The following is a 72,089-nucleotide window of genomic DNA, read 5'->3' as shown; positions in this document are numbered from 1 at the left end:
AATTTTTGTGTCTGTTATGGCTGTTGGGAATGACTATGAATTACAAAAATGTATGACCAAATCATTTCTGTACATAAATGATCACATATGTGCATAATAAAATATTTTTATATATTTTGTGAATGTATTCTGTGTGTGAATTTTCCCAAAATGGTAGTATCATATGATATGGCAGGTTGTGTAATGATGTTATTATGTCACTTTAGGAAAATGGCATGGGCTTAAGCAGGCAGAGGACAGTGAAAGTGCTTGTGGAACTAGGAAGAGGGGACTGAATATGCTTGTGGAACTTGGACAGTGATGTACAGGACACGGGACATTTTATTCATTTTTATTCAGAAATAACAGTTTCTCAACAGTGTTTGGTTTTAAACGATTCCTTTTTTTGACACGACCTCTCCGGCCTTTGAAAACACCCTTTCACAGGGTACAGAAGATGCTGGCGTGCACAAAAACGCAAGAGCAAGTCTATATAAATTTGCATACAGGAATTTTTGCCTCTCCCAGTACTCCAGAGGGTTTTCCAGCCTGCTTATATTTGGCTCGGAAAGGTAGCGCTGGACCTCCACAGTGGCATCTGCTGTTACATTGTGAGTCTTCCGTGCCTCCATGACGCTGGTGTCTAAACGATGCCATAGTTTGCTACCTAAGAGGAAACCACAGATCATGTTACTAAGTGTTCTCATCGGAATAATCAATCTCAAAATGTAAAATAATAGATTACCTCCTGTGACATCATGAGAGGTGGAAGCCTGGGGGATTTCCTCTCTGCTTTGTTTTGCCCGTATAATGGTGGCACACTCGGAGGTCAGTCGTTTGATTGCTTCGGTGGCTTTTGTTTGGCTGAAAAATCCTATTACTTTAAATCGGGGGTCCAGGAGGGTAGCAAGAGACATGATGCTCATCGACTGCAAATTGTACAGCTTCTCCCGGAGTTGCCTGATGAGCTGGTTTCCCATTTCCAATGCTGCTGCAGGTGCCGGCTTTGTTATTTCCTCCTGAAGGGCGTGCTCCAGCATCTTCACGAGGGGGACAACTTTGGAGGCAGACACATTTTCCTCTGCCGACAGCTCTACAGTGGCATCATAGAAGGGAGACAGCAAAGAAAGGCACCCTCCAACAATGTTGAACTCTTCTGCTGTTAGGAAGGGGACGTCATGTTGTAACCCAGCTAACGCTGCTCCTACTGGCTCCCTTTGCTCCACCAAACGTTGCAGCATCAAATATGTGCTGTTCCATCTGGTCTCCACTTCTTGCATTAGCTTCCTGTTTGCCATCCCCAGATGAAGTTGCACTTGTGTAAGCTTCTCCTTTAAAGATACAGATGAGTAGGCCATGAAATGACTGCAGTAGGAACACAGACAAACTATTAGCGTTATTAGAAATTGGAATAAAAGGAAAGAGCATACCTTAGCAGTGGTGCTGCTTCGAAAGAAGCCAACCAGCTTCCGTGCTTTGGCCCGGATGCCAGAGAGCACAGGCTGCTGGTCAAGTGCCTTCTTCACTATCAGATTCAGTGTGTGTGCAATGCAAATATGGTGCCGAAGCTTCAGCTCTCTCACACAGGCAACCATATTGGGAGCACCATCAGTGACCATACATGTCACCTTATTAGCGATTCCCCATTCCGCCATCAGGGAGGCTGTCACACGAGCTATATTTTCAGCAGTGTGTGATTGGGGGAATGCCTGCACTCCTAACAGCACTGAACTGAGTGTGGTTTCCTCACCCACAAAATGGCATGTTACAGCCAGGTAGGCATCCATATTGATGGATGTCCACATGTCAGAAGTAAGGCTAACAGCAGCCACCTTTTCCACTTCAGCCTTAGCCTTCTCCTTGGCTGACTCATACTTGGCCTCCACCATGGCCTTCAGAGCCTAAAGGGAAAAATATATAGTGCTGAACTGTGAGACACAATAAAGCACTCATTTGTTTCATGCATGCAGCCATACATACCTGCCTTGTAGGGATAACATAATTAGGATCCAGTTTGGACACAAATGCCCTGAATCCAACATCATCCACAATACTGAAGGGCTGTGTGTCCGTCACTATCATGGAGACGAGGGCTTCATCCAGCTCTTGTTTTCTGGTGGCTGGTTAAAAGAGAATAAATACAGTGTCTGTTACCTGTCTTAATTTGCACAATACACAAAAGTGAACAGGGAAAAATTGTGATGGTGCATTTGTAATATTGTAATGACTTACAATGGCTGGCTGAAGCTCCAGTTTCCTCCTTATTCTCATGCAAGGCACGGTAATGCCTTAGCATGGATGAGGTGTTGTTATTGTACCCCAGCTCCTTGGAGCACAATAAACACCTCACCTTTGAATAAAAGAAGAAACTGTGAAAAATACAGTTCTTGATAAGCAAACCTAATGTGTCTGAAATAGAGTTAGCTTTAGCTTACCTTATTAGGAGTTATCAAATCAAAGTGTTCCCACACAGGGGAAATCCTCCTCTTCCTAGCTGGCTCCATCACCTATCCTTCTCTCCTCACTCTCCTAACTCCAAACTATCTCTCTCTCTCTAAACTTTCCAAACTATATAAACGCTATCCAAACTATCTCTCTCTCTCTAAACTCTCCAAACTATATAAACGCTATCCAAACTATCTCTCTCTCTCTAAACTCTCCAAACTATATAAACGCTATCCAAACTATCTCTCTCTCTCCAAACTATCCAAACTCTCAACTGACCGCAACTCTCCACCAACAACCCACATTTTGAATGGAGCCTGAGTGGTTTATATTGCTGTCGAACCTCCCGGCAAACTCTGAACCACTTCCCGAAGCAGTCACGTGGTACAGCCGGGCAGCGAGGCTTCGGACGTCATCATTTTTGGCTCCTCCCCTAAATGAAGCAAGCCTCGATACGCGCTTCAAGGAAACGCCCCCTCCATTACTCGACACACGCTTCGAAGCGTCGGCACATCTCGTAACATCACTACCGTCAAGCTACCAGCCCTCCGGTGTCGAGCCACGGGACTCACACCGTCGATCTGCCTACTCTGGTATCGGACCACGGGTGCCACATATTCTAAATAAAACCTGTTATATTAACTTCTGTCTCCTGTGGTCTTGCGTTTGGGTCCTACCTGTGAACTCCCGTGACACAGCTGTAAACCCTGATATATGTTTAGATGGCTTTACTCCCATTGACCTTGACAAACTGACTTCAACAATTTTTACGTCTAAACCTTCCACCTGTCTCTTAGACCCTATACCGACTAGGCTGCTTAAAGAAGTGCTACCATTAATTAGCACAACTTTATTAGATGTGATCAACCTGTCTTTAGTAACAGGTCATGTACCACAGTCCTTCAAAGTAGCTGTGATTAAACCTCTTCTTAAGAAGCCCACTCTCGATCCAGAGGTGTTGGCCAACTATAGACCGATTTCTAACCTTCCCTTCCTCTCTAAGATCCTTGAGAAAGCAGTTGCAAATCAGTTGTGTGACTTTCTGTGTAACAATAGTTTATTTGAGGATTTAGAAAGCATCATAGCACAGAGACTGCTCTGGTAAAAATAACTAATGACCTTCTAATCGCATCAGACAAAGGACTCGTCTCTGTTCTTGTCCTGTTAGACCTTAGTGCTGCGTTCGACACTATAGACCACTACATCCTGTTGCAGAGACTGGAACATTATATTGGCATCAAAGGAACCGCACTGAACTGGTTTGGATCCTATTCATCGGATCAATCTCAGTTTGTTTATGTAAACGATGAAGCCTCGATGAAGACCAGTCTGTTATGGAGTTCCACAAGGTTCTGTGCTTGGACCAATCTTGTTCACCTTATAAATGCTTCCTTTAGGCAATATTATCAGAAAACACTCTATAAACTTTCATTGTTATGCACGTAAGAAATTTGAGTAAAAAACTGTAGTTAGTAGATATAATAAAAGTGTTTAAGAATTCATAATTAAGAATTCATAATTAGTCATAAACATAAGGGTTTTGGGAATGCATAATTAAGATAAACATAAAGTGTTGTAAGATTAGGAGCTAATAAGACATGAAGCTTCTGCCAAAGTTGCAGAAGTGTAACATTTATACTGAAGGATTATCATAGAAGGAATTAAGCCATAACTGAGGATTTGAATGTGTTAGCTGCTCAGAGAGAGAGAGATGTGGAGATAGGCGTTTACAGAAGTGCGTAGAGTAGTTAGCCAATAGAAATTGAGATAGACGGAAGGGGAGGAGTCGCGAACGAATATGTGGGAGGTTTGATTTTAAAGACTTTTTTTCTCTCGCGCGATGGCTCTCAGACGACGGACGTGTTTTTTATACCTGATGAGCTGAGTTGAGTTTTTTGCAAACAGGGTTTTATTGATTTAATATTTCATAGGAGTATGTACTCCAATGTTTAACTGTAATCATACTTGCATCAGTGGAATTAAATTCCTTATAATTGTAAACCAGTCTTGGTAGATTTCTTATTGGAGCGTGTCGACTGTACAAAGCAGCGGACACACGTGCTCCGGCCTCCTTCTCTGGGGGGTGAGTCTCATCCTTCACAAATTTGGCTGTACCACGAAGGGACTTCCTTACCGGCCTCGCTGCGTGGGCTGGAGGCTGCACTGGTCAAACACACTTTCTGGGCCCACATCAATGGTACTCAGCGCCGTTTAAGAAAGTCTGTGAGGTAGCTTTTTAGGAAATTTAGGGGAAGTGTCTTTGGCTAGCGTTGCTAACAGCTAGCTCTGAGGTGCCGGCGAGGAACGATCCGCGGGGAGGCCTCGTTCCACTGAGGTAAGCTACGATTTACAGTCTGAAGTATACTAGCATGGTGAGCAGAGGGGACTAGTCCAGTGAATACTGAGATTCAGAGCGTTTGGTAAGCTGCGCGGACTGGGAGCGTTGAATCGATAAGCGTTGATGGGCGGCAGCCCTGATGGGCCGAACTGCGTATTTTATGGGAGTGGTGGACCAACACTGCTTGGTATAGGTAGGACCGGCGGAGTTAGACCGTCGGGGGTCGGGGATTCCTGCACTAACAGAGCCCGATGTCCGCGGACTACCTCGCCGGCCTTGCCTAGAGTTTGAGTTTTGGATGGTGTGGTTCAAAATGGAATAAAGACACTGACAAGAAGGATCTGGTGAGCCAGGACAGCTTCGGTAGCATTTGGGAGCAGCCAGGCACTGCTGCCGGGAATCGAGTCTGCAGAGATAGGATTGCCGCGGGGTGCTGGGAGGCTTTTGAATGCAAGATATTAAAGGACGTTCGGGTGGGTAAAAGATAAATAAGTCCGGTAACAATTGTGTCTTGTCATGTGCGTGGTTGCCGTGTTGGCGATAGCATTGTGGGGAGATACGATTGTGAGAACACACTGGGTGAAAGGTTGTATACGACGATCGTAGGGTCTGGTTAAACCAGAGGATTTAAGGTTATTAAAAAAATGGACATTAAGTCCAATAATACGTGTGTCTAGTCTGTGTTTTAGCAGCGTGGAAATACGTTTAAAATGATGAATAACATTGCATGATCTGTAGCCGCCGTGAGGAGCTAACGCTAGCTACGTGTAGCTCCGGTTTTGCGGTACTCTGTATGTAAAATAAAAGTGTTTATAAAAGAAAATAACCGGTGGGTTGTGAGAGGAGACAGAGGCGTGTGTGGAATTAATGTGTGGGATTTTGGTGAAACTTGTGTGTGCGTATGCTTTATTAGAAGCTCCGTTTTTGCTGTTAGCACAGTCGTTTGCATTCCCGTTAGCATATCTTCTGGCAAAAGTTAGAATGTCAACAGGAAGCTAGAAAAATAGTAGAAGAAATGCAAAACGCCAGAAAACCAACTAGCGGTGAGGAGGAGTAACTGCTAGATAATAACAAACTTAGTGTTTCGAATCTGTAATTACATTAGTACTAAAACAGGCTGACATCTGGTGGCTTAGAGAGACAATCACAGCATGGTTTTATAATATAAGAAGTACGCCACCCAGTGGATTAATAGATAAATTACACAATACAGTTTTTAGAGATTCATTGTCTATGACCTGTGAGCTTATATCCTGACCTTAGTTTTAATTAAGCATTATAACTTTAGTTGTTGACTTTGGTTTTAATTCAGAATTTTAACAAAGATTAATGGTTTCAGTTGTGCTTATTCAATTCTTGAACTTAATTGTGATTCATTAGTAAATGAGATTCTGATTGAATATTTTTGAATACAGTGATGGAATTTGAACTTAGATTTGTGATCTTGATTTTGATTCTGATTTAGATGTTGAGTTTGATTTAGGAATTCTAACTTCAATTTTGGATTCGAGATTCCTTCACATATCCTGTCTTGACTAATTTTGGTACATTTACTATTTTACATCGTTCCGAAGAATCAATTTTGACACGGACGGCGCGAACATAGTTGAGAGATCGTTGACCTCTTATACACTACAGAAGTATGCTAACATTTACTGCTGAACTTTGGGCAGGTTTGTGTTTGTTTTAGTCAAGGTGCGTGGTTGAGTGGATCCAGATCTGGGAAGTGGAGCAGTGGATCCCAGTTTTGGAGTAAACGACCGCACACAATACAACACAGAGGGTGAGTTGACTTTGACTTCAATGACAAGTGTGTACATTTAACACACACATTAGAAACTAGACAAACACCACGCACACCCACATAACACATGCGATTGAAGGATTTAGAAAGTTACAGCAAGTTACGTTAACTATTATGGTAAAGTGTTTAGAATGTCACATGCAGGCTGATTCACTTCACTGCACAGCACATTTAGAGCATTTATTGGACAAAATATACTGCTGCTGTCTCTGTTTCTCTGTTCCCCCACGATCTGAGTTGTCAAGGGGGGAGATTCCACACTCGGACTCACTTCACTGACTACAGGAACAACGCAGTTCCGGGCACCTGGGTACAGAGTAAAGGGGGAACACTGGACATAGACGTGGAGACTCCAGGGGGCTGCCAGGATGAAGCAGGGAAAATGGGGTGCAGAGGAAAAAAGATATAAATTGGCACTGGGAGACATACGGGCCATGATTATCTGCACAGAGGGGACAATAAAGTTAAATGCCCTAGAAGCAGGAACGGGAACGGCCCGCAGAGTGGACCAGACCCCATTCGACAACTTCCGAGGAATCTACTGGGAAACTATGAGAAGCATCTGGCCCACGAAACCAAACATGACTTCCCTCAGTGGATTGAAGCTAAAACCAGAAGAGCTGCATCAGTATCTAAAAAGAGCTGAAGAAGAGTGGCATGAGGCCACATGACTGCAATGAAGCCACCATTGTAGTATGGCGACACTGTGCAGAAGGGCCTGCCCCTACCAGTACAGACAGCGCTGGGAGGAGTGGTAGGCTTGAGCAACATGGAAGATGCCATGTGGAGGGAACACCTAACTCACTACAACCAGAGACATCTAACTGAGGAGACAAGAGGACAGGAAGAGCTCGAGAGAATGACGCGGCGGCTGCTGAAACTTCAAATAGCGGCGGCCGACAGAGAAATAAGTAGAAAACATCTGGCCAAGAAACAGATGGCCGTAGCCAAGGCTCAGGCCTCACAACAGCCCCAATATCCAGCTGCACCCCCGACCTCATACCAACCAAATCCAGCAGAACCGGCCCCCACAGTGGTGTACTACCAACCTCCACCACATTATAGAGGCAGAGGACGTGCACGAGCATCCAACAGAGGGAGAGGTAACTACAGAGGGGTATGAAAGACCTGTAGGTAGAGGGAAGTGCTACGTATGCGGGAGAGAAGGTCATTGGGTGAGAGATTGCCCACATAAAAGAAGAGGAAGACAGCCCAATGCACCACCACAATGGGCTCCATTCCCACCACAACATCAGCAGTACTCAGGACCAGGTCTGGCGGGACCTCCACTCATGAGGCTGCCACCAGGACCATGGGGAGGTTCAGTGTATAGCCAAGATACATAGATGATTACCACGTGATCTCTTACAGCAGAGATATCGTGGTGAAGGGGGGATATGGTGACAAACGCAGAAGCAGCAGCTGACGAAAGGAAGCAGGCTGACGTGTCACCAGGCAGTCTGGTGTGGATAAAAGTCCACAAGCGCAGGTGGAGTGAACCAAGGTGGACCGGTCCATGGGAGGTAGTATTGGCAACCTCACTCACTGTGCAGCAGCGAAGGTAACGAGTGAGACACTCGCAGAGACAGGATTGAACATCAAACAGGCAAAATTTGAAGCTAAAGACACCTCAAAAGAGGGGTTTAGCCAGTACTGACAATGACGTTTCCCCCACAGTTTAAGCGAGGGTGTCCATTAGGAGACTCTAGGTTCAGTGGGTTATGGAAGTCTGTAATTATTTGCTTCCTGATTTCAGTAGTTTCCCTCTTAGTATGGGGAATTAAACACAGACAGGAACCAGAACACATGCATGACTACATCAAGATTCGAAATTTAGCCTCAGTAGCTAATCAAACCGATCTCCGACCACGTAGAGAGACTTCTCTGAAGACACTCACCTATGAAAATGTAACTCTCACTCTTACGTTCAAAGAAGGTACAACATCAACGGTCCAGTTCGACTTCTGTGAAGTAGTTTCCTGTCCCAAGTATGAACACACCTACGGTTGGATGACCAAAACCGTGTGCATCATAACTGACCAGTGTGGGCCCGCCACAATTATGGGAAGCTGTTATCATATTATGACTGGATGTGTAGAAAGGGGGTGGGTAGATGTAATCCTTTAAGACTTACCTTAACAGACCCAAAATTGACTGACGGAGGACTTTACGTAGTACAGCGGGAACTGGAAACGGAGTCGGCCAGACCGCCGACAAGACACGTGGAGCGGGAGTCGGTCCGCCGCCGCAGGAACTGGAGAGACGTCATCTCCGTCCGCTGTCGCAGGAACTGGCGAGATGTCTGCTCGGACCGGCAAAACCCAGGAACTGGTAAGACGTCGGCTCGGACCGCCGACCCTTGAACAGGCGAAACATCATCTCGGGGGGCTGACACAGGAACTGGAGAGACTTCGGCTCCGACGGCCGACACAGGAACTAGAGAAACCTCTGCCATGCAGCTGAGCAACAAAGACTTTGAGTAGCTTGGGGAACTGACCTCTCTTTTTGCCTTGCTTCCTTCTGGGGTTGCCGGTTCACAGCTAGCTGACCGGATAATGTGAGGTCCTCCGAAGGCCAGGCGGGTTACCACAAACGGGTTAGGGGCTTGGGCAGGCTGAGAACAGGCTGGACGCTGGTGGCTAGCTGGCTGATGGCTAGGCTTTTGTTGTAAAGTGACCAGGTGTTGAACATAGAAAGTTTCATGGAGTGTTTTGTGATTGGTTGTGAGGATTTGGGTAGGGTTCTAAGGTTGGCTGGATTCACGTGCTGTATGGTATGATGATGTAATGAAGGAGTGGTTGTACGCCGGTGCTGAGTCCACAGACTGGATGGAATAGACAGAAGTTGGGTTGTAGATGAACTTGCACTGGGAGCCGATATGAACATCACTGGGGTGTGTGCGTGCGTGCGCGTCTGCGGAGAGGCGAGTAAATAGTCAGTCACGCAGACAGGATTGTACAGCATGCTGCAAATTAGTAGGGGTGGGAATCGCCAGAGATCTCCCAATACGATATTATCGCAATACTTGGGTCACGGTACGATATTATCACGCTGCTTCGATATTATCACGATACTGCGATATTATCACGATACTTTCACGATACTGCGATATTCTGAGTATTGTGATATATTGCGATTTATTACTTTTTTCAACTTTTTTCAAATTATGTCCCCAAAGGAAAACTGTCAACAACATGTTTTATCTGAGGTCTTTCTCTGATGTCTCCATCTTTGTTTCGACCAACTTCCTACCAATCACGCACGCAGACCCGGCACCTCTGCTGACCTCGGCACCATCTAGTGGACTGAAAAAGCAATTGATTTTTTTTTTTTTTTTTTTTAAATAGATTATATAATAAAAGATCGATACTTGGCGTCCGTGTATCGATATAATATCGGCACGCAAAATATCGCGATACTACGCTGTATCGATTTTTTCCCCCACCCCAACAAATTAGCCACTAGCAGGCGGCTACCCAGCTTGTTTAGATGACGTTAGAGACGTTGTGGGCCCTGCAAGCGGACTGTAACCAAGTGTGGAGGCTGAGGACCGCTGGATCCGCTGTGATCCACGGCCGAGTGTGGGAGTTGGACCACTGATGAAAGTGGACATTCCACGGCTGTTTAAAAATTAAAAAGTGTAAAAGTTCGGCGAATGGTGGACAAGAGTGAGTGTAGCAGGTGTGGCAGTTTCAACAGGATGTCGGGAGCTGTTGCTCCAGGGAAACAGTGTGTGGCTGCGTTGAAGAAATGGATGTTCCTGATTATGGAATCCCAAACTATCAATGCGGTCGGGGAGAAGAAGGGACGAGGAGATAACACTGCACACATGATACACGTGGATGGAGGAGGCGAAGATTTAACCAGTGGTGGCGGAGTGGACTGGGAAGGACTGGGAGAACTGGGGACAGAAGTTCGCCGCGGTGCTGGTGTGAAGAGCGGTATAGAGCAGCAAGTCCTGGTGCAAGAGGAGGTCTCGGGAATGGCTGGCATAGGGATCTCGGGGGACCCGGAGCTGTGGGTACCGTAAGGCGGCAGGTGGGATGGTGTAGGAGGCTGGTAGTCCCTAGCCAGACGAGGGAAGTCATGGAGGGCAAGAATGTCATATTTATTCTCCAGCTGGACATTGAAGTTATGAGGGGTAAGAGAGGGATGTGCGAGCTGGACCAGGGACCAGGGCTCGTGATGGGATGGAGTGGCGCTGACCAGAGCTTTATGCTTAGCTCCGAGCCATAGCCAGGAAGCCTCATGGACTGTGACCGGAGGAGGGCTGCAGCAGCAGGACTGGAAGAGTAGGCATCATGTACACGGTCGCTGGTTGTGTCGGTTTGTGCTGGACCGAAGATGATGGTGTCCATGAGCTTCTTGGCATCCTGGAGCTTCTAGAGTGTGGATATTCTTCCTTCCAGCTCTATGATTAACTTTTATACAAATATCTGAGTTAAAGAGGATTTATAGAAGACTTTATCTGCTCATCCCAAATAGTGGGGTTACAAGTAACAATGTTATTAATTGTCATTGTACAGGGTTAGACAACAAAAAATGTGATCTTATTTTGCTAAATTAAAAAAACAACACACACACGCAAAATACTTTATTATATATAGAGGGTGGATGATGAAATAAGGACTCTCACAGCCTGAGGAAAGAAGCTGGTTATGGTTTGCCAGCCCAGTTGCACAACCAGCTAAATTAGTAGCTCCCAATTCATATTGTCTCACAGTATATTTTGTCACCCGACCCCACTTATCATGCCACTGTTGTTATTGTTATGATTCAGGGACCTCCTAGACCAGTGATTCTTGTCGGCTACGATCCTTCTTGCTCGCTTCAGGGTCCTTGAAGCGAACAAGTCCTGGAGGGACGGCAGATTGCAGCCAATCACCCTCTCGGCAGAGCGAATGATGCGCTGCAGTCTGCCCTTGTCCTTGGCAGTGGCTGCAGCGTACCAGACTGTGATGGAGGAGCAGAGGATGGACTCAATGATGGCTGTGTAGAAGTGCACCATTATTGTCTTTGGCAGGTTGAGTTTCTTCAGCTGCCTCAGGAAGTACATCCTCTGCTGAGCCTTCTTGGTGATGGAGCTGATGTTCAGCTCCCACTTGAGGTCCTGGGATATGATGGAGCCCAGGAAGCGGAAGGACTCCACCACGTCGACGGGGGAGTCACACAGGGTGATGGGGGCAGGTGGGGTTACGTTCTTCCTGAAATCCACAACCATCTCCACTGTCTTTAGAGCGTTGAGCTCTAGGTTGTTCAGACCGCACCAGGTCACCAGATGGTCAGTCTCCCACATGTAGGCGGTCAGAGTGTCCCAGTGCAGCACGATGGATGGCGTGATAGGCCCCGCTTAAGTTCCTCGTAGTGCAGTGATCTAGAATGTTCTCTCTAGTTGAGCATATAATGAACGGACGGTATTTGGGGAGTTCATGACTGAGGTTTCCTTTGTTAAAGTCACCAAAGACAACAACTAAAGAGTCCGGGTTGGTCCGCTCCGCACACAGTATCTGTTCGGCGAGTGTCTGCTGTGCCTCCTGCACGTTACCCTGCGGCGGCATGTAAACACCGACCAGTATGAATGAAGCAAACTCACGGGGGAGTAAAAGGGTTTACAGTTTATAATGAAAGATTCCAGATCAGGAGAACAGTGCTGTAGAATCACTGTCACATCGTTGCACCAGCCGCTGTTGGAGTAGAAACAGATTCCTCCACCCTTCGATTTCCCGGAGAGCTCCGTGTCGTGGTCCACTCTGAACAGCTGGAAGCCATCCAGCTGGAACGCGGAGTCGGGTATTGATCCACAGAGCCAGGTCTCAGTGAAGCACAAAACGGAAGATGAAGAAAAGTCTGTCTCTCCCCACCAGTCGCTGAAGTTCGTCCAGTTTGTTTCACAGTGAGCGGACGTTGGAGAGAAATATGCCTGGCAGCGGTGTGCGAAATCCACCTGTGTGGAGACGCACGAACGCGCTGGCCCGTTTCCCAACCTACGGCGCTTCACTGCATGAGTTAAACCTTCTGGTGACGAGCGGCCCCCATTTGGGTGCTGAGCGAGACCGTTTAGTGTGGTACTGTAGTTCCGAATGGACTTTTTATCAAGAAATATCAAAAATGCTCCAGACATTAAATACCGAAGTAACAAAAAAAGTCTTGGCAAAATCATCATACCAGCCATTTTACACAATTATATACAGTTATACACAAACTAATTCAACAAACTAGAAGATTTATCATAAAAATCACGGATCTTTCTCCAAAAATCTGCGAACTGTGCACCCGATTTTCATCTTCCACCACAAAGCCGGCAATGACGGATGGATATATGATTCCGCAATAGGGCTCGATACCGCGTCGAATCACGCTCTCCAAATTCACGCTCTCCAAATTCACCTCCGTCAAACCATTCAAAAGTTACATGAACAAAGCCAACAAACAACACACTGCTCCCCAGAAAAAAATTGAAACATACCTTTAACATACCGTCAACATACCTTTTGGTGATTTTCGTGCCGAAAAACGCAGGTAATCCATTGAAATCCGATGCAGCGAAAATAGTCCCTCTCGCCACTCTCTCTGCATTGAAATGAACGTGCTGGGACCTTCTATGAGGAAATGGCCAGCATTTTTCTGCTGGACCAATGGATTTTACGCATAGGGGTTGTGCCAAGCATATCGAGATTGAGTGGCTAAAAGGTTGTCAATCTTCGAAATAACCCACGTCGTGCTTTCGTTACACTCTTCCGCGTTCAACAAGGTGTCACATGATACCGCCAATCACAGGCCTTACAAAGGCTTATATAGACACGGACTGAGAGGAGATTTTTTTTATGGAGGAGAGACATGAGAGTTGAAAATGGCTGAAAATAATGCCAAACTGCTTTATTACGATGTATTGAACACTCTTCGTGATAAAGCAAGTGAATATATAGTTAATATGTAGTTATATAGTGTATAAAATTAGAATAGAGCGATGCAAAAGCTGGTTCCAAAAATGAGAATTGGGCTTGAAACTCTGTACTCGGACCTCATTTTTGCTGGCCTGTTTCACTCAATCTAGGTAAAATGTGCTTGTAGAGACCACAAACATGTGCTATGACTGTGGAGTATTTTTAGGCTTTAATCTGCATTATTTCAAAGAACTATTTTCAATAAAAGTGCTTTTCTTTCAGGCAAACCTGAAACTTCAATTTGAGCTGTGTGCCATCTTCATTCACTATTAACCAGTAACATATACACAATATATATTGTAGTTTCAGATTTACAGTCTTTTAAGTACGGGTATGCAATTTTCAAGCAGAGGCCTAAAAATAGGGCTAGGGTTCTGTTGTCACCAAAAGGTTTTAAGGTGAGAACACCTTAAGTCACGGTTAAAGTGCTCTTAACTCAAAGGTGAGAACACCTTTGACGAGAATGTCCAAAGGTTAACTTCTGTTAACAGAAGTTAACAGAAAAGTTGGAAGTAAGTCCGCTAGAATTGTTCCCCTGATGTTTATGAGCTCGTCTCTGGTGAAAGAGATCCGGGTATCTCAGCAGAAAACAGTATTTACAACAAAAACAACACAAAACGATGAGCACCAACACACCGAGGCAGCCGTCCGCGGCGCCATCTTAGTAGAGAAGTTGGAGAAGGTTGCCATGTAATGTAAAATTTCTTAGTCAACCCTCCAAGAGAGAACTTGATTTTTACCAGTTTAAGGAAAAACATTAGTTAATTCTACCAAGAGCATTGTATAGGCATAACTAGGGGGACTGTTTTGTTAGTTCAGCTATGCTTAGGTGTATTCTATGGAGCACTTTAAACTATACGATTGAGACGGGCTCAAAAGGAGAAATACTTTTCTTTGTTGTTTTTTTGTTTGCGTTTGACATGTTCCCAGTTCAGTCTTCTTCTTGTGAAGAAACCTTTCCAGTCTTTTGGCAAGAATGAATGAGTCTAATTTGTAGTAATTTCAACACAGAGATTGCCCTATACGATCCACATTCTATTTTGTCTTTTTCCACTTTGTGGATAACCTATATCACTGCCGTGCTCCAAGATGGAGGCATTTCAGCATCTGTTAAGGTTATATTACGAAGAAGGCTTGGTATTAATTCAAATCAAAATGCCTTTTACTACTCTAATGGAAAGCCATCTGGGTCGGGTGATTTATTTGCGTTAAGCCTGAAGATGTTTAGTTCTGTCTCAGTTACAGCTGCTGTTTTTCCTCTGATAGAACAGGCAGGTTGAGAGAATTATGGAATTTAACAATTGGTGGTGTGTATAATACTTGTTGTACTTTTTAAATGTTCTTTGTATTTCATTTTGTTTATAATGAGTACTTTTATAAACCAGTTCTCTAATTCAGTATATAGAGCTTATTGTTTTTGCAGGTTTCTCAGAAGATGAAAGTTTTCAGAAGTTTTTTGGATTTTGGGCCAGACGATATTACTGTTTTGTAAACATTATCTTATTTTCAATTTTCTTGTGAATTTATATTTATTTTGTTCCTTATTTTCTGATTTCCAAATTAGTTTTTTGTTCCCCTTTTATCTGTCTTTTAATTATGTATCAAGTCTTAATTGTTTTGAGGTCTGAGGACCTCACCACCATAACTTAAAACCCTTGTGAAACCATGTCCCTCGTTGCTTCTGTAGTATCCTTGGATAGCCAGTTTCCATCATCATAGAATGGTAAATGGACTTGTACTTGTATCGCGCTTTTATCGACCACTCAAAGCGCTTTTTCACTACGTCATTCACCCATTCACACCCATTCATACACTGATGGCACAGCTGGAGAAAGTTGGGGTTAAGTGTCGCGATCGAACCGCCGATACTCTGATTGAAGACGAGATGATCTACCACTGAGCCACAGTTGCCTACATCCTTGCGGGATATGGCGTCTGAGACTTTATTTGTTTTTCTTTCAACATCTTTTTGGCTTTGGGGTATCAGGGTATTTGGGTACGTTTCTTAAGCACTTTGAGAGGAAGCCGTGGTCAGCGTAGAAGCAAACGTTGCTCCTTTTTTTCTGCCATGCTCTCCGGAGCACCTCTAACTTCTTCTAGTAGCTCCCAAACTTGACCACTATATAGATTGGGGCTCTGCCTTCATGCCGTTGAGCTTTGGAGCCATTGGTCGTGTGTCCGCTCAACTCTGAGCTCCTTGTCACGGGAAAGGTCAAGCACGCTTTTCAACAAGTTCTCCAGAAAACCAGCCAAGTTGGTGCCTTCTTTATCTTTGGGTATTCTGTGAATCCCTAAATTATCTCTCCATGCTCAACTCTTTTGGTCTATAGCCTGGCTTCCAAATTAGGTTGGCACAGCCTAAGCATTGATGTTGCTTCATGCACAGTCTCAGTTTCATCTATTCTTCCCTCCGGCGACTCCAGAGTTCAGTTTTTGTTTGATGTCAGATAGTTGTACCCTGTTAACCTGCACAGACTTAGCCTCTGCCTCTGATGTCTTCTAGAGTATTTTCTAGAGTGGATCTGCTGACCGCCGAGCTTGCTCAAATGAAGTCGCTACTCCTCACCCTCCACCCTAGTGCAGGGGGGGGGCTGAAGCACCAGATCCACCCGCAGCTGAGCTTGGCTTAGAAGAGGATGTTATATGGCAGCGTCAGCCAATCTCTTTACTGAGTACAGTGAAGAGCGGCCCTCCCATGCTTCTGGGCCTAGCTCCCGTTCCTCAGCTCAGAGCTCTTCGGAAGGGGCAGTCGATAGCTCCATGGGGTCTGTCATTCACATGGCACTGGCACGCCTGCAGTTAGATACAGCAGCCGGAACCCCAGCCTGTGAGTGCCTTCTTCAGGCATGCTCCCGCCCCCACCACCTTTGCTGTTCCTCCCTCCGAAGAATATCTGAGGGAGCTGCATGCATGCTGGAGAGACACCAGGACTCTGTCCCGTCTTACATCAGATGAACGAACCCTAGCGGCCATGTAGGACGCGGCAAAATTTGGCCTCGCCCGTATGCCAGCCGTTGAGCTGACTATTGCGTCCCTCATAGTTTCCACTGAGGAGACCCTGAGACCCGATGCCAGGTGCCCTCGACCCCAATGCCGGGTCACGGATGACCTGCTATCCAGGGCTTATGACACAGCAGCGCGCATGGGTCGTATTGGCAACTCCCTCTCCCACCTCATGCTTGCCCTCTCAGCTTCTCTGCAGCAGGCTACTCCCGATGCTTCCGCCACCAGCCCCAGTGATGCCTCACTGAAGGCGTTTGCGCTCATGTCGAAGGAACTTGGACGGCTGATGTCCACCCTGGTCCAGACTTGCCGCCAGGTTTGGCTGGTGCAGTCACCCCTGTCTGAGACATGTATGAGGACCCTCCGTACTATCCCAGTGGAACCTGGTGAGCTGTTTGGGTCAGCTGCTATACATGCGCTTCAGCGGACTGTTGAAGCTAGCCAGACCTAGCAGCAGTTCTCTGGTCTTCGCAGGGACATGCCCGCACCCCGCAGACCTAGGGGTCCTACTACACTCCCCCCGAGGCCCTATTCAGCCCCCAGCTCACCCCAGTAGCTGGTATCTGCCATACTTGAGGGGAAAGCATGTGCTTGTCTGGTCGGACAACACCTCTGCGGTGTTTCACATAAACCATCAAGGGGGCACCAGATCTGCAGAGTTACTACGGGTATCCCGTGCCCTTCTGACTTGGGCTGCCCCTCGCCTTACCAGCCTTCGGGCAATGCACCTACCAGGAGAATGGAACCATGTCGCAAATTTCCTGTCCCGTCACAAGCCTCCACCGGGGGAGTGGTGGCTTCATCCTGATGTAGTACAGAACATTTGGGGTCTCTTCGGCAGGGCAGAGGTGGATCTCTTTGCCTCGGAGATGTCGACCCACTGTCACACGTAGCCAGAGGGGCTTCTTTATGCCTTTACACCGTTCCCTCTGGTCTTGCCAACGCTTCTCAGAGTTCTTCAACAAGGCCACAGACTCTGGCTAGTATGGCCAGCCAGGATTTGGTTCTCCCTACTGCACAGACTCTGCTGCAGGACACCCTGGTGCCTCCCCGACAGGAGGGACCTGCTGTCGCAACTAGGAGGTCGGATTTGGCATCCCGATCCCAGCCGCCTCCAACTATGGGTCTGGCCGCTGGAGGGCCTGACCAGCTGCTGACTGGCTGCATAGAACCAGTCAGGAGAACTATCCTGAATGCCAGGGCACCATCTACCCGTCTGCCGTACGAAACAGGTAGAGGCTGTTTTCTGACTGGTGTGCAGTTTGGAACAAGGACCCAGTGCCGTGCCCCGTACCTGTTGTACTTGAGTTTCTGCAGTCCCTCCTAGATAAGGGCCAGTCTCCCTCTACCCTGAGGGTATACGTGGCCGCTCTTTCATGGCACCATGATAGGGTTGACAATGGCACAGTAGGGAGCCACACACTGGTGTCCCTCTTCCTAAAAGGGGCTCTACGATTGCATCCTCCGAACGCCCCGAAGGCCCCTACATGGGACCTACATTTGGTATTGGACACCCTATGCTTGCCTCCTTTTGAACCCCTGGCACGGGCAGAGCCGAGATGGCTGGCAACCAAAATGTTTTTTCTCCTTGCCATCACTTCAGCTAAAGGTGGAGGCGAGCTGCATGCCCTGTCGGTGAGTGAATCATGTCTGAGATGGAACTCAGATGGCTCGGGTGTTACTTTGTTGCCTAATACAGCGTTTCTCCCAAAGGTGCTGACACGCTCACATGTCAACCAGCCTATCCAGCTTGCGCAGTTTGACCCCCCATCGGGAGAGGAGAGGTCAAGGCTGCTTTGCCCAGTGCGGGCCCTCATAGCTTGTGTGGAAGCCACCGCTTGCATACGGCGGTCAGAGCAGCTCTTTATCAGTTATGGTGGGCCTAAGAAGGGCTGTGCCCTTTCAAAACAGCGCCTGTCCCACTGGATAGTGGAGGCCATTGCCTATGCATACAAGGCGAGCGACCGTGCTCTACCATCCAGAGTGAAGGGCCAATCTACCAGGAGTGTCTCCACTTCATGGGCAGCCCTGGGAGGTGTGCCTGTGGAGGATATATATGTGCTGTGGCCTCATAGGCATCACCGAGCACATTCATCAGACACTACAGAGTGAACGTTGCCACCCCTCACCCCACTGGGGAGGGTGCTTTGGCCAACTTCCTCTGCCTGAGCCATACGAGGTAGGTATTCCTCGTGACTCTTTTGGGACAAGTCATCCAGTGTTAAGCACTGCCTCTGGTGGTCAGTAAGAATGAAATAGAACGAAATTTACGAATGTAACTACGGTTCTATGAATCCTGGATGACCGCCAGAGTTCTTTGTCACTCGGAATCCCGTGAACTCGCGAGAAGATTCCGTAGGATTGATCTCAGGATGACACCGGAACTTATAGACGACGGAGGTCATCCGAGGTCACAGGTGACTTTGTTGATATAAATATTCAACCTGCGCATGCGCGAGACAGAAGACATCCAGTGTTAAGCACTGCCTCTAGCGGTCATCCAGGATTCATAGAACCGTAGTTACATCCGTAACTTTCGTTTTACTGCCTTCTGCCACAAAGCCACACTGAATGAATGAACTGAATGACCATTGATGATGTAACATTAAGGAAAGTATATAAGGTAAAGTGAAAGTATAAAGGTAAAGTGACAGTGTCAAAGTGATGACCTCAAGATTTCAAAGTTGTTATACTGTCTGCCAGATGCCGGCAGGCAGCTGAGTGGATGGGTTCCCTGATAATCCTGTTGGCGGTGTAACAGCCTTACCAGGCGGTGTTGTAGCCTTTCAGGAGTCTCTCAATGGTGCACCTGTAGAAGTTGCAAAGTATCCTCGAGTCCATGTTGAACCTCCTCAGCCTGCGGAGGAAGAAGAGCCAGGTCAGGGTGGAGGATGGGAAGGTGCCTATCCACACAGCCTGGGGTCTGACCCTCAGCAAGTTCAGGATCCAATTACAGAGGGTGGTGTTGAGCCTTAGGTCTCTGAGGCTACATCCACACTACTTCGTTTTCGTTTTAAAACTGAGTTTTAAAACAAAAACGATCTCCGTCCACACAGCGTTTCAGCATCGTTTTTGAAATAATCTCCGTCCAGACTAAAATGACTGAAAACGAATATCATGCGACTATTGACGTACACTGGACATGCCGGTGAGTGTCGATGTAAACAGGAAGTACATTGGTTGCTGAGTTAAAAAAGATACGACAGAATAATAAAGTAGTCTTTAATAATGAAAGGTTGTGTTTGATACTTAAGATCTTCTCTAAAATCTTCCTCTATGAACTCAAACAGACACAGTTCGTGGAAAGTTTTAGAACTTTTATTTTTCAGACTTAGTTACAACACTGCAGGTCTTGCTCTATCTCTCTCACATCAAATTTACTTTAAAATCAACACTTACCCATAAAAGTTGACTATGGTCCATAAATGTGGTCAACACGTCTCTCACTCGTTTCCTCAGTTTCATTGTTGCTCACTCGTAGCTCTGCTGGTGGCTGAAGTCTGTCTACTGGAGAGCATATACTGCTTTTTTTCCTTTACATTTTATCTGTGGACATCACAATAGTTGTGCAGAACAAAATAAGCATTAATAAGAAAAGGAGTCCTCCGTTTTGTGTCCATCACCCTCCCTAAAGCTGCTAACCTTGACTTCAGACGTCCGCACCGTAGGTCTGATACTGAGCTGTGAGCTGGACACGCCTCTCACTAATCGCTCCAACAACAGCTGCTTCCTCCGTAATAATGCAGACTTTAACTGGACAACAGCTAGTAAAAACAACAAGGTCAGCAAAGCCTGTAATCAGTTGTCCATGTTGAATTATCCTGGTAGTCAATCGGTAATCAATGTTGTTGTTTGCGATCTTCCGGGTAAGGGTCACGTGATAGGGGTGTCACAAATCAGGGAAGGACACGTCATGACTGCTATGAAACAATCAAGTGGTGAACGCAGGTGCGGGCGTCATCGTTTCCAAACTTATCCGTTTTCGACCGTCCACACGAATACACAACCCCGGCGTTTTCAAACTTATCCGTCCTCTGGAGTGTTTTCAAACTCCTCCGTTTTCGGTGCTCGAAAACTTCGGCGTGCTCAGTGTAAACGTAACAAAACATAAGCGTTTTCAAATGGAAACGAAGTAGTGGCCTGAGTTTGATGGATAGCTTGGAGGGTACTATGGTATTGAATACTGAGCTAAGTCTATGAATAGTATTTTCAAACCTGTTTCTGTCATCCAGGTGGAAGGAGCCGTGTGGATGGCTAAGATGATGGCGTTGTCTGTTGATCTGTTTGGCCTGTATGCAAATTGACCTGGTTCCAGGGAGGAAGGAGGTGATGAAGATTTTGACACCCTGCTCAAAGCACTTCATGATGGATGGAGTTTTACTGGGTGTAAGAAATTTGAGCGTAGAACTGTGTGTCTAGTAGATATAATAAAAGTGTTTAATAATTCACAATTAAGAATTCATAATTAGTCATAAACATAAGTGTTTTGGAAATGCATAATTAAGATAAGCATAAAGTGTTTTAGGATAAGCAGCTAGAAGTAGAATTTGAGACATGAAGCTTTTGCCAAAGTTGCAGAAGTTTAACGTTTATACTGAAGGATTATTATAGAAGGGATTAAGCAATAACTGACAATCTTTGAATGTGTTAGGAGCTCAGGGAAAGAGAGTCATGAAGACAGGCATTTACAGAAGTGCACAGGGAAGTTAGCTAATAGAAGTTGAGATAGACTGAAGGGGAGGAGTTGCGAAGGGATATGAGGGCGGGAGATAGAAAGTGTTTTTCTGCCTCTTTTTAGCGTGTGGTTGCCTGGGACGGCTGTGTCCTGGGACCAGAGGTAGTTTTTTCCAAAGTGGGTGTAGTGGCCATTTGTCGGCTAAATCAAACTTAAACAAATAATAATCAAACGCCACTGATGCACCGTGGTCGGTATCTTTACGCAGCCAGAAGAGAGTCAAATGTCCAAGCAGGATTCAATTTTGGTGTGTTTATTGAATAAATCAAATAAAACAAGCAAACAAACTAATTAACAAACTCCTGTCGTGCTGTCTCTCCTGTCCTGTGTAGCTGGTAAAAACTATACGCCCACCCCGGTGCATGCTGGTCCTACCTTTCTACTTGTTTAAATAGCAACAGGTGCCCACAGTAATTACCCAAAAAATAATAGAAACAAACAAATTACTATTAAAGAGAAAAATAATCTTAACATATGAAACATCTACAATAATTAAACAATACTACTTATAAATGAAATAACAAAATACAATATCAAATAAATAGCTCCAACATTCCGGCCCCTAATTGTGCATAATATCACAATTATTATTCTCAAACGAGCTATTCCTACAATAAACATGACCTAAAGCTAATCTTCTTCTTGACACCTACAACAAAAAGAAAGATTAGAGAGAGAGAGAGAAAGTAGAGGTCGAGAAAACATCAGTCCATGATGTTTTAGTCTGCTGCTTCCAAAAGCAGACAGAGCTTCGTCACCGGCCTCTCCAGAATGCTGGTCCTGGTTTGAAGTCGCACAGACCGCACCAGCCCCTTTGTATCTGGTCTTGCCTCCAAAACTTTTCCCATCATCCAAGATCCTCTTGGAGCTGTAGAGTCCGCAACAAGGACAATGTCTCCAGTAGTGAGGCTTCTTCTTGGCCTTGTCCACTTTTGTCTCTCTTGCATCATAGGCAGGTACTCAGAGATCCATCTCTTCCAGAAGAGTTCAGCCATGTACTGTACTTGCTTCCACCTTTTCTTGATGTATAGATCACTTTGAATGAATAGTCCTGGTGGCATGATTGGTTTGCCCTTTAACATTAGAATGTGGTTTGGTGTGAGAGCTTCAAGGTCATCTGGGTCATCTGAGACTTTTGTGATAGGTCTGTCATTTAGAATTGCTTCAACCTCACAGAAAATAGTCTGGAGCCCTTCATCGTCCAGAATTTGCTGTTGCAGAACTGAGGTGAGAACACCTTTCACTGAACGAATCAGGCGCTCCCAGATGCCGCCTTGATGGGAAGCTGCTGGGGTGTTAAAGTTCCATTTTATGCCATCCTGGACCAAAGCCCTTTGAATTTTGTCATGATTCAGAACAGCCAGACTTTCCTTCAGCTCCCGGTTGGCGCCAACAAAGTTTGTGCCATTATCCGACCTGATAGTGGAGACTGCACCTCGTCTACAGATGAACCTTCGTACTGCATTTATACAGGAGTCTGTGTCTAGTGTATATGCCACTTCCAAATGCACAGCACGACTGGTTAGACAGGTGAAAAGCACTCCATATCTCTTCAGAAGACTTCTTCCTCTTTTAACATTGATGGGCCCAAAATAGTCAACTCCAACATTTGTAAAAGGAGCTTTATCAGGCAACACTCTCTCCTCCGGCAAGTCTGCCATCTTCTGTTCACCAAGCTTTCCTCTGTTGCGTCTACAAACAACACAGTCAGATATGACTTTCCTGGCAGCGGAGTTTGCATTGATGATCCAGTACTTTTGCCGTGACCTTGACAGCATATGATTTCTTCCAGCATGTCCCAGCTGATGATGGATATGGCGCAAAATCAGCGTGGATACATGCAGGTCCTTGGACAAAATAACTGGATGTTTGGATTCTGCTGGCAGTGCTGCTTTACCCAGCCGACCACCAACTCTGAGAATTTCATCATCCATTACTGGGTCTAGTTTGTACAGCGGACTTTCTTTGTGGATGTTTTTAAAGCATCCTTTCAGTGAGGCAATTTCAGCTTTGAACTTGTGTCGTTGTACATATTGAATGATTGACTGCTCTGCCTTAGCAAGATCTTCAGGTGTTATTCTTTGTCCTTTGAGTGTGGCTTTAAAGCTTTGAACTTTTCTTTCCACTTCATGCTCCTGATTCTTCAGATCATCCTTTCTGAGGCCTGCAGAAGCACAAAACTCCTTTCTCTTCTGTCCCAATAACAAGAGACGTTCCTTGACCTTCAGAAACCAAGCCACAGATGTTTTTAGTTTAGTCCAAGATGAAAAATAGTAGATCAGGTGGTTGGTGGCATTTTCCAAATCCTTGATGATAGCATTTACCATTAAGTCCCTTTTGACCTCTGGGTCATCTGCAGAAATCACATCAAGATTCCCATCAAGTTTAGGCCACTCCTTCTTTGACTGATAGAGAAACTCAGGTCCACTTATCCATCTCCTGCCTTTCAGGAAATCCTTAGCTCTCATTCCTCTTGATGCTTCATCTGCTGGATTATCCTTGGAACCCACATATCTCCACTGATCTACATCTGCTGCTTCTCTGATGAAAGAGGTTCTGTTTGCCACAAAAGTGTGGAATCGTCTGGTTTCACTAGAGATATACTTAAGGACTGTTGTGCTGTCCGTCCAGAAGACTGACTTCTCCAGCTTGAGTTGCAACTCCTTCCGAAGCATTTTATCCACACAAACTGCAAGAACTGCGGCTGTGAGTTCCAGTCGAGGAATTGTGGTCTGCTTTAGTGGGGCAACTCTGGCCTTTCCCAAGAGAAATGCAACATGTACTCTATCATCAGTTTCCAATCTCACGTAAGACACAGTTCCATAGCCAACTTGACTGGCATCAGAAAAGTGGTGAAGTTGTGCTGTAGCAGGTTCTCCAAAGTCTCTGGGCTTAATACAGCGGTCAACTTTGAACTCAGACATCCTTTGCAGGTCCTCAAGCCAATTAGACCATTGTTCAGCGAAATAGTGGGAAATAGTGTCATCCCAACCCAAGTTTCTCCTACAAAGCTCCTGCAGTAACAGCTTGGCTGGCATGCTGAATGGGGCTAGAAATCCCAAAGGGTCATAAAGTGAGCTGACCACTGACAAAATGCCTCTTCTGGTGTTTGGCTCCTGTTGTAGTGATGTCCTGAACTTGAACTTGTCAGTTTCAATGCACCACTCTAGTCCTAGTGCTCGCTCCATTGGAAGTTGGTCTGTATCCAAATCCAGTTCCACCATTTCTTTTGGTCTTTTGTCCTCAGCGATTGACAGCAGCACTGTGCGGCTGTTGCTGATCCATCTTGAAAGATTGAATCCTCCTTTATGACAGAGCGCATTCAAATCTTTGATCATTTGCAGTGCCCCCTCCTCTGACGCCATGGATTTCAGGCAGTCATCCACATAAAAATTATGTTTGACTGTATTTGTCACTTCTGGAGGGAAATGTTGGACATTATCATCTGCAGTTCTCCTCAAAGCATAATTTGCACAACTTGGTGAGGATACAGCTCCAAACAGATGTACTTTCATCCGATACTCCAGTGGAGACTGCGCAGTGTCACCATCAGACCACCAGAGGAAGCGGAGAAAGTTGATGTGCTTTTCTGAGACACGAACTTGATGAAACATGGCTTGGATGTCGGCCATTACTGCAACGGGCTCTTGCCTAAATCGGACGAGGACTCCAATAAGAGTGTTAGTGAGATCAGGTCCCTGCAAGAGCTGGCAGTTCAGTGATGTCCCTTTAAAAGTTGCTCCACAATCAAAAACAACTCTTAGTTTGCCTTTTCTGGGATGATAGACTCCATGATGAGGGATATACCACACCTTTCCATCACTTTGTTCGAGTTGATCAGCAGGTACCATCTCAGCATATCCTTGAGTTATCATGTTGTTTAGGAATGCGGTATATTCCTCCTTAAATGGAACATTCTTGACAAATTTTCTTTTCAGGCTTCGGAGGCGCTGTTCTGCAACACAGCGATTGTTAGGCAAGACAGAATTTTCCTGTCTGAAAGGTAAGTCAATACAGTAATGGTCTCCAGTTAATACTGTTGTGTTGCTCATAACATTCATGAACTTGATGTCTTCTCTGGACATTTCAATCTGCTCCTCTGATGATCTCTCATTAAAGTCATGGTTATACTGTTTAACCAGCATTCCTTGCAGATGTTCCACAGAGATTCGGTTGGCTGTTACAGCAGGGCAGCCACTCTTACTCCTACTGCCGCGAAGTGGACCATTAATGACCCAACCAACTCTGGTTCTGACCGCATAAGGCCCTTCATCCTGGCTGTTTATCAGCTCCCAAGACTCCATCACTTTTGGAGCATCAGTTCCAATTAGTAGCTCAACACCTGCGTCAATGTCGTGGAGCTTAACATCCTTGAGGTAAGACCATTGATCAAGATCCTCCTCTCGTGGGACGTTGAGTGCAGAAACAGGCATGCTTCTTTGAGTTAAAACATCAGGTAACTCAATTAAATCGTTTGTGCTCATACCAGACACTTCAAGGCCTGACAGAATATGTGCATTTACGATCTTCTTTTGATTCATTGTTCTCAGCAGAATGCTAGTCCTTTTACCCTTCAAGTTCAGTTTTCTTGCCAAGTCCTCTGTACAGAATGTGCCGGAACTCCCTGGATCCAAGAAGGCATATGTCTGCACCGTTTTGTTACCTCTCTGGCTCTTGACTTCGACTGCGACAATAGAAAAGATGGAATTATCTTCATAACCAGCCCCGATATGGCCGCAGGTTTGAGACATGGTGGTTGAGACACTTGGAGGGCTCACAGACTGTTGGGCTTGTTGAAAGGTTGTTCTTTTGTCTTGCCACTCTATGTGAAGGACTCCTGGGTGCTTTTGGTGACACACATTGCAATCCAAGCGACTCCTGCAGTCTTTGCTTGTGTGGCCTACTTTCAGGCAACCAAAACAAATACCCTGTTCTTTGATAAAGTTAATTTTATCACGATGTCCTTTAACTTTAAACTGTGAGCATTTATCCAATGAGTGACAACTTTGTTTACAAAACAGACAGTTGTGAAGAGAGGAAGATGTCTTGTTTCCTGTGTACTGAGTGATGACTCCTTCTTTCACTGCAGTAACGTTGGTGGCAAAGCTGCTTCCTTTTTTCCTTTGCTTCAAGTAACTAACGTTGGAGACCTTCAAGTTGGTAGGTTGTGAGTCCTGAATGTTGGATCTGAGGCAATTCTGACTTGTTTTTCAATGAAAGCAACAAGATCCTCAAACAGTGCTCTCCGGCCACGTCGCTCTTGCAGATCACAAGCAACATTTCTCCACCGTTCCCTTAACTTATAAGGAAGTTTCAAGATGATGCTCCTCATATTAGATGGTAGGTCCAGTTCCTTCATATGCATCATTTGCTCTGTTAGATTTGAGCATCCTCGAAGAAACAGGGAAAATGATTGCAATGCTTTAAGATCTTCCTTTTTAACAGGCGTCCAGCTGAGAAGCTTTTCCATATACGTAGATGCAATTTTGTATTCGTTTCCAAAGTGCTCTGCGAGAAGACTTTTGGCTCTGTGGTATCCCTGATCTGAAGGTAGATGTTGACAACTGCACACCAAGTCTCTTGGCTGCCCCCTGGTGTATTGTTCGAGAAAGTGCAAACAGTCACTCCAATTAGTTGTCTTCTCCTCCACTCCATTTTCAAAAGCTCTGATAAAAGACCTGTACTGAAGAGGGTCTCCATCAAACACAGGAATGTTTCTTACAGGCAGGACAGAGCACAGATTTTGCTGGACCAGCAGAGCAGCGATGTCATTTTGTCTTTGCATCACATTTACAATGTCATTCTGATGGGGTTGAGGTTGCACAAGTCCTGCTTGACTTTCATTCACAGTTTGTGTTGTTTGACCTGGAGAATCAGTCTTTATGAGCATCTCATCAATTTGTGTGTTTGACCTTTGTTTAGGCCTAACAACCTGTGGTTGCATTATGGGATCAGACACAGAAATAACATCCTTTTCAACAGGAACAAAGGTGTAGGCATGGGGATTTAATAGTCTTGCTTCTTTGAACTTGTTCCTTTCAACATAAGAGTTCATTCCGTCTGAACATTTTGAGCCACGCTGGGATGAATTTATTTCCCAGACATGAAGCTTTGCACTTGTAGCTGCCAATTCCGTTTCAAGTTCCAATTGTTCCTTTTCTTTCTTCAACTTTTCCTCCTGAGCTTCGATTAGATGTTTCCTTTTTAGAGCAGCAACGCGCTCCATCAGAGCTGCCTTGTCAGCCTCAGCTCTAATGCGTGCAGATGATGTTGATGAAATCCGTGATAGCTGGGAATGTGTCTTTACAGAGTTCATCTTTACACTTAACACATTAGAAGCACTATCTTCAGGGTTTATTTCATCTGCAACACTTTGGTGGTCGAGAGAATCTTTATATGGCTGCACATATGGGTAACCCATTTCAGACAGCCAGCCTTTTACCTTTTCAGTGAAGTCATAGAACATTGTCATTTTTTCTTTGAAGTACAGATTTTGCCTTGTAACTTCATCTTGAGGTAAAGGTAAGCTCACAAAAGATGTATGCATGTCATTTGCATCTTGGTAACACTTGATGAATGTAAAAAGCTCAGCATTCACTGAATTTACATTTTTATTGGAAGTCATTAAATCACTTATGTTTCTCAAACACTTTTTGGCTTGTTTGCATTTTGCGGTCCTCTTTTGCTGGTACATTTCCGTGTAGAACTCCAAGCCTTTAGAAGTCATTTTAATGTCTCTTCTTGCTGACGGCCTTTCAACATCCGTCGCCTGAACGTCAGACATTTTGAACACTTCTTCCAAACTGCTTGTCACACATCAATCAAATCCGTCGGACGTGAATGCAGGTAAAGTGCAGCAAAAAACAGCAAAGGCGCTTACAGGCCGCTCCTCCAATTCACCACACACACACACTGCAGTCGGGCTTTTTAATGAATGAAAGCCGCCGATAGTGGTGCGCGGGTGTTGCGCAATGTCCATTTGTAGCGATTCAACGCAGTCAGGCTTAAACATCCAGAAGCACGTACATCACTGTGAATACAGACTTTTAAACTCCACTCGTTTCACCGTCTTCCTATACGGCAGTCGTATCACGTACCCGTTTCTTCTGAGATGTTTCAGCGCTGTGTTGATCCGGTCCAAAGCAGTTGTCCCGCTGATATTGAATCCAAGAGTGATGAATGAAACAATCCTCTTTGATCATCCATACAAAATCCAAAAACGATCCAACCAGTTGTGGCTGTGGTGGGATCGGTCCTTTGAGTCCAAGAGCTAAGCTTTTACTTTAGTCCTAGGGCGTAGTTTTTACTTTATGTAGTGGCCATTTGTCGGCTAAATCAAACTTAAAAAAATAATAATCAAACGCCACTGATGCACCGTGGTCGGTATCTTTACGCAGCCAGAAGAGAGTCAAATGTCCAAGCAGGATTCAATTTTGGTGTGTTTATTGAATAAATCAAATAAAACAAGCAAACAAACTAATTAACAAACTCCTGTCGTGCTGTCTCTCCTGTCCTGTGTAGCTGGTAAAAACTATACGCCCACCCCGGTGCATGCTGGTCCTACCTTTCTACTTGTTTAAATAGCAACAGGTGCCCACAGTAATTACCCAAAAAATAATAGAAACAAACAAATTACTATTAAAGAGAAAAATAATCTTAACATATGAAACATCTACAATAATTAAACAATACTACTTATAAATGAAATAACAAAATACAATATCAAATAAATAGCTCCAACAGTGGGTTAATATTGTAATATTTCTTAGGAGTAATTTACTCCATTCTGTAACTGTAATCGTACTTGCATCAGTGGGATTAAATTCCTTTTAATTGTAAACCAGTTTTGGTAGATTTATTGTTGCAGCGTGTCAACTGTACAAAGCAGCTGGACACGTGGTCAGGCCTCCTCGCTGTGGAACAGGCTCAATTTCCACATGGGCGGTAGTCATCCAGACAGAGGGCTTCGTTCTTTTTGGGGACAGGGACAATGGTGGTCTTCTTGTGGGGACAACATCTGCCAATTGATCTCCACACACTTTTAGAGCTCGGCCAGGAAAACCATAAGGTCCAGGCTCCTTGTGTGGATTCATTCTTCTCAATGATCTGCACACATCTGCCCTGCATATTAGTCAAGAAGCCAAGAAGTTGTCCTCAAGCGTGCATTGAAAGTGTTCGGTTCATCTGGGAGAGATGCAGACTTTCACTCAAAATTGACTGTTTGTATCCTGTAGTAATTCTTATTCTTGGCGTTGGAGCCAAGGTAGTTAGACTCCACTTTGTCCCTTGAATATTTCTTAGCACTGCTAATAGCTTCTGGAGCTCCTGTACTGATTCAAATCTCCTGAGTTGTAAGTGCCAGTCCATGTCAGGCAGAAGCGGAACTGAGATGTGACCTGATTTGCCGAAAGTTGTGCAAGGGAGGGCCTTTTATCCTTCTCGGGAATGAGTGTAAACATAGTCATGTGTGTTACCACCACGAGTAGGACAGCTGATGTGTTGGTGATAGGAGGGCAGGGCTAGCAGGACTTTCCTCAGGTTAATTTCTTTAAAATCTCTGGCTCCATTAACAACAGCCTCCGGATGTGAGGTCTCAATCCTATCGTTCATATAACTGTATAAAATACCTTTAAGATTACAGTAGGTTATACTGTATTGTACAATAATTGATGTAGTCTCCTGCTGGCTAAAACCTTTCCTTCTGAACTCTTCACTGTCCCAACACAGTCTTCCGACATCCCAACCCATTTTCTGCTAGGTAGTGTCTACCAAAACCCTTTTTACACCATAGGCTATGTAGTGGCCAATACATATTTGTTGTATTTTATCCTTTTGATATCACTAGTCCCAATGAAATATTTCATCACCCTTTAGACAAGTGAGCTAGATTGATGTGTAAAGCAAGACTTTTGCCTACAGTCTCCTTGTCCATTATTTCCATTCTTTCCTGTCCTCTGCCCTTGTCTGTGCAGGTGATCTCTATTCTCTTATGTCCAAGCTGCTAGGCCAGAGCAAGGACGCAGCTCACATTCATAAGTACAACCCAAGCAAGATGCAGAGAGCCCAGGCTGAGTTGGTGGCTCAGATTGATATCTTAATGCAAAAGAAAGACCTGGGCTTTCCCAGTGCCAGACTAGCCTTCCAAACCAGGGAGGATCATGTTTTGGTGAGGGACAGAGTCCACAAATTCCATCAGCTTGAGGCCACAGCCAAGCCACAGAGAAGCAAGCTGCTAGCTGAAGGTGGGTCCTGGATGCTAATTTGTTGTTATTGATGCTGAAAACATCCCCCTTGTTTTCTTTGTGTGGTCCAGTATTCTTAAACTGTAACACATGTGTTGTAACACAGTACAAATATAACTCATTGCTTTTTGCAGAATTTATTGTGCTATGAAATTACTTTAAGATATAATTATAAGTTAATAATTATGTTATTCATTATTATTATTATTAAATGGATTTATTGAATAGTATGTACACCTTATTGTAAAATCAGTGCTTACTATTGAGACAAGTTTCTCTGTTTATTTTACTTCCTGCTGTAGCATCTTGTTTCCTCTTCACTTCTGTCTTCTCTCTCCTCATCCCTTTCTTTGCTGTCACCCATGGAAGTGTTCCTCAAACTGGCCCCCACCCCGAGGCAGACCTTTGCATTTTTTGTAAAATCTTTGAAAAAATCAATACAGCATAGCGTCGCTATATTTCGTGTTGCACAGACGCGTGTGATCACAGACGCGTCTGTGGTCATACATGTCTGATCATACGTCCCCGTCCCTGAAGCTGGAGGTTTAGTGCTGTGAGATGCTTCGTTATGCCGCAGCTCACATCTTCACTTTTCGTCCTGGAGCTCTGTGGTGTGTCGGGCCAGTTATGATAAACATATATTTTCTCGCGGGCCGGATATAATTGTAGCGCGGGCCGGATTTGGCCTGTGGGCCTTGAGTTTGACTGGTCTGGTATATGCTGATAATTTAATGACAAGTCACTCAATGTATTGATCCTTACTCGGCTTTTCATCTGGGTTAGTATGTTGTCCAGGGACCAGCTCAGAGTCTGCATTTTTCCTTTTCAAATATTTCTCCATCGCTGTTCGTCTTCTCACCGCAACTATATTGCAGCTCAGACGCTCAACAATGGCAAATTATTTGCAGCAACTAACCGAGCTGGACCGATTGCAATTAGGGATGTCGGGATTTACCGATTTGGACGAAACTGCAGTTCTGTGAGTCATGGTTTCATAACCATAAGAATTGAAGAAGCTACGATATCTATGTGTCCTAATTCCTGCAGTGTGTGTGTGTGTGTGTGTGTGTGTGTGTGTGTGTGTGTGTGTGTGTGTGTGTGTGTGTGAGACACACAGACAGACTGACTGTAAGAGCAGGGAAATCTTCCTTCAGGCGAGTCACATAACACGTGAATGTGTGCTGGTTTGTTTTGTGTGTTTGAGAGTGTTGCTGTAAACCAGGGGCGCCCAATACGTAAAAACACAGTGGCATCATCTCAAAACCTGGCATTTAAATGGTTAATATTCTGAAAATGAATAAATACTTGGTAGTTATAATCAGCACTGATGTTGGTTAAAAATTTTTTTTTAAATACCAAAATAATATAACATTATATTGTTGGAAAATAGCAATGCACTAAAATCAATGTTGTTGCTAATCAGTGTTATATCCCAGACTGTTATAATCACCCCCAGCATTTAATATATGGAAGCTAATATATTTTGTGTTTCTTTCATTAAAAGCACAATAGTGGCATTATGTAAATCGACTGAAAAAAAGAATGAATATCTGGCAGTTATCGGGACTGATGTTTGTTGAAAGATTTAACAAACTAAGCGGGAAAAGTGAGGCACAAGGATATTGTATGCAGACAACAGAGTTAGCGGAGAAAACTGTCCTCTTGGATACAGTAGTCCTTACAGTGTGTTAGTGTGCATGTTCAGACCTGCACACATGGATAGCTTTTATCAGCTGTGTACATCTGGACACTCCAGTTCTGGCAAGCTACTGAACCCCAAATTGCTCCCATAGGCTGTGCCTGTGTGTATGGTATAGGTATGAATGGTTAGATGCAGTGGCGGCTGGTGGAACATGTTCTAGGTAGGGCCATCCTATCAATTTCAGCAAACATCCCAGTATGATTTAATGCAAAAAGATTTGAGTATCAAACACGCATTACTACTTGGCAGTTAAACATTTAACATTTATTCCAACACGAAAAAAGCAGTAAATAACACTTTTATAATATAATATAATATAACATGTTTATTTATTGAGATGTCCTATGGACCTTGTTATAGGAGGTAAAGATCAGGAGAAGTAAACATGAAGTGTAATTATGAATACTGATGTTAAATTAAGCTATTATGAGTTTTCACTGTTAATTTAACATCTCTATTACATGTTGATGCCTACATGACCAAGTTAAGCAGATGAGACTGAGGACAACTGTGTAGAAGAAAAGATGTTCACTTTGCATAATATGTAGCTTGACAGAGTTCTCCATGTGTGTCCTGGTGTTCTCATGTTTCCTTACCTCCTCATCCCTCACTCCCTACCCTGGTGTTCTCATGTCTCCTTACCTCCTCATCCCTCACTCCCTACCCTGGTGTTCTCATGTTTCCTTACCTCCTCATCCCTCACTCCCTACCCTGGTGTTCTCATGTCTCCTTACCTCCTCATCCCTCACTCCCTACCCTGGTGTTCTCATATTTCCTTACCTCCTCATCCCTCACTCCCTACCCTGGTGTTCTCATGTTTTCTTACCTCCTCATCCCTCACTCCCTACCCTGGTGTTCTCATGTTTTCTTACCTCCTCATCCCTCACTCCCTACCCTGGTGTTCTCATGTTTCCTTACCTCCTCATCCCTCACTCCCTACGCTGGTGTTCTCTTGTTTCCTTCCCTCCTCATCCCTCACTCCCTACCCTGGTGTTCTCATGTTTCCTTACCTCCTCACCCCTCACTCCCGAACTGTCCGTGCTGGATCTGTCCCCGTTGTTTTAAAAAGCTAAATAAATTATTAGCATGACGTCATCCAGCTAGCCAAAGCTGTCTGGTTTACAGCTAGTACAGAAGCTTCGCATGTACTGCTTCGCAGTCTGCTGTCTGATTGTGAGGTCAGGCTGATCTGATATCAGCTCTTTGGCTGCAGAATCTCTGCCAAAGTTCTCCTCTCAAACGGGTCTTGGAGGAGGAGTGCTCGCCTGTAGAGACTTCTCCTGACGAGAATGCGCAGCGAGGGGGGCCAGATCGTTTTGGCCCCACTCTAAATCTATTCGAGGGCGCTGATTGGCTAAATTGTATGTCACTCATTTATATCTTTAATCAGCAATTGGCTAAACTGCTTCATAGACCCACCTCTTTTGGGCCAAAACGATTAGGCCCCCCTAGCTGCACGTTCTCAGAGTGTCGTGCACACAGGCGGAGAGCACGAGCAGGAAAAGCATATATTTTGCGCAGATATCACTGTAGCAGGTTCTCTGCTACCCGGTGGGTCTGGGGAGCACAATGACGCCAGCACACTGTGGAATGACTGGTTCAAATGGTTTTTATTGTCCTACACCCTAACTGGGCTCGGCCTTGTGCTCTCTTGCCTTGCCTCCGAGCACATGCCGCGGGAGTTTTCCGTGCTGTCCGTCTCAGCATAACTCTTGTCAAGAAGAGTTGACCCCTCAGAGCTGCCTCGGTAACATGTTGACACATTCAAGGGAGAGTCAGGATATAAGAGCACAAAGCATATACTCAGAATAAAGTGTAATCAAAAGATAAAGTGTATGAATTATATAACGAAATGTTTAATCAATATGTAACGAATGTTTAAATGCATAGAGTGATTTAACAATTGTAATAAGTGTTTAACAAATGTTCTGTTTAACCAGGAGCTGAGATAGAAATGAATAGTCAGAATGACTTGCGATAAAAGTACTAGTCAGAATGACTTGCAGAAATCAGAGGCTGATGTTATGGGTGGAGTTAGGAGGAGACTGTTGCAAGAGATGAGTCATAGAGGCAGGAAGCCTGGACTTGTCCGGACTTGTTCAAGAACCCAACGCCCTCTCCAGAGGGAGGGGGGATGAGATCATGTATTTTATGTATGTATGTATGTATCATTCGGGCTGATACAGCCCGAATGAGAAATAAAAGGAGACATTTGCAGGCAGCACACTGGGATTTCAACACGGGTGCCGTCCAAGAGCACCGAGGGAAGATACGGACGATCGCAACTGATGTATTGAGGACTTCGTCTCTGTTCACGGAAAGAAGACCGCTGTTCGTGGACAATAAGATTTAAAGACGGAGGTTTTCCTCTCCCCACTGCTCGACTCTCAACATCTGGACAACGGAGAAGACCCAGCAGCCCGAGAAAGACTTTGTACTGAGTTTTGAGGACTGTTGAACGGACTCCGCTGCAGAGCAGGAGGACCGAGGGTCTGGCCAGACCTTCGCTCCTAACAACTCCAAAATAACCTTTTCATCGCACCATTGAACATCCAGCTCCAACCGAGCCGTCTCGGCAACTAAAACTAATGAGTATAATCAGAGAAGAAAATTAACGTAACGAATCAAGTGTAGTGACATTTTATGTGAGCTGTAGCTTTAACCCTTGCAAACTAACCAAATATAACCTGCAATAAATATCTAATCTGCATTTAAAGTAAATTTCTCAAGTGCATTCATTTGCTCGAGTAGTAAAAAGTTAAAGCCATTGTATGTCTAACAACTGAGTTCTGAAAGGTTATCCTAGAGACCGAATCCACTTAACAATCCCTTACGGTTTTAGCAAGAAGTAATCCTAGCCGTTAAAACCTAACCTGGCATTTACCAAGAGCACGGATCCATAAGAGGGAAGCTGCCATAACCGACGCGACTGGTAAGAGCGCCCGGGGCCAGGACTGGTCTCTCGGCCGAGCGCGCTCTGACCGGAGGAAGCAGGGTAGACGTTGGGAGTAACGGCAGTTAGCGGAGCCAGGCGAGTTCCCTCGCCAGAACACCAGCTCGACAATCTTTTAATAAAGAGCTGAGTCAGTAAGTAGCCCCGTATCGGGCCAGAAGTACCCCAGGATCTAACACTCTGTGTTCGTCCCGAGCTGCCCTCCTCGCCTTCGTCACTACTGTGGGATTAAATACAGCTGCGAGTGAGACAATCAGGATCAGTTTCAGCTGCGCCTAATTAAGTCCCTTCCCGGCACCGTTCCCCGAACCACTCCCACACTCCACCCCCTCCACAGCTGAGCCACCCACGCCCGCCACCACAATCACATTTTACACACATTACTGGGTACATTCCACAGTTCAAAAACACAAATATTGACAATTTGTATAATTAATTATTATTATAATTTTTTTTTTGTGTGGCTCAAGGTGGGGCCATGCCCCATTGCCCTCTATTGACCAGCCACCACTGGTTAGATCAGGCATGGGCAAACTACGGCCCGCGGGCCGGATACGGTCCATTGGGCCTTTTAATCCGGCCCGTCAGATATTGTTACAAAATTGCCCAAACTATAATAAAGACTGGGGCTGGGCAGTATACCGTTTTTTTATTTCCGGTATGATATGAATTCTTCACACACCATTATACCGGTGCATAGCCGAAACAACTGCTAAATGTATTCTTTGTTGAAGTCAGCGCTAGTTGTCTTATATGTATTGAGAGGGAACTCTAGTCATGGTCATAACTTTATAACACAACAATTACCAACCCACAACTAACGCTCTTTAACAGAGAAAAACACCACAGCACACAACAGTCTGTGACACATAAACAATTTGTAACTAATAATTGTACATTTATAAAATTTCACCGCCGAACTGCATGCTGGGCACAGACTGGCCCGGCCCGTCTGTGCCCAGAGCCAAAAAGTGAGCCAAAAAGTTTGCCCACCCCTGGGTTAGATGGTGCATTCACATTCCCTGATGGGTAGTTTGCACCTTGCATAGCCCATGCCATCTATGTATGAATGGGTGTTAAAGCGCTTTGAGATGAGAAGATTAGAAAGGCGCCGTACAAGTACAAGTCTGTTTACCATCTATACAAGTAGTCCTGTCCCCATCCTCCTGGGAAAAACTTGTCCAGCTCTGTCAAACTGCTAGAGTCTGCGGGTAAACAGCAATTTTGAAGATGGCGCCGCGGATCGCTGTCACAGTTCTGAGCTCTCAAATACTTTTCCTGTTTTTATATGTTCCATCATTTTTAATTCACATCTGTTCAAATTCACACGGGAGGAACTGCTAAGCATTAGACAGTTAACTTCACACATTATTGAAAGGTCTTCACAGATGCAGATGCTATTTCTGGCACTTTGACACCGAGTGTGTAAAACTATGAATTCCAAGAGAATATTTGAAGATGTGTGCCGAGAGCACCATATGTGAAAGGATTATCGTGTCCCGTCCCTCTATGACAGCTAGCTTTTCACACAGCTTTCCAATGTGGCAGTTTATTCTGTACAAGTAAATTTTTTTCAAGCACAATCCGTCCGTTAGACCTCATGTGTAAACTATTTAGAATTCTGTTATTTTAATTTTGTACAGATGCATTTTGAATTTTCTAGGTGTAAAGCTGTATATGCAATCTGGCAGTAAGCCATTTTTTGTCATATATATTTATTCAGGTTAACTTTTTGCACCATTGTGTTTGTGTGTGCTTATCCATGCTCACCTCAGGGTTTAACCTGAGCCAGAGATACAGTAGTAAACACTAAAACAAAGCACACTGGAGCCTCTTTTATTAACAGTTACAGAATGCCAGCGATCACCTTTGACGCCACGTTAACAATACCTCAACCTGTGTGTGTGTGTGTGTGTGTGTGTGTGTGTGTGTGTGTGTGTGTGTGTGTGTGTAGACTACCATTTGGAGCAAGTCTCATCGTGGCCTCAAAGTTCTCTCCAGTTGGGTCAGGTGTCAGGACTTGCCCTCGACTCAGATGCTAACTTGGTCATTTTCCACAGAGGGGACCACCACTGGGGGGCAAGGTATGTTGCTTCACTTATCATATTTTCATTTTTGGTTAATAAACTGATTCTATCAGTCCTTGAAACAGAAACATCATCATACATGTTTTAAACATAATGGAATGGAAAACGAAGGACATTCCTTTTCTTATCTATGCTTATTTTATTCTTCACAACTATTGTGTAGTTCACAAAAAACTGTAAACGCACAAAATAAATACTGCTCTCCAGTACGACATGGACGTCCAGCCACCCGGCAGAGCTGCTAGCATGAGAACAGACGACAGCCAAACGAGTGAAAGACGTGTGTTCACCAAATTTCGAGACCCATAATCTCAATAAACTTTTGATTTGTAACTGTTCATGTTAAAGTAAATTTGAGTAAATGTATGTGTGAGAGACAGCGATAGAGCAAGACCTATACGCAGCCTTCTATCCACGGTTTGAAAATAAAACTTGTTTTCTTTCCCCCACTAAATCTGTCTGATTGCGTGTTGCAAATATAGATGAACATCTTAAGTATCAAACAAGACCTTTTATTGTAGGAAGTACAACAATTCTCCGTTGAATGTTCTGAAGTCGATAATGGGTTGTCCATCAGATGACATGTAATCCATCTCTGGCAGACACTACATACAGAAAGGTCCTATCAATGGAGCTAATATTGCATGGATGACAGCTGGGTGTAGTGAAGGAACAGCAAACCAAAAGAAGTTCAAATTGACATGTAAAAATCTTTCTCTGTGGAGCTACAAACTAAATGTCTTTCCAGCTCTTTTAACAGCCAGGCCAGATACCAGCAGAGGTCCCAAGGACCTATTCAGCAGTCCACTATTTTGGTTGTGGACCCAGCCAAAGGCAACATTCTGAAGGCATCGGGCAGAGATATGTAAGTTATAGTGTGCTTTAGTTTTCTTTTTTATGAATGCAAGTGCCAACCATGAACAGAGACAACCAGCCATGTTTTGTACTGTTGTACATCCTGTATCACAACCAGAGTGAAAACTGTCTGGTAATGATTCATATCTCTGATGTTGCAGGTTTTTTTTGCCTCATGGAATAACAACAGACAAGAATGATAATTACTGGGTCACTGATGTGGCTCTTCATCAGGTAATGTGCATCTGAACTGAGTGTGTTTAATAACCATTGAAACAGATTGACAGTGCTGATATAGTTACAACATGAAAGTAAAAGGTAATGACAGATGTCCTAATCCACGTCGAGAAATATATTTCTTCAACAATTCATAATAATGACCAGATGGTGACCTAATTGTTCACACATTATTGTTTTTTGTAAATAATTTGTAAATAATTGTTATACACCATTAAAATGTCATTTGTAAACAGTAGGTCTGAAGTTAATGTATTCAGAAGATATTCAATACTCACAAGACATAATGAAGCAGCACCAATGAAGAGGCCCTTCTGTCACTCACCAGGTGTTCAAAGTGAGCAGCGACGGCAGAGACACAGCGCTGCTGGCACTTGGAGAGGCTTTCACGCCAGGAAGTGACAACAACCACTTTTGCCAGCCCACTGATGTGGCTGTAGACTCTGAGACTGGGAACGTCTTTGTGTCTGATGGCTACTGCAATGCCAGGATCCTGAAGTTCTCAGCTGAGGGCAAATACCTGTCTCAGTGGGGTGCAGGTAACAATCTGACTCTACAAACACACAAAGCCGCTTGAATGTTTTGAAGCAGGTCTTGTTGGACAAAGGCCCTTTTCAGTCTTGTGTTAACAAAATGAATTTAGTTTTTAGAATAGAAGCTACTGTTTCTGTCTGAAAGGAAGTTGTATGGGGGACTGTGGCTAAGTGGATAGCAGGGCCGTCTTTCAATCAGAGGGGTCGGCGGTTCAATCCCCGGCTCCGTCGCATGTCGATGTGTCCTTGAGCAAGACACTTAACCCCAAAATTGCTCCCGTAGTTGTGCCTACGGTGTAGAAATGTGATAGATAATGTTGCAGTCGTCTGCTAAATGGCTGTAATGTAATGTAATGTATGACAGTTGCACCTCAGCTTAAACTCCATGCAAAGCCGATGAAACTGCTGGCAAACAGGCGATGACCTAACTAGAGCAGTTTGACACGCATAGAGAGACGGTAATACGCACACAAAGGAAAGGGGATTTCATCGTCTCTTTTTATGGAATAACATTGCTTTGTGTTGAAGTTGCACTATTGCCCAAGAAAGATCTCCCCGAGCCACCCTCTTACATGTATTGCTACCATAAATTATGATTGTCTTCTTTTTCTGACTAAAGGCTCATCAGAAAGGAAAATGCGCATACCGTTCCGGGTCCCCCACAGCCTGGTGTTCCTTCCTGACAGACAAGAAGTTTGTGTGGCTGACAGGGAGAATGGGCGTATCCAGTGCTTTATGGCCCAAACTGGAGAGTTTGTCAAGGAAATAAAGAAAGAGGAGTTTGGAGGGAAGGTGTTTGCCATCAGCTACAGCCCTGCTGGAGGTGAGTTCACTGATTAAGCTGACCAGGGACATTCATCACAAATAGTATCTTGCATTATTTTCCTTTTCAATTCCCTTTAGTCATAATGAAAAATGAAAGGGCGCTATTTAAATTCATGGTTCGGACTTCTTGGACTGTGAAAGGTTGTCTATTGTCTTCCAGGGGTTTAAAAGAGTCACAATGACATCATCACTGGACACAAACAGAAAGGTGTAACACAGGCATATTATGAATTGCATAATGGGAAATGTAGGATCCAGTGTTTTTGGAGCCAATACTTATGGGTAAAAGTTGGGATATCGTAGCTAGAAATGCGAGAATACGCCTTTAAAGCTGGAGTGCGGACCTTTTGTGTCACCCTTTGGCAATGAGAGTAATTACACAAACACTGTTGACACATGACGTCTCCAGGGAGCGCGCCTCTTCTCCCCTGTCTCAATGAGTGTGCTTCCTCTGGCCAGTGCTATCTTTCTCTTACTTTCTTTACTCTGAATAAAAGGTTGTTGTTTTTTATCTCTAGTGTCCACCCCAGAATCCTTTCTTGGACACCTTTTATTTCAGTTATGTTCAGGATCATATCAACATTCATGGGGTTGTTTATGGATGAAAGCATTTTGGTTATGTTGGGCACGTCGTATGGTTGCACATGCAGGTTGGATGACCCTACACAACATTGCTTTCTTCCCAAATGGTTTCAAACAGTTGAATAACGGTAAATTGGTTAGCATGTTTGGTTCAGTTGCTAAAGTTAACGTGCTGGTGTGCTTGTTTTGAAGGTTTGTGAATCAACTCTGACTTGCAATGGTTTCAAATGTGTGTTGGACTTGAGAGAGAGTTTGATATTAATGAATGGGAGCCCAAAACCCTGGCTAAATACTGGCTAACGGTACTTTTTAATTTGCTAGCATTGTCTGTTTAAAGTCAATGCTGCATTGTTTAGGTAACAACTCTTGTAGCGACAGATCACAGTTGGTGTAATCTAGGCAAACGTGACTCACTTTGAATCGTACAGACAAGTATGTAAAGTTTGGTCTAGATTTGTTTTGAGGAAAAATTCAGGCAGCAATGATTGAAATACTTGGATGCATTGTTGTATAGCAGGCATGGGCAAACTACGGCCTGCGGGCCAGATACGGCCCGTTGGGCCTTTTAATCCGGCCCGTCAGATATTGTTACAAAATTGCCCAAACTATAATAAAGACTGGGGCTGGGCAGTATACCGTTTTTTTATTTCCGGTATGATATGAATTCTTCACACACCATTATACCGGTGCATAGCCGAAACAACTGCTAAATGTATTCTTTGTTGAAGTCAGCGCTACTTGTCTTATATGTATTGAGAGGGAACTCTAGTCATGGTCATAACTTTATAACACAACAATTACCAACCCACAACTAACGCTCTTTAACAGAGAAAAACACCACAGCACACAACAGTCTGTGACACATAAACAATTTGTAACTAATAATTGTACATTTATAAAATTTCACCGCCGAACTGCATGCTGGGCACAGCTCGCGAGCCTGCTCGCGAGCACAACTGTCTGCTAACAGCTGGGAGAGGCTCCGTCGCTCCAGGCCCGTTACATTAAAGAACAGAACAGAGCGATGCAGGATGAACAAAGACAGACCGGAGATGCACCGATAGAGTTTGACACATATGCAACAGTGATTACCGTAATATTCGTGGTATTTGTTATAAATGTACGTTGGTGCAAAGAGGGTGATAAGAAGCTGTACAGGGAGGGGCTTAGGACCCAGGGGAATGTAGGCGAAGGAAACGGGAAGAGACGGAAGACACGCCACACAAACAGCTGTTCACCGCTCGTCACCATCCTGCAGACCATTGATTCTCACTGGTGTTTCCTGACGCCAGTGAGATGTACCCACACCGTGACACAGGGGGGAGAGACAAGGAAAGACTTTACACAGCAGAGCTCTGATCATGTTACATGTGACAGTTAAATATTTCTATGATCCCTTCAAAGAATCAAACTGCTAAAAAGACCACAGTCATTAACCTGTACACTAAAAACTCTGTGTCAAAAATGACTGCTTATTAAGTAAGTGCATGATACAATATGCATTTATGCAATAAAAAAATACCGTGTAAGATCCCAGTTAACTGATGAACACCTCAGATCTGTTCTGAGAATTGCCACAACCAAACATTGACGCACTGGTTAAAAATGGTGACCACTGTTCCCACTGAAATTAAATGCAAGTTACTTTTTAGGTCATGGCTTTTACTTGTAATTTATATTAGTTCACACAAACACTCCATTCATCTGCTACTTGCCCGGCCCGTCTGTCAAATTTTAAAACTCAATGTGGCCCCCGAGCCAAAAAGTTTGCCCACCCCTGGTGTATAGCGTGATCCCTGTTTGTCATACCAGCTAGATATTCACTGAAGATATCTTTCCCTGGCAGCGGTGGGCTTATCAGCATTGTCTTAACTTGTTTGGTGAGGGCTTGAATATACCGGACATTCATTTAAATGTGAAAGTCCCGCACTACAGCTTTAGTACGGTAAATGTTTTTAAGTCAAGGATTCCCTTTATATTGTGTAATCGCAAGTGCCTTACAATTTTGTGTGTGTGTGTGTGTGTGTGTGTGTGTGTGTGTGTGTGTGTGTGTATGCGCATGAAGATGGCTTTATCTTTGCAGTAAATGGGGAATCTCCATATCGCTCAACTCCACTCAGAGGTTTTGTGATAGATTATTCAACCATGGATATTTTGGATACCTTCAACCCAGAGAAAAAGGTAATGGCACATACACGCTCTGCTCGTTTCTCTATCGATACTATACTGAACTACTGGTGAAGGATGTGTATGATTTAAAACGGAGGTCTCAGGCCCTAAGGCAGGACATTTTCTCATTTCTAAGAAAAAGGGCGCCATTGAGCATGTAGACAGTTCTACTGTCCTACTTCATTTACCACCTAGGAAGCTCCCCATACCATTGTTTTCAGGTTGTCATGAACTTTTAGGGTGTACCACTTATACTGTACTTCCCATGCATATAGTATAACGAACCAGAAATCAGAAAGATCTAACTCGTTTATACAGATAAATCAAATGTACTAATGAGGGCAAAGGTAGCTCTAGAGGCCTGCTTAGACAGCTCCTCAATGGCAATCTTAGATAAGCCCTGATTATTCATTATGACCAGAACCCACATATTTAAAGCAGTTGGCATTTTCTCCATTACATACAAACTTTAGTTTGTAAATCACCTCTTTTCTGCAACCAAAAACGACCTTTAGCTGTATTACCATTGACCTTAAATGTCCATTTGTATGTTCTATCACAGAACATACCATAACCATTGCATTCTATATATTTGTAAACAGCTTACACAACAGTTAAAGTGTGATGCCTCTGTTACTATAGGATAACACCGGACTCTAATATCTTATGAAACAAATAAACATATAAGGGCATAACATGTATTGGTACAGTAGTGTAGCAGTACCTTTAACATGCTCATTCATTGCTTTATCTAACTGGCTTTACCTCTGTTGATGTCTCGGTGCCGGCTATAGCTGTGGCCAGAGGCATTATGTTTTGGAGTTGTCCGTCTCATTCACTGACATATTATCAAAGTTGCACTACAACTTATCAACTGTGTATAGCTGTATTTTCCTCTTTCTTTCTTTATCCTAGTTACCAACTTGGACACATTTTCAGTGTCTTTACCTGCATAGGTGAACTGGTCCCATTGGTTTCCACTCAATAGCACATAACAATACAGTGGTTGTTGGAAAGGAATCAGATGGAAGAACCAAACTCTTGTACAAAGAAATTACTTACCTTACTTCAACAAAAGGTGTCCCTATCATAGAATATAACAAACTATTGTAAGCATTAGCTGCTCTCCCATTATTTCTATCATCTATACAAAGCGTAAGGTTTTCTGCACACCGTATGCATTACCATAATTGCCTAAATCTATATGTACAACAGTGGATTTTCTCTTCATTCCAGACATTTCTAGTGTGCACAGTGCACAGGTTTTCTCCAGTGTTTTCATCTAGGATCAAATTATCATAATCTGTCAGAGCAACACCATCTCGTACTTGAGTATATGTAGTAATATCTCCATAAAACTAGAAATGGTGATTTTCTGTAATAATATCAAGAATATTTTGTGCTAGTTCCTTAAACAGTCCACCATTACAGTATGCAGTCGTATAGGGTGGGATGGGAACAGCCAGAAGCACAAAATATTCAGCATAGTTTAGTCGATACATGTTTATTGCTCGACCTATGCAAATGTAACGCCATTTACTGGATGTTTGCGCACACTAATTCCCATTATTATTACTCACTGCAATGACATCTTCACTGACTGCTTAAGACTTTGGTTACCTCGTGAGGTAACCGTAGCCTTCGGGCAGGACCAGATGTTTCAACCCTTAACTACAACACTCTCATAGTTGATTGGCCGGCAGTGGTTGCCAAGTGACTGCCCATCTGCTCCTGGCTTCCACCTTCCCTCCTCTCTCCTACCCCATAACCAGCAAGAGGCTGGTTCTGCCTCCTCCCCCACCTTGTGAGCTGGTTGTTTCTTGCTCCTTTCGTCCAAACCCAGAGATGACACCAACCGCCTTGCTAATTTGGCCGGGAAGCCCCTGCAGCCGATCTCCACGGGGAACAACCATGCCTGCCATCCCTTGACCTTGCCCTCCTGAACTAAGGAACTTCAAGGCTTCTGGGCTCTTCTTGCGCCTGTTCCGCTCTAGACAGAAGCACCTAATGGCATCACCTGTACAGTCCTTAAGCTATAGATGTTTTGCATTCTGACAGTATGTGTGCCAGTGTTCCCTTTTCACCACAGAGTTTGCAGTTAGTTTCCTGCATCCACCTCACTTCCTTGCGGTTACAAAGTTCTGCCTGGACCATTTCTTGCCTATTCTTGGCACTTGCGTTCCTCCACTGCTGCTGCGGATTTTTTTGTCTTCTTCAGCCTTTCTTCAGTCTGCTTAACAGCATTGGATCCACAGGAACTCCTCCACATCTGGCTTCAAACTGGATAGTGCCAGATTTGTGTTGGCCGAGAAGAGGCCTGGAGAAGCTGTAGGATTATTTACAAAAGAAGGATTGTGGCTCAGTGGTAGAGCAGGGTCGTCCTTCCATCAGAGGATCGGCGCTTTGATGACATAATGACATGTAGTGTTAAAGTGCTTTGAGTGGTCAGAAGACTAGAAAAGAGAAATACAAGTACAGTCCATTTACCAAACTGCTCACCTTTTCTTTTTCTTTCTTCTTTTTTTAAATTTGTTTTGTCAATATTTTTGGGCTTCTGCCTTTATTACAGTACAGCCGAAGAAAAGGGGGAAAGAGAGGGGGTGACCTGCAGCAGAGGTGAGATGCTTCCTGACTGGAGTTCACACGATGTTCAGTCTGTGACCAGCACTTGGGTCACCAATGTTCCACAACTCGACCTGTTTTGTTGTATCTTGAGCCTCTGAGGTCTTTGTGGACTTTGCCACAATAACACCTTTCTGTGAATTACTCTCCTGTCATTTTGTATCTCCTGTCCTGGATGTTGCCAGTTCCATCCTGTAGGTGACACCTAGTGGGTGTCAGGTTTATTCATCAGGTCGCTTGTTTTGTTGCATGAGTAGCAGAGGAGACTTTGGAAGCGCCTGCAAAGTCTGTTTGCTCTAGGTGTTGCAATTTCTGACATCTAAATACATTTAAAACAGAATAATAACAATCCAAACAGTTCCAAATATTGATATACTGTATGAATTAGAGATTCCTAATGCAAACAGAGGGGAAATCGGACCGAGCTATCCAGTAAGCTGAGGGTTACCTCCAGTCTGAACTTCATGTCTGCCTTCTGAACAGACATGTACTCTACCCAGACCACTGGGTTTTTGGAAAGGTGATCATTTTTGTTGCCTAAACTTTGCTGTATTGTCTTTCATTTGCAGGAGTTTAAAATGCCTCACGACATAGTTGAAACCAGGGATGGTAGCGTCTTTGTCGGGGATGCAAGCAGTAAATCAGTCTTCAAGTTCACCACTGACAGTAAGCTCAGCTTCATGAAGACTATGATGAATCTAAACTATTTAATGTCCTCTTGTGCATAATCCATCTTAACTTGTGTGTTTGCATTAAGTGAAATTCACTATTGTAGATATTGGTGAGAATGCAGAAATCATCATGTCCTTTTTTTGTGACTTTGCAGATGAACTGTACCTGTAATTTGACTTTGTAGTTTTATTAACCTGTATCCACAACTGGATTTTTCATTTTCATTCTAAGAGTTACATCGCTCTGTCAAGAAAGCTGGTATCGAGGTTCAAGAACTTGATGGTAAGTATTGTTGAGTTTAACATTTTTTATGTTCTAAGTAAAAGCACAGCTGCTGCTGAGGGTCCAGCCTGTTGCTGCTGATATTTGCTGACACCTCAAGGCAACACACAGCATGTGACGCATATCCAAAATGCGTGAGTCATATCCAAATCAGTTCATGTATGTGGGGATACGCCTATGTTCTCTTCTTCACAATGAAAAGTTGACTTATTCTTTGAGAATCCAAAAATAACTCCACCCTCACATTTCAAGCTCCTTTCCTCTTCTTGATGAGAACAGTAGAAATGTAAGCTCCCTTGGTTCTAATGAACAAAGTAACGTTATCGTAAGATGGCCATCCTTCAATCAGAGGATCGGGGGTTTGATCCCTGGCTCCGCTAGTCCATGTCAATGTGTCCTTGTGCAAGATGCTTTACTCCAAGATGCTCCTGTTATGGTAAGATGAGATAAGATAATCCTTTATTAGTCCCGCAGTTGGGAAATGTACAGGATCACAGCAGCAAAGTGGACAGTGCACCAAGATACATGGTAGAAAAGAAGAGCAGCAAGTATTATAAATAGGTACTAAACAGTAAGAGTATCAACCAAGTCAAAAAGTTCAAAAACCCACAATAAATAAATATAACTAAAAATATTATATATACAGAGTATTTCATTTATTTTATTGCACAGTGTAATTATTGCACAGATTTGTTAGTGTTGTTAGTGTTGTGTGGTCTACTGGGAGCACAGCTGGTTGTGCAGCCTGACTGACAGCAGCAGGAAGGAAGGACCTGCAGTACCTCTCCTTCACACACCACATATACATATATATGTATATATGTATGTATATATGTATGTATATATGTATATATATATATATATATATATATATATATATATATGTATATGTGTATGTATATATATGTATATATGTATATATGTATATATATATGTATATATATGTATATATATATATATATATGTATATATGTGTGTGTGTGTGTGTGTGTGTGTGTGTGTGTGTGTGTGTGTGTGTGTGTGTGTGTGTGTGTATGTATGTATGTATGTGAATATGAATATGAAGGAAAGACCTGCGGTACCTCTCCTTCACACCGGGGGTGAATCAGCCGGTGGCTGAAGGGGCTGCACAGAGCTGCCAGGGCGTCCCGCATGGGGTGGGAGGTGTTGTCCATCAGGGATGTCATCCTCCTGTCTCCCTCCACCTCCATGGTGTTTGAATAGTTAGTAATAGATAGTCCTGATGGGCAGGTGGCACCTAGCATGGTAGCCCCTTCCATCAGTGTATGAATGTGAATGTGCCTTGAATGGTCACAAGTCCATTTACCACTGAAACAATAATTGCTGACAGACTGAAGGTAGAAGTACACATCAGTAGGCTGTATGTATGTGAGGGTAGATGTGTATGTGGGTAGTTGCACCTGGACAGGGGGAGGGTGTTTTGGTTCTGTAAAGATGTTGAAAGGCTTTTGTACACTCTGCAATATGGCCGCTTCCAAATTAAAATAATTAGTTTAGAAAGGTTTTGCAACAGGGTAACTCAGTCCCCAGCAAGAGGGTGGTGTCTGTCTGTGACTGCACTACTGGCATGTTAGTAGAGATTGTCAGTGTGCAGTCACATATGTTACGATGAAAGTGACAAGAATTTGAACTTGAACTAGACTCTGGTTGCCTTTACAGTTGATAAAAAGTACAGAAACTTTAATGTGGCCATTCCATCACAATAGTAGCGTAGTCTGTGAAGGTCAAATGTTTTATTTTATACTTTTCAAGCATACATTGATGCCTTTCCCCAGACCCCCAAAGGGGCTTTGGGTCTTTGTCCCCCTTTCATCCTTGATGAGTTTGCATGCCTGGTTTTCTTATATTTGAATTTGAACTATTAGGATTTGCTTTTTGTCTGCAGAGAACAAACTAAATCATTTCGTGTCTGTGATGAAAATAGCACTCCCAAAAGAAGTATTCTCTTGGTTTATGCACACCTGTTATGTGGTTTATCCTTCTTAAAAAAAAGAAGAAATCATGGCGTGTAAACCCTGTTAATCACAACATTTCTCTCTGTTTAGAAATGGAGACATTTGTCCGAACTAAGGTGAGGCCGGAGCACAACATGTCAAAGACAGCAGCCATCCAAGAGAAGCAAACGGTGTCTCTGCAGCCTCAACCACAGGGAAAGGCAGGAGAGGAGAAGAAGAAGAGTGCAGCAAAGCCGGACAGAGAGCCCGGTGTACTCCCAGCTGTTATCACCACCCTGCTGCTCATCCCGCTACTGGTGGTCATCTCCATTGGACTCTTCATCTGCTGGAGAAAAAACAGTACGTATGACCCAAGAGTGTTTGACCTTAACGAACACCAAAATAGATATCGTTTTAATAAATCCAAATGAGGTCATCTAGTCATTTGTTTAGAATACCAGTTTAGATAATGATTCTTTTGAGGAAAGCAGGGCAGTATTCTCGCAGAAAGTCCGGAACATTGAAATCTTCCAACACACGGAAACTCTGAATCAGACGCGCTTCCCGAAGATGGCAGCTCGCTAGAGTCTGAGTGGCAGCGTTATATTCTTCAACAGACCCACAGCCTGTCGACATGTTGTCATTTATTTATGGTATTGTTATTTCATAATGGATCACAGACAAGCGTCCATTTTAAATAGCACCCTACATTTTAAAAGTCATGCAAGACTTGTTTGCAAAACCAACTAACAAAGATTAATTAAGTTTCTCCTAAAAATAGGAAAATAATAGAAAAAAAGTACATGCCCGATATAATTTGATGTCTTTGTACTAATATTTGGTCAGCATTCGGCTTATTATTGAATGTTGTTTGTTTGCAGACGCATGTGAGGTGAAAACTGAACCCAGTTCTATGCGAGGGATCTTGGGAAAAATAAGAGGTATGTCATTTAACATAACAAATATAATGCCTTTTACCTAATCCTCTCGTTGACCCGGGCAGGGATCTCATCGCCCCAACACTTGTTTGTGACTTAATTCTTACACTATTTGTTTTTTAAAATGTATACTCTGAATTGCATGTGGCAAAATCAAGGCCCGCGGGCCGTTACCGGCTCGCCACATCGCTTACTAACTGAATGAAAAGTTAGACTTGCAAATAGAAATATGCCCATTGTAGAAAGGATTTTAAGCAAGAAGCTGCTCTGGCATATCACATCACACATCACATCACCACACATCACACCACACATCACGTCACACATCACACAACACACATCACATCACACCCCTCACACATCACAACACACATCACATCACACGTCACACCACACATCACACATCACACCACACATCTCACACCACACATCACATCACACATCACATCACAACACACATCACAACACACATATCACATCACACATCATACCTCACACCACACATCTCACATCACACCACACATCACAACACACATCACACCACACATCACATCACAACACACATCACACATCACAACACACATCTCACACCACACATCACATCACATCACACAACACGCATCACATCACACATCACAACACACATCTCACAACACACATCACAACACACATATCACATCACACATCACATCACACATCACAACACACATCTCACACCACACATCTCACAACACACATCACAACACACATATCACATCACATCACATCACACATCACAACACACATCACAACACACATCTCACACCACACATCACATCACACACATCACATCACACATCACACATCACAACACACATCACACATCACAACACACATCACAACACACATCTCACAACACACATCACAACACACACATCACAACACACATATCACATCACACATCACATCACACATCACCACAGATCACACCACACATCACACATCACACATCACATCACACCCCTCACACATCACAACACACATCACACATCACGTCACACGTCACATCACACATCACACCACATACCACACAACACACATCACACATCACAACACACATCTCACACCACACATCACACATCACACATCACAACACACATCACAACACACATATCACATCACACATCACATCATACCTCACACCACACACATCACACCACACATCACAACACACATCACAACACACATCACACATCACACATCACATCACAACACACATCTCACACATCACATCACACATCACACAACACACATCACATCACACATCACAACACACATCACATCACAACACACATCTCACACCACACATCACAACACACATCACAACACACATATCACATCACACATCACATCACCACACATCACACATCACACCACACATCACGTCACACATCACACAACACACATCACATCACACCCCTCACACATCACAACACACATCACATCACACGTCACACCACACATCACACCACACATCTCACACCACACATCACATCACACATCACATCACAACACACATCACAACACACATATCACATCACACCACACATCACAACACACATCACACCACTCATCACATTACAACACACATCACACATCACAACACACATCACATCACATCACACATCACAACACACATCTCACAACACACATCACAACACACATATCACATCACAACACACATATCACATCACACATCACAACACACATCACAACACACATCTCACACCACACATCTCACAACACACATCACAACACACACATCACATCACACATCACAACACACATCACAACACACATCTCACACCACACATCACATCACACAACACACATCACATCACACATCACAACACACATCTCACAACACACATCACAACACACATCACACATCACAACACACATCACAACACACATCTCACAACACACATCACAACACACATATCACATCACACATCACATCACACATCACCACACATCACACCACACATCACACCACACATCACGTCACACATCACACAACACACATCACATCACACCCCTCACACATCACAACACACATCACGTCACACGTCACATCACACATCACACCACATACCACACAACATACATCACACATCACATATTGTTATTTTCTTTAATAGTTTGATCTTTGATAGAGTAATGTGGATTTCTTAGCCCTCAATTAAAATGATTTATGTTATAATAACAGAAATGTGCTGAAATATTTTTACATTTATATAACTGCATGTACAATATTTTCCAGTTGAATCAACAATCAAATACAGAGACAGTTATTTACCAATATGTTAGGAGTAGTTACATTTACACCGTCTGACAGTTACAACCGGCCCTTTGAGGGAAACATGATGCTGATGTGGCCCAGAGTGAAGATGAGTTTGACATTCCTGTTCTGAATATACTTTTAAAATGAGCAAACCAATGCTTGTAATATATTTTAATCCCGACTCCAAAGCAAATTTTGTTTTTTAATACAAAAGTGGGCCATCGCATCTCAAATTGAACAGTAACAATCACTATATTACGTGTTACGTATATTACGGCCAGAAACTAAATATACAAACACATAACTAATTATTAGGGGTGTAACGGTACGCGTATTCGTATTGAACCGTTCGGTACGAGGCTCACGGTTCGGTACGCATGACGAACCGAATACCTTTGAATATAAAATGTTTTAATTTAAAAAAAAATTTAAAAACCTTTATTTAACCAGGTAGTCCCATTGAGATTAAAAATGTCTTTTGCAAGATGTAAGTAACAATTCAAGATGTAAGCAAGATGTAAGTAACAATACTACATAACATTAAGGAGCAGTTTTTGTATTTTATGCTTATGTGTTGCTAAGAAGACACCCCAGAAGATGGGTCACTCAGGTATAGTTCCATCATTGTTCAAAGTCAAAGAATAACTTCATGATGTTAGTTGTAATGAATAAATATATTTTAAAATCAAGTACATTTCTCTGGCATTTATAGTTTTCTACTGTACCAAACCGTGGCTCCACTGTATCGTACCGATCCCAACCGTGAATTTTGTGAACCGTTACACCCCTACTAATTATATAATGCTTAAATAAATGATTGATGTAATTTAATTACAAATTATCAAATCTATTCTGCTTGATAATTGAGAGAATGCACAAATCAAGGAAATTCCATTTCATGTTTTTCTGCTACTTTGCACCCGGTCAGATTCTCACATAGCTCGCATGCACACGAGCGCGCTTACTAGAACATCTCATGGGTTTGGACAGGCGGGTCAAAAAGTGACGCAGCAATGTTCAGAGTAAGTTATCAATGACGCAAAAAAAAGCATTGCATGCAACTGGCCACCTTCCAAACCTTCTCTTCCCCCTTTCTCTCTCTCTTTCTCCCCCTCAAACCCGACACACACAGTCAGAGTGTGTGTGTGTGTGTGTGTGTGTGTGTGTGTGTGTGTGTGTGTGTGTGTGTGTGTGTGTGTGTGTGTGTCCTGACACTGACTACGATAATGCATGAAGTTGGCGGTTTGCTGGTCGGCTCTCGTTACAGATTGGGTGGGAAGTTAAAAAACCCTGACAGAAAGTAAGATGGCATAAAGTGAAGTAAGCAAGGAAACAAACAGGAACGAAGGGGACTAATGAAGGAAACAATGAAGGAGGGACCAAGGCAAGGATGAGCTGTAAGCGTTTACTTTGTCTCTAAATCTTTTATGTCTTACTGCAGCGCCACCTTTACATAGTCGATGCAACTCAGAACCTGATCAGGAGGATTCAAGGAACTTTAGGGTTGCACAATGAAATGCAGATGTAGTCCATTTGCTACAAAATGAATAGAAGACAAACAAAACAAAAACGCGAGTGCATTCATCGAGTACATGTTTCTGAATTTGCATCGGGAGGAATGTAAACAGCAGCAACAAAACAATTCTCTGGGCAGATAAGATGGCCGACATCTTCACATAAAAAATTCGACATCAAAGAAACATTGTCCATCAACTTTGACGCCGTTTGAGCACCATGATGTAAACGGAGAGAAAACAAAGGGAAGCAGCACTGCATTAGCCATATGGCAGATAACCGCATCGTTATGTTGAGACGCATTTTAGTAATTCAAAGTAATTAAAAGCAGGCAGTAGGATACTCACTCTCACACCCAGACACCCCAACCTGATCAACCACACTCACCAAGGTCAATAATTGGCCTGAGGTGGAAGATTCCAGAGAGGAGCCAACCACAGAAGAATCAATTCCGGAAAAATATATAAGAAAGGGTCTATCATCTGGAGGTTTTATCATTCATAACACAGCCAAGTAGGGATCTGTATTGGCAAGCCCCTCACGATACGAAACGTATCGCGATACACGTGTCATGATACGATATATCGCTGTACAATGCGATGCAATACGATACATATTGCAACATATTGCAATATGTATCGTATTGCATCACATTTGATTGTTTTTTTAATGAAAATTTTAAAGCTTAAAATACAACTGGCTATGTAGCACCTGGATAGTCTAATACGTAAATCACATATTTATAACTCAGCTGAAAAATTGCATCAAACTACTTCAAAAGATGCACATGGTCACTCAGCAGAACACACTGAACTGAAATTCACTTGCCATAAACAATACATGTAAAATAAAGTGCACATTGTGTTCTCATTGTGTCACTGAGCGCTCTTAAATTACATGTAGATGGCGTAAATAAAATGCATTCAGTAAAGCTGTCTGTCACTATGACTTCCCATTTGTGTCCCATTCCTCCAGGTCCAGATGTCAGTAAGTCCTCGATGTCGTTGCCTGTGCGGCTGTAGTGTTGTCGTGACGTAATCGTAACATTTAACTCGCGGTCTAGTCGTCTGACATCAGTCAGGGCTTCTCTCTCTGCAGGGGAAGCGATGTTTTGATACATGTCGTCACCTCTTGGTGAATCCTGCCACTCCACTGCTACATCCATCATGTGTCGGCAGGAATGAGTCGGGATCGCATCGCGCCGCTCGCCAGTATACGGCCGCTTGCTTGTGAGACGCCATGTTGTGAGTTTGGCCGGATCATGCGACTGGCCGGCAGGTCACTGGCCTTAGCGTAGCGTTACAGTAGCGGAGGAGGAGCTTGTTTGACACATTTTAAATCCCTTTAAAACAGGATTTATTTTCCTATGTATCGATACACTATCGTTTAAATTAGTTTTCCCGATATTAAGCTATATCGATATTTTCGCACACCCCTACAACCCAGTGCAGTCCAGCCAGCCTCCACTTGGAAAGAGATGTAACTCGCCCCACGTTGTTCACTCAGAAGGAAGAACTGAGTTCAAAATAAAAGCGACCTTCCACTGATGGTGAACAAAGCAATTTCAAGTTTAGTCAGTCAGTCTGTCAATAATAAATCAATACATCTTAACATTCAATACATTGAATGTCTCAGACAATGTTAAGACATTCTGAGGGGGAATTTCAAAATTCCCCAAAAATGTCATATGCAAGCTCTAAATTCAGATGAGTTTACTTTAATGATCACACTGGTACGATCATATGCATAAAAAGGGTTGAATCATTGTGATGCATTTTATGTATCGCAGTGTTGGGGTCTGACCATATGGCTTCAATATGTGCTGTGAACAAAGAGAATCAGGCCTTCACTTTTTCAAGCAAAGGTTTCATCCTGATTTGTAGTTTGATGAGAGCAACCTCTTCACACTAGGGTGTGAATCTCCCCCCCCCAAAAAAACTATGGTTCCTGAAGTCACCTGAATGCACCGCTGCAATCTCATTGGCCGAGAGCCAAGAGACCCCAGGACCCCTGTGGTTCAACCACTGTTCTACAAAACCACCTGCAGTACACCTCATTGCTTTTTCCCTTCGACCTCCGTCGAACAGGGAGCACACAACGCTCTCTTCGCCCGGACCTTCGTCCTGGACACATGAAGACACATCGGCCTCTCCTCCCCCCTCCAGCACGACGGAGGCCACGAGGAAGCTGCGGCCTTCACCCCTCATCAAACCCTGACAGGTCACGAGCGATCTCGCTGGACGAAACGACAGTGTTCTATTCTGAGTAAAGGCCCCCTCAGCCCGCGAGACGAATCCGCTTCCGCGATCCGTTTTTTGCTTTCCCCCCCTTTTTTTTGTGCACAAACCGGCACAGAGGAGCCCGAAGAAGCCTCGCTCCTCTCGTGACCGATGATTCCCGGTAAGACGCGCAGACACGGCGTCTCATCCGAAGTTAACTGTCCTCCCTGCAGCGAGTACAGATCGGACCTGCGTTTGCTCCAGAGCCACGCCAACGGACCGAAGCCGCACCAGCAAAAGCCGTGCGACACACAGCGCCCGCTGCAAGGCCGCGCCGACCAGAAAGCTCCCCCCTGTCCCCCTTCCTGACGAGGAAAAAGGGACAACTTTCCCACGAACACTTCAACGTTGCAACGAAGCATCGACAAGTAAGGTTCATGGTATCTGGCCATAGCTTAGCTTAAATTAACGTTATATGTTGATATTCCCGTGTTTTTGTGTGTTTAAGTTACTGTCGCGTTATACGGAGGTATTTACGCAATCATTACGGACCAGAGAAGTTCCGTTGCATTGTGTATTAACTGTTTGACTGTTGCTTTTGGGATTTATTTGAGTTATTTCATTTCGTTCTGTTTATTTCTCTCTTCATTAACTCGACTCTGTGAGTGAGCTGAGGTGCGTGGCTTATCACGGCATATGTTACCGGCAGTTCAAAGACGACAGCGGTATACTTATGCGTGATAGAACCAGCAAACTCAGGCTCCCTACAACATCGCACGCCGAAGTGTGATTCACGTCGAGTTCTCGCTCCTTTTTCCCTTTCTTCCTCCTCTCACGTAACACGCACACACAGTTCCTATCTCTGCCCCTGGGGAAACCCCGTTCAAACGATCGCCTCACAACACACGTGTACATCGGCACACGTGATTACATACAATCATGAAATTACACACACACACACACATATACAGACATACACCCTCATCCATTTTATTCATTCTTTAGTTTAGGCATATAAAATTGTATGATAACGTTTGTTGGTTGCAATATTAATTGATTTGATCATTTATTATTTTGATTTAATAAACTCTGTTATACTTTAAGGAGCAGTCGTCTGTGATTACTTGTGCATATGTATTTGATAAACCTGTATGTAGTAGCCTGTGCTCGAACTTAAAACCTTCACTGTCACTGAATGTATAGTCATACGCAGACTATTGACATTATGAGTGACTACTAATTATGAGACTTAGTTTTATCGTTTGGTTATTGGTCCCTGTTCGCAGGGTGGTGCCCCGTTGTTATTAATAATCATTAATAATTGTTACATACATTAATAATTCTATTGATGTCAAGAATTCAGTTTCTTAAATGCTGATAACCCAAACACGCTCCTTTACGTTCCCAACAGCAGCATAACCTACAAATCCCTGGATATTATTTATGATATCACCCAGCCGTAGTAATGAATCATGAAAAATGTCATGATTTAACCACTAGAGGGCAACAGTGTTACACCATTTAATGAATCATAAACATTACATGATTTAACCACTTGAGGGCAGCAGTGTTACACCATTTAATGAATCATGAACATTACACGATTTAACCACTAGAGGGCAGCAGTGTTACACCATTTAATGAATCATGAACATTACACGATTTAACCACTAGAGGGCAGCAGTGTTACACCATTTAATGAATCATAAACATTACACTATTTAACCACTAGAGGGCAGCAGTGTTACACCATTTAATGAATCATGAACATCACATGATTTAACCACTAGAGGGCAGCAGTGTTACACCATTTAATGAATCATGGACATTACATGATTTAACCACTAGAGGGCAGCAGTGTTACACCATTTAATGAATCATGAAAAATGTCATGATTTAACCACTAGAGGGCAACAGTGTTACACCATTTAATGAATCATAAACATTACACTATTTAACCACTAGAGGGCAGCAGTGTTACACCATTTAATGAATCATGAACATCACATGATTTAACCACAAGAGTGCAGCAGTGTTACACCATTTAATGATTCATGAACATTACATGATTTAACCACTAGAGGGCAGCAGTGTTACACCATTTAATGAATCATGGGCATTACATGATTTAACCACTAGAGGGCAGCAGTGTTACACCATTTAATGAATCATGAAAGATTACATGATTTAACCACTGGAGGGCAGCAGTGTTATACCATTTAATGAATCATGGACATTACATGATTTAACCACTAGAGGGCATCAGTGTTACACCATTTAATGATTCATGAACATTACATGATTTAACCACTAGAGGGCAGCAGTGTTACACCATTTAATGAATCATGAACATTACACGATTTAACCACTAGAGGGCAGCAGTGTTACACCATTTAATGAATCATGAAAAATTACATGATTTAACCACTAGAGGGCAGCAGTGTTACACCATTTAATGAATCATGAACATTACACGATTTAACCACTAGAGGGCAGCAGTGTTACACCATTTAATGAATCATGGACATTACATGATTTAACCACTAGAGGGCAGCAGTGTTACACCATTTAATGAATCATGAAAAATGTCATGATTTAACCACTAGAGGGCAACAGTGTTACACCATTTAATGAATCATAAACATTACATGATTTAACCACTTGAGGGCAGCAGTGTTACACCATTAATGAATCATGAACATTACACGATTTAACCACTAGATGGCAGCAGTGTTACACCATTTAATGAATCATGAACATTACATGATTTAACCACTAGAGGGCAGCAGTGTTACACCATTTAATGAATCATGAAAAATGTCATGATTTAACCACTAGAGGGCAACAGTGTTACACCATTTAATGAATCATAAACATTACACTATTTAACCACTAGAGGGCAGCAGTGTTACACCATTTAATGAATCATGAACATCACATGATTTAACCACAAGAGTGCAGCAGTGTTACACCATTTAATGATTCATGAACATTACATGATTTAACCACTAGAGGGCAGCAGTGTTACACCATTTAATGAATCATGGGCATTACATGATTTAACCACTAGAGGGCAGCAGTGTTACACCATTTAATGAATCATGAACATCACATGATTTAACCACTAGAGGGCAGCAGTGGTACACCATTTAATGAATCATGAAAGATTACATGATTTAACCACTGGAGAGCAGCAGTGTTACACCATTTAATGAATCATCAACATTACATGATTTAACCACTAGAGGGCAGCAGTGTTACACCATTTAATGAATCATGAAAGATTACATGATTTAACCACTGGAGAGCAGCAGTGTTACACCATTTAATGAATCATCAACATTACATGATTTAACCACTAGAGGGCAGCAGTGTTATACCATTTAATGAATCATGGCCATTACATGATTTAACCACTAGAGGGCAGCAGTGTTACACCATTTAATGAATCATGAAATATTACATGATTTAACCACTGGAGGGCAGCAGTGTTACACCATTTAATGAATCATAAACATTACACGATTTAACCACTAGAGGGCAGCAGTGTTACACCATTTAATGAATCATGAACATTACACGATTTAACCACTAGAGGGCAGCAGTGTTACACCATTTAATCAATCATAAACATTACATGATTTAACCACTAGAGCGCAGCAGTGTTACACCATTTAATGAATCATGAACATTACACGATTTAACCACTAGAGGGCAGCAGTGTTACACCATTTAATGATTCATGAACATTACACGATTTAACCCCTAGAGGGCAGCAGTGTTACACCATTTAATGAATCATAAACATTACACTATTTAACCACTAGAGGGCAGCAGTGTTACATCATTTAATGAATCATGAACATCACATGATTTAACCACAAGAGTGCAACAGTGTTACACCATTTAATGATTCATGAACATTACATGATTTAACCACTAGAGGGCAGCAGTGTTACACCATTTAATGAATCATGGGCATTACATGATTTAACCACTAGAGGGCAGCAGTGTTACACCATTTAATGAATCATGAAAGATTACATGATTTAACCACTGGAGGGCAGCAGTGTTACACCATTTAATGAATCATGGACATTACATGATTTAACCACTAGAGGGCAGCAGTGTTACACCATTTAATGAATCGTGAAAGATTACATGATTTAACCACTGGAGAGCAGCAGTGTTACACCATTTAATGAATCATCAACATTACATGATTTAACCACTAGAGGGCAGCAGTGTTATACCATTTAATGAATCGTGGCCATTACATGATTTAACCACTAGAGGGCAGCAGTGTTACACCATTTAATGATTCATGAACATTACACGATTTAACCCCTAGAGGGCAGCAGTGTTACACCATTTAATGAATCATAAACATTACACTATTTAACCACTAGAGGGCAGCAGTGTTACACCATTTAATGAATCATGAACATCACATGATTTAACCACTAGAGGGCAGCAGTGTTACACCATTTAATGAATCATGGACATTACATGATTTAACCACTAGAGGGCAGCAGTGTTACACCATTTAATGAATCATGAAAAATGTCATGATTTAACCACTAGAGGGCAACAGTGTTACACCATTTAATGAATCATAAACATTACACTATTTAACCACTAGAGGGCAGCAGTGTTACACCATTTAATGAATCATGAACATCACATGATTTAACCACAAGAGTGCAGCAGTGTTACACCATTTAATGATTCATGAACATTACATGATTTAACCACTAGAGGGCAGCAGTGTTACACCATTTAATGAATCATGGGCATTACATGATTTAACCACTAGAGGGCAGCAGTGTTACACCATTTAATGAATCATGAAAGATTACATGATTTAACCACTGGAGGGCAGCAGTGTTACACCATTTAATGAATCATGGACATTACATGATTTACCCACTAGAGGGCAGCAGTGTTACACCATTTAATGAATCATGAAAGATTACATGATTTAACCACTGGAGAGCAGCAGTGTTACACCATTTAATGAATCATCAACATTACATGATTTAACCACTAGAGGGCAGCAGTGTTATACCATTTAATGAATCATGGCCATTACATGATTTAACCACTAGAGGGCAGCAGTGTTACACCATTTAATGAATCATGGGCATTACATGATTTAACCACTAGAGGGCAGCAGTGTTACACCATTTAATGAATCATGAAAGATTACATGATTTAACCACTGGAGGGCACCAGTGTTACACCATTTAATGAATCATGGACATCACATCATTTAACTACAAGCGTGCAGCAGTGTTACACCATTTAATGATTCATGAACATTACATGATTTAACCACTAGAGGGCAGCAGTGTTACACCATTTAATGAATCATGGGCATTACACGATTTAACCACTAGAGGGCAGCAGTGTTACACCATTTAATGAATCATAAACATTACACTATTTAACCACTAGAGGGCAGCAGTGTTACACCATTTAATGAATCATGAACATCACATGATTTAACCACTAGAGGGCAGCAGTGTTACACCATTTAATGAATCATGGACATTACATGATTTAACCACTAGAGGGCAGCAGTGTTACACCATTTAATGAATCATGAAAAATGGCATGATTTAACCACTAGAGGGCAACAGTGTTACACCATTTAATGAAATATAAACATTACACTATTTAACCACTAGAGGGCAGCAGTGTTACACCATTTAATGAATCATGAACATCACATGATTTAACCACAAGAGTGCAACAGTGTTACACCATTTAATGATTCATGAACATTACATGATTTAACCACTAGAGGGCAGCAGTGTTACACCATTTAATGAATCATGGGCATTACATGATTTAACCACTAGAGGGCAGCAGTGTTACACCATTTAATGAATCATGAAAGATTACATGATTTAACCACTGGAGGGCAGCAGTGTTACACCATTTAATGAATCATGGACATTACATGATTTAACCACTAGAGGGCAGCAGTGTTACACCATTTAATGAATCGTGAAAGATTACATGATTTAACCACTGGAGAGCAGCAGTGTTACACCATTTAATGAATCATCAACATTACATGATTTAACCACTAGAGGGCAGCAGTGTTATACCATTTAATGAATCGTGGCCATTACATGATTTAACCACTAGAGGGCAGCAGTGTTACACCATTTAATGAATCATGAAATATTACATGATTTAACCACTGGAGGGCAGCAGTGTTACACCATTTAATGAATCATGAACATTACACGATTTAACCACTAGAGGGCAGCAGTGTTACACCATTTAATGAATCATGAACATTAGACGATTTAACCACTAGAGGGCAGCAGTGTTACACCATTTAATGAATCATAAACATTACACTATTTAACCACTAGAGGGCAGCAGTGTTACACCATTTAATGAATCATGAACATCACATGATTTAACCACTAGAGGGCAGCAGTGTTACACCATTTAATGAATCATGGACATTACATGATTTAACCACTAGAGGGCAGCAGTGTTACACCATTTAATGAATCATGAAAAATGTCATGATTTAACCACTAGAGGGCAACAGTGTTACACCATTTAATGAATCATAAACATTACACTATTTAAGCACTAGAGGGCAGCAGTGTTACACCATTTAATGAATCATGAACATCACATGATTTAACCACAAGAGTGCAGCAGTGTTACACCATTTAATGAATCATGGGCATTACATGATTTAACCACTAGAGGGCAGCAGTGTTACACCATTTAATGAATCATGAAAGATTACATGATTTAACCACTGGAGAGCAGCAGTGTTACACCATTTAATGAATCATCAACATTACATGATTTAACCACTAGAGGGCAGCAGTGTTATACCATTTAATGAATCATGGCCATTACATGATTTAACCACTAGAGGGCAGCAGTGTTACACCATTTAATGAATCATGAAATATTACATGATTTAACCACTGGAGGGCAGCAGTGTTACACCATTTAATGAATCATAAACATTACACGATTTAACCACTAGAGGGCAGCAGTGTTACACCATTTAATGAATCATGAACATTACACGATTTAACCACTAGAGGGCAGCAGTGTTACACCATTTAATGAATCATAAACATTACATGATTTAACCACTAGAGCGCAGCAGTGTTACACCATTTAATGAATCATGAACATTACACGATTTAACCACTAGAGGGCAGCAGTGTTACACCATTTAATGATTCATGAACATTACACGATTTAACCCCTAGAGGGCAGCAGTGTTACACCATTTAATGAATCATAAACATTACACTATTTAACCACTAGAGGGCAGCAGTGTTACACCATTTAATGAATCATGAACATCACATGATTTAACCACTAGAGGGCAGCAGTGTTACACCATTTAATGAATCATGGACATTACATGATTTAACCACTAGAGGGCAGCAGTGTTACACCATTTAATGAATCATGAAAAATGTCATGATTTAACCACTAGAGGGCAACAGTGTTACACCATTTAATGAATCATGGGCATTACATGATTTAACCACTAGAGGGCAGCAGTGTTACACCATTTAATGAATCATGAAAGATTACATGATTTAACCACTGGAGGGCAGCAGTGTTACACCATTTAATGAATCATGGACATTACATGATTTAACCACTAGAGGGCAGCAGTGTTACACCATTTAATGAATCGTGAAAGATTACATGATTTAACCACTGGAGAGCAGCAGTGTTACACCATTTAATGAATCATCAACATTACATGATTTAACCACTAGAGGGCAGCAGTGTTATACCATTTAATGAATCGTGGCCATTACATGATTTAACCACTAGAGGGCAGCAGTGTTACACCATTTAATGATTCATGAACATTACACGATTTAACCCCTAGAGGGCAGCAGTGTTACACCATTTAATGAATCATAAACATTACACTATTTAACCACTAGAGGGCAGCAGTGTTACACCATTTAATGAATCATGAACATCACATGATTTAACCACTAGAGGGCAGCAGTGTTACACCATTTAATGAATCATGGACATTACATGATTTAACCACTAGAGGGCAGCAGTGTTACACCATTTAATGAATCATGAAAAATGTCATGATTTAACCACTAGAGGGCAACAGTGTTACACCATTTAATGAATCATAAACATTACACTATTTAACCACTAGAGGGCAGCAGTGTTACACCATTTAATGAATCATGAACATCACATGATTTAACCACAAGAGTGCAGCAGTGTTACACCATTTAATGATTCATGAACATTACATGATTTAACCACTAGAGGGCAGCAGTGTTACACCATTTAATGAATCATGGGCATTACATGATTTAACCACTAGAGGGCAGCAGTGTTACACCATTTAATGAATCATGAAAGATTACATGATTTAACCACTGGAGGGCAGCAGTGTTACACCATTTAATGAATCATGGACATTACATGATTTACCCACTAGAGGGCAGCAGTGTTACACCATTTAATGAATCATGAAAGATTACATGATTTAACCACTGGAGAGCAGCAGTGTTACACCATTTAATGAATCATCAACATTACATGATTTAACCACTAGAGGGCAGCAGTGTTATACCATTTAATGAATCATGGCCATTACATGATTTAACCACTAGAGGGCAGCAGTGTTACACCATTTAATGAATCATGGGCATTACATGATTTAACCACTAGAGGGCAGCAGTGTTACACCATTTAATGAATCATGAAAGATTACATGATTTAACCACTGGAGGGCACCAGTGTTACACCATTTAATGAATCATGGACATCACATCATTTAACTACAAGCGTGCAGCAGTGTTACACCATTTAATGATTCATGAACATTACATGATTTAACCACTAGAGGGCAGCAGTGTTACACCATTTAATGAATCATGGGCATTACACGATTTAACCACTAGAGGGCAGCAGTGTTACACCATTTAATGAATCATAAACATTACACTATTTAACCACTAGAGGGCAGCAGTGTTACACCATTTAATGAATCATGAACATCACATGATTTAACCACTAGAGGGCAGCAGTGTTACACCATTTAATGAATCATGGACATTACATGATTTAACCACTAGAGGGCAGCAGTGTTACACCATTTAATGAATCATGAAAAATGGCATGATTTAACCACTAGAGGGCAACAGTGTTACACCATTTAATGAAATATAAACATTACACTATTTAACCACTAGAGGGCAGCAGTGTTACACCATTTAATGAATCATGAACATCACATGATTTAACCACAAGAGTGCAACAGTGTTACACCATTTAATGATTCATGAACATTACATGATTTAACCACTAGAGGGCAGCAGTGTTACACCATTTAATGAATCATGGGCATTACATGATTTAACCACTAGAGGGCAGCAGTGTTACACCATTTAATGAATCATGAAAGATTACATGATTTAACCACTGGAGGGCAGCAGTGTTACACCATTTAATGAATCATGGACATTACATGATTTAACCACTAGAGGGCAGCAGTGTTACACCATTTAATGAATCGTGAAAGATTACATGATTTAACCACTGGAGAGCAGCAGTGTTACACCATTTAATGAATCATCAACATTACATGATTTAACCACTAGAGGGCAGCAGTGTTATACCATTTAATGAATCGTGGCCATTACATGATTTAACCACTAGAGGGCAGCAGTGTTACACCATTTAATGAATCATGAAATATTACATGATTTAACCACTGGAGGGCAGCAGTGTTACACCATTTAATGAATCATGAACATTACACGATTTAACCACTAGAGGGCAGCAGTGTTACACCATTTAATGAATCATGAACATTAGACGATTTAACCACTAGAGGGCAGCAGTGTTACACCATTTAATGAATCATAAACATTACACTATTTAACCACTAGAGGGCAGCAGTGTTACACCATTTAATGAATCATGAACATCACATGATTTAACCACTAGAGGGCAGCAGTGTTACACCATTTAATGAATCATGGACATTACATGATTTAACCACTAGAGGGCAGCAGTGTTACACCATTTAATGAATCATGAAAAATGTCATGATTTAACCACTAGAGGGCAACAGTGTTACACCATTTAATGAATCATAAACATTACACTATTTAAGCACTAGAGGGCAGCAGTGTTACACCATTTAATGAATCATGAACATCACATGATTTAACCACAAGAGTGCAGCAGTGTTACACCATTTAATGAATCATGGGCATTACATGATTTAACCACTAGAGGGCAGCAGTGTTACACCATTTAATGAATCATGAAAGATTACATGATTTAACCACTGGAGAGCAGCAGTGTTACACCATTTAATGAATCATCAACATTACATGATTTAACCACTAGAGGGCAGCAGTGTTATACCATTTAATGAATCATGGCCATTACATGATTTAACCACTAGAGGGCAGCAGTGTTACACCATTTAATGAATCATGAAATATTACATGATTTAACCACTGGAGGGCAGCAGTGTTACACCATTTAATGAATCATAAACATTACACGATTTAACCACTAGAGGGCAGCAGTGTTACACCATTTAATGAATCATGAACATTACACGATTTAACCACTAGAGGGCAGCAGTGTTACACCATTTAATGAATCATAAACATTACATGATTTAACCACTAGAGCGCAGCAGTGTTACACCATTTAATGAATCATGAACATTACACGATTTAACCACTAGAGGGCAGCAGTGTTACACCATTTAATGATTCATGAACATTACACGATTTAACCCCTAGAGGGCAGCAGTGTTACACCATTTAATGAATCATAAACATTACACTATTTAACCACTAGAGGGCAGCAGTGTTACACCATTTAATGAATCATGAACATCACATGATTTAACCACTAGAGGGCAGCAGTGTTACACCATTTAATGAATCATGGACATTACATGATTTAACCACTAGAGGGCAGCAGTGTTACACCATTTAATGAATCATGAAAAATGTCATGATTTAACCACTAGAGGGCAACAGTGTTACACCATTTAATGAATCATAAACATTACACTATTTAACCACTAGAGGGCAGCAGTGTTACACCATTTAATGAATCATGAACATCACATGATTTAACCACAAGAGTGCAGCAGTGTTACACCATTTAATGATTCATGAACATTACATGATTTAACCACTAGAGGGCAGCAGTGTTACACCATTTAATGAATCATGGGCATTACATGATTTAACCACTAGAGGGCAGCAGTGTTACACCATTTAATGAATCATGAAAGATTACATGATTTAACCACTGGAGGGCAGCAGTGTTACACCATTTAATGAATCATGGACATTACATGATTTAACCACAAGAGTGCAGCAGTGTTACACCATTTAATGATTCATGAACATTGCATGATTTAACCACTAGAGGGCAGCAGTGTTACACCATTTAATGAATCATGGGCATTACATGATTTAACCACTAGAGGGCAGCAGTGTTACACCATTTAATGAATCATGAAAGATTACATGATTTAACCACTGGAGGGCAGCAGTGTTACACCATTTAATGAATCATGGACATTACATGATTTAACCACTAGAGGGCAGCAGTGTTACACCATTTAATGAATCATGAAAGATTACATGATTTAACCACTGGAGAGCAGCAGTGTTACACCATTTAATGAATCATCAACATTACATGATTTAACCACTAGAGGGCAGCAGTGTTATACCATTTAATGAATCATGGCCATTACATGATTTAACCACTAGAGGGCAGCAGTGTTACACCATTTAATGAATCATGGGCATTACATGATTTAACCACTAGAGGGCAGCAGTGTTACACCATTTAATGAATCATGAAAGATTACATGATTTAACCACTGGAGGGCACCAGTGTTACACCATTTAATGAATCATGGACATCACATCATTTAACTACAAGCGTGCAGCAGTGTTACACCATTTAATGATTCATGAACATTACATGATTTAACCACTAGAGGGCAGCAGTGTTACACCATTTAATGAATCATGGGCATTACACGATTTAACCACTAGAGGGCAGCAGTGTTACACCATTTAATGAATCATAAACATTACACTATTTAACCACTAGAGGGCAGCAGTGTTACACCATTTAATGAATCATGAACATCACATGATTTAACCACTAGAGGGCAGCAGTGTTACACCATTTAATGAATCATGGACATTACATGATTTAACCACTAGAGGGCAGCAGTGTTACACCATTTAATGAATCATGAAAAATGGCATGATTTAACCACTAGAGGGCAACAGTGTTACACCATTTAATGAAATATAAACATTACACTATTTAACCACTAGAGGGCAGCAGTGTTACACCATTTAATGAATCATGAACATCACATGATTTAACCACAAGAGTGCAACAGTGTTACACCATTTAATGATTCATGAACATTACATGATTTAACCACTAGAGGGCAGCAGTGTTACACCATTTAATGAATCATGGGCATTACATGATTTAACCACTAGAGGGCAGCAGTGTTACACCATTTAATGAATCATGAAAGATTACATGATTTAACCACTGGAGGGCAGCAGTGTTACACCATTTAATGAATCATGGACATTACATGATTTAACCACTAGAGGGCAGCAGTGTTACACCATTTAATGAATCGTGAAAGATTACATGATTTAACCACTGGAGAGCAGCAGTGTTACACCATTTAATGAATCATCAACATTACATGATTTAACCACTAGAGGGCAGCAGTGTTATACCATTTAATGAATCGTGGCCATTACATGATTTAACCACTAGAGGGCAGCAGTGTTACACCATTTAATGAATCATGAAATATTACATGATTTAACCACTGGAGGGCAGCAGTGTTACACCATTTAATGAATCATGAACATTACACGATTTAACCACTAGAGGGCAGCAGTGTTACACCATTTAATGAATCATGAACATTAGACGATTTAACCACTAGAGGGCAGCAGTGTTACACCATTTAATGAATCATAAACATTACACTATTTAACCACTAGAGGGCAGCAGTGTTACACCATTTAATGAATCATGAACATCACATGATTTAACCACTAGAGGGCAGCAGTGTTACACCATTTAATGAATCATGGACATTACATGATTTAACCACTAGAGGGCAGCAGTGTTACACCATTTAATGAATCATGAAAAATGTCATGATTTAACCACTAGAGGGCAACAGTGTTACACCATTTAATGAATCATAAACATTACACTATTTAAGCACTAGAGGGCAGCAGTGTTACACCATTTAATGAATCATGAACATCACATGATTTAACCACAAGAGTGCAGCAGTGTTACACCATTTAATGAATCATGGGCATTACATGATTTAACCACTAGAGGGCAGCAGTGTTACACCATTTAATGAATCATGAAAGATTACATGATTTAACCACTGGAGGGCAGCAGTGTTACAACATTTAATGAATCATGGACATTACATGATTTAACCACTAGAGGGCAGCAGTGTTACACCATTTAATGAATCATGAAAGATTACATGATTTAACCACTGGAGAGCAGCAGTGTTACACCATTTAATGAATCATCAACATTACATGATTTAACCACTAGAGGGCAGCAGTGTTATACCATTTAATGAATCATGGCCATTACATGATTTAACCACTAGAGGGCAGCAGTGTTACACCATTTAATGAATCATGAAATATTACATGATTTAACCACTGGAGGGCAGCAGTGTTACACCATTTAATGAATCATAAACATTACACGATTTAACCACTAGAGGGCAGCAGTGTTACACCATTTAATGAATCATAAACATTACACGATTTAACTACTAGAGGGCAGCAGTGTTACACCATTTAATGAATCATGAAGATTACACGATTTAACCACTAGAGGGCAGCAGTGTTACACCATTTAATGAATCATAAACATTACATGAATTAACCACTAGAGCGCAGCAGTGTTACACCATTTAATGAATCATGAACATTACACGATTTAACCACTAGAGGGCAGCAGTGTTACACGATTTAATGATTCATGAACATTACACGATTTAACCACTAGAGGGCAGCAGTGTTACACCATTTAATGAATCATGAACATTACACTATTTAACCACTAGAGGGCATTAGTGTTACACCATTTAATGAATCATGAACATCACATGATTTAACCACTAGAGGGCAGCAGTGTTACACCATTTAATGAATCATGGACATTACATGATTTAACCACTAGAGGGCAGCAGTGTTACACCATTTAATGAATCATGAAAAATGTCATGATTTAACCACTAGAGGGCAGCAGTGTTACACCATTTAATGAATCATGGACATTACATGATTTAACCACTAGAGGGCAGCAGTGTTACACCATTTAATGAATCATGAAAAATGTCATGATTTAACCACTAGAGGGCAACAGTGTTACACCATTTAATGAATCATAAACATTACACTATTTAACCACTAGAGGGCAGCAGTGTTACACCATTTAATGAATCATGAACATTACATGATTTAACCACTAGAGGGCAGCAGTGTTACACCATTTAATGAATCATGGGCATTACATGATTTAACCACTAGAGGGCAGCAGTGTTACACCATTTAATGAATCATGAAAGATTACATGATTTAACCACTGGAGAGCAGCAGTGTTACACCATTTAATGAATCATCAACATTACATGATTTAACCACTAGAGGGCAGCAGTGTTATACCATTTAATGAATCATGGCCATTACATGATTTAACCACTAGAGGGCAGCAGTGTTACACCATTTAATGAATCATGGGCATTACATGATTTAACCACTAGAGGGCAGCAGTGTTACACCATTTAATGAATCATGAAAGATTACATGATTTAACCACTGGAGGGCACCAGTGTTACACCATTTAATGAATCATGGACATCACATCATTTAACTACAAGCGTGCAGCAGTGTTACACCATTTAATGATTCATGAACATTACATGATTTAACCACTAGAGGGCAGCAGTGTTACACCATTTAATGAATCATGGGCATTACACGATTTAACCACTAGAGGGCAGCAGTGTTACACCATTTAATGAATCATAAACATTACACTATTTAACCACTAGAGGGCAGCAGTGTTACACCATTTAATGAATCATGAACATCACATGATTTAACCACTAGAGGGCAGCAGTGTTACACCATTTAATGAATCATGGACATTACATGATTTAACCACTAGAGGGCAGCAGTGTTACACCATTTAATGAATCATGAAAAATGGCATGATTTAACCACTAGAGGGCAACAGTGTTACACCATTTAATGAAATATAAACATTACACTATTTAACCACTAGAGGGCAGCAGTGTTACACCATTTAATGAATCATGAACATCACATGATTTAACCACAAGAGTGCAACAGTGTTACACCATTTAATGATTCATGAACATTACATGATTTAACCACTAGAGGGCAGCAGTGTTACACCATTTAATGAATCATGGGCATTACATGATTTAACCACTAGAGGGCAGCAGTGTTACACCATTTAATGAATCATGAAAGATTACATGATTTAACCACTGGAGGGCAGCAGTGTTACACCATTTAATGAATCATGGACATTACATGATTTAACCACTAGAGGGTAGCAGTGTTACACCATTTAATGAATCGTGAAAGATTACATGATTTAACCACTGGAGAGCAGCAGTGTTACACCATTTAATGAATCATCAACATTACATGATTTAACCACTAGAGGGCAGCAGTGTTATACCATTTAATGAATCGTGGCCATTACATGATTTAACCACTAGAGGGCAGCAGTGTTACACCATTTAATGAATCATGAAATATTACATGATTTAACCACTGGAGGGCAGCAGTGTTACACCATTTAATGAATCATGAACATTACACGATTTAACCACTAGAGGGCAGCAGTGTTACACCATTTAATGAATCATGAACATTAGACGATTTAACCACTAGAGGGCAGCAGTGTTACACCATTTAATGAATCATAAACATTACACTATTTAACCACTAGAGGGCAGCAGTGTTACACCATTTAATGAATCATGAACATCACATGATTTAACCACTAGAGGGCAGCAGTGTTACACCATTTAATGAATCATGGACATTACATGATTTAACCACTAGAGGGCAGCAGTGTTACACCATTTAATGAATCATGAAAAATGTCATGATTTAACCACTAGAGGGCAACAGTGTTACACCATTTAATGAATCATAAACATTACACTATTTAAGCACTAGAGGGCAGCAGTGTTACACCATTTAATGAATCATGAACATCACATGATTTAACCACAAGAGTGCAGCAGTGTTACACCATTTAATGAATCATGGGCATTACATGATTTAACCACTAGAGGGCAGCAGTGTTACACCATTTAATGAATCATGAAAGATTACATGATTTAACCACTGGAGGGCAGCAGTGTTACAACATTTAATGAATCATGGACATTACATGATTTAACCACTAGAGGGCAGCAGTGTTACACCATTTAATGAATCATGAAAGATTACATGATTTAACCACTGGAGAGCAGCAGTGTTACACCATTTAATGAATCATCAACATTACATGATTTAACCACTAGAGGGCAGCAGTGTTATACCATTTAATGAATCATGGCCATTACATGATTTAACCACTAGAGGGCAGCAGTGTTACACCATTTAATGAATCATGAAATATTACATGATTTAACCACTGGAGGGCAGCAGTGTTACACCATTTAATGAATCATAAACATTACACGATTTAACCACTAGAGGGCAGCAGTGTTACACCATTTAATGAATCATAAACATTACACGATTTAACTACTAGAGGGCAGCAGTGTTACACCATTTAATGAATCATGAACATTACACGATTTAACCACTAGAGGGCAGCAGTGTTACACGATTTAATGATTCATGAACATTACACGATTTAACCACTAGAGGGCAGCAGTGTTACACCATTTAATGAATCATGAACATTACACTATTTAACCACTAGAGGGCATTAGTGTTACACCATTTAATG

At 42.3% G+C, this 72,089-nt stretch overlaps 1 protein-coding gene across 1 annotated transcript; it reads left to right on the top strand.

The window, feature by feature from the left end:
- Positions 1–17,498: 17,498 nt before the first annotated feature.
- On the top strand, positions 17,499–53,762 carry LOC306789973 (peptidyl-glycine alpha-amidating monooxygenase-like; the record flags this gene model as incomplete). The annotated part of the gene is made up of 13 exons (XM_079286080.1): positions 17,499–17,745; positions 30,221–30,490; positions 37,100–37,229; positions 37,981–38,097; positions 38,249–38,321; positions 38,653–38,863; positions 39,477–39,680; positions 42,330–42,445; positions 45,625–45,721; positions 45,959–46,009; positions 48,076–48,324; positions 48,846–48,905; positions 53,716–53,762. The coding sequence occupies 13 exons, from the start codon at positions 17,499–17,501 to the stop codon at positions 53,760–53,762; spliced, it is 1,872 nt and encodes a 623-aa protein (XP_079142206.1).
- Between the last annotated feature and the right edge of the window lie 18,327 nt (positions 53,763–72,089).

Source organism: Melanostigma gelatinosum, assembly GCF_949748355.1.
Source record: "Melanostigma gelatinosum genome assembly, chromosome: 16".
NCBI lineage: Eukaryota > Metazoa > Chordata > Actinopteri > Perciformes > Zoarcidae > Melanostigma > Melanostigma gelatinosum.
Note: the sequence above shows the minus strand (reverse complement) of the source record. Positions and strands in the feature narration are given on the sequence as shown.